Genomic DNA, 70,184 nt, shown 5'->3' with positions numbered 1-70,184 from the left:
ATGACCACTACCTAACCACAGACACCACCTCGTCCCCAGGATCCCTGCACTCACATGGACATCACCTTGTCCCCGTGGTCGTCACGTAGACACGAGTGTCCCCTTGTCCTCATGGATGCAGATATATGGGCACCAATTTGTCCCCAGGGTCCCCGCACTCACAAGGACATCGCGCTGTGTCATAAACCACAGATCATAAAACCATGACACGCAGCCCCCGTGGTCTCTGCGCATCTACGGATGTCATCCTGTCCCCACAGCCATGACATTCGCTTCGTCCTCATGATCTCTACAGGTACACAGACATCACCCTGTCCCCAGGGACCCAACACTCATCTGGACATAGAATGGTTTGGTTTGGATGGGACCCTTAAGATCATTTAATTCCAATCCCCCTGTTATAGGCAGGGACACCTCCCTCCAGACCAGATTTGGCAATGCCCCATCCATCATCTTGTCTCTGTAATGACATGGGTGTCCCCTTGTCCCCATGCTCACCACACAGACATAGGCATCCCCTTGTCCCCATGCTCACCACACAGACATGGGCATCCCCTTGTCCCCATCCTCATTACACAGACATGGGTGTCCTCTTGTCCCCATGCTCACCACACAGACATGGGCATCCCCTTGTCCCCATCCTCATTACACAGACATGGGCATCCCCTTGTCCCCATCCTCATTACACAGACATGGGTGTCCTCTTGTCCCCATGCTCACTTCACAGACATGGGCGTCCCCTTGTCCCCTCGTTACCCACACCCCAATTCTCCATCTCTCACCAGCACCCCATGGGCACATGCACCCCCTTGCCCATCCAGGGGGACTCAAGTGGCCACGGGACCACTGCCACCATCTCAGTCCTGCTGCCACGTCCCTCTCCACCCCGCGGCCGCCTGGCCCCCAGCCCAGAGCTCGGCGCAAGCCGCAGTTCCCAGCCGCCCTAAAAGCCAGCTTTGTGTTTTACAGCCGGGCCCTCATTGGCATACGATTTTAATTAGAGTCTGGTTACACGGCTCGGCAGATGTGGAATGTATTTCTTAGCCCAGGTGGAATAAATCTATTGCCATAAAAACCAACACCCCCCCCCCCCCCCCCCCCCCCCTTGTTATTAAATTCTCCCTCCTAAATAGCTCAGTATTGAGACGTACTCTCCCCCCATCCATCCCACCCCCGCCCCGGCCCCTCAACACAAACCCTTCTCTAAGTGCTTAATGAGGTTTAATTTTATTATATTCCCTGGCTGTATGCAATGAGCTTCTGGTCCCAGAGCAGGTTCCTGGCTACTGGCTGTGCCGTAGGACTTCAGCACTGGGACACATGTCCCCATTAGGGGACACATGGGGACACCGATGGGCCACTGTGCTGTCCCGGTGACAGGGATGTTCGTGGAGACCTCCAGCCTATGTCTGCTCTCTTCTCCCAGCTATGGTCCTTGATGGCCACGCTGCTGTCCCCAAGCCACCCCCAAGAGTGGGAGCTGAGAACAGACAACTCGTGACCAACCTGCTCACCTCCATTTGTCCCCAGTTCTTCGTGAGCTTTTTCCCACTGCATGGGGATCTGCTCCCATTGGTATCCCACTACTGCCCCAGTGGGGCCAAGTGGATGCAGAGAAGGGGAGAAGAGTTACTAGGAGGTACTGGGAGAAGCTGGGAGTGGGACCATGGCAGCAATGGGGGAATTTGAATGCAGGCAGAGACAATATGGGAGGGTGGCACGGTGGGTACACTGGAGAGGACACTACAGACAGATGGGTGCCCACCAGGAACCCCCATCCCATCCCTGGGGTATTAAATCTCCCCAGATTCCCCTTCACATTATGGAGCTTTTGGGTTTGTGCCTGTGATGTTAGGAACTCCACATAGCATGGCCCCAAGGGACCCTCACTGGGACACCAACAGTCCCTGCCATGGCACTTGCTAACTCTGTGCCTGAGCACCCTAAACTTGGAGTCTTGAGGACTTTGTGCCCATTCACCCAGGAACAGACTTGATCCCTTCCTCCTTGTCTTCCTCATCCTCATCCTCACCCTCATTCTTGTCTTCATCCTCATATTCATCCTCCTCCAGCACTCATGCCTCTCCCTTGTGCCCACCCAGTCCTATGATGCCTACTGCTCAGCCTTCCCACCCGTCCATCTTAAACAATAACAGTCAAATAAAAAGATGATTCTTATGACGATCAGTTTTGGATCCTCATCCTTCTCAGCGTGGTCACTCAACCCACTCAAGGAGCTGCATCTCTCCATCCCTTTCTCAGCACTCATTGTGCTAAGCACAGAGTTGCCTTTGTGGAGGAACGTTAGGAATAAATTTGGGTGGGATGGGTCCCTCATCCACTCCCTTTATTATATCCCAGGGATATCCTGGACTGATCCTGGTGAACAGAAAACAAGCAAGTGTCCTGGATGTGACCTGACATCCCACCAGTGCTGGATGTCCACTGGTACGTTGAGTAGCACCGTGGATATCTCTGGGGCTGAAGAACATGGGCTCCATGGTTTCCTTCACAGTGGTGGCTGGAGGAGATGGGGTTCCTCCAGGCTTATGTGACCAGGGAGAGGACATCCTCTCTACAGAACAGTCACTAAGGACATGACATGTCCCAATGGCTGTCCCCTACAGACCATGGGTATGGATAGAACATCTGGTTCCTGCAGAGTGGGGAGCAGCATTGTGGTCTCCTAGTAGAGTGGTATATTCTGATGTCTCCTATTATATGCCACTGCCATGGATCATCCTCACAGAATTGCAAGCCCTAGGGAAGACCAAAAGAATGGATGGGTTCCAGAGTTAAATACATGAGGCTGCTGGCGGCCACCCTGCTCAGTGGTTTTGAATCTAACACCCATATCCGATTCCTGACCCAGTGGAAATCAGGGATGGGAAACCCAAGGAGAAAACATTTCCCACTGCCCCATTTCTTCTGGTTTTCCAGACTTTGAGTCTGCCCAAGGTGACCCATCCCACTCACACAGCATTCAGACTTTCAGGGTTGAGTGTTCCCATCAGCCTCCACAAGGTGAGGATCATAGGATTTGGCCCCTTCTAGTGATCCCAAAAAGCTGTATCTGTTGGGGTCAAGGTCTCAGGTCATCTCTGTACAGCCACAGGGAAGAGACATGGGGATGAGCTGGGACCCCATCGTGGTACAAAATGCCTTGGGATGATGGAAAGCCACAGATGCCATGCCTGCCTTACGGATCTGCCCAAAGACAAATGCAAATCTCACTGCAGGGGAAAACCCCACTGAATGACATCTGCTCCTCAAGTTTCCAGCTTGCCCAGCAAAGACCATGAGTGGGAAAGAGGAATAGATTGTGCCCTGGAACCCATGGCAGAGACTGGAGAGCTTCATGAGCAACCACGGCACTGCCTTGGGCTTCCAAATAATTCTAGGGTGTCTAAAATAGGGGAGGAGAGAAGGACACAGGAGAAAAGCATGCACAGATCCATAGGTACCCCTGGCCCTACCTATGAACACCATGGGGACACCAGGGTGCCATTTCCCTCAGACCCCCCACTGACACGCCCCATGCATCATCCCAAACCAAGATGCCCAAAGACCAACATCCCAAGGTTTTTTTTTTTGTTCTGCCTCCTCCCTGTGCTTACCTTCCTTACAGGGAGCACAGCAGAACAGTCTGTGCAAAGCAGCGGCTGCAATCCCCACAGTTTGCAGCGGGGAGACTTGGCGTGGGGCTCTCCCTGCGTTTCCCCCAGCTGGCCCCTTTCCTGGCCTGCTGGCTGGCACCATGCAATCGTTTTGGTGCCAAGGAGCTGTGCTGGGAGGGATGACGTGATCCCTCTTCCCCAGACCAGGTGTGGGGAGCATGGCTGCAGAACCTCACAGCTAAATGAGGGACATTCCCCCTGGAAAGCAGGACCCCACTGGGGTCTTTGCCCCATTGGGTCACTGCTCTTATCCCAGTGGGTAAGGGCATCACCCCAAGCTCACAGAGGACACAGGCAGAGATTGGGATACTCTCCTCCAGTTTGTATCATGGCTTCACACTCCTGTTCCCCTCACATCTCATCTTGCAGCTCAAAAACTGACCCATCCTTGGACCTCTGATGTGACCACAGGAGACACTGAGCTGCTTTGGGATGTAGGCAGCACCCACATGAACCCAACCATCCCCATTCCAATCAGTGCACAAGCTGCTGAGAGCTGGAACTCAAACTCAGGCCATGGAAGAACGATTCTTCCAAGGCCACGAACAGCAAGAAGGTGTTAAATTCCCATTTCAAAGACAAAGCCTCCCTCGAAAGTGCATAGAGTTAAAACCCAGCCGTGCCAACACGATAACAGACCTCTGATCCCAGCATGCGCCAGTTCCATCCCAAGCTACTCAGATCAGAGCGAGTCCAGGGCTTGGATCCTCAACAGGCACTGAGAAAGAGGAACCCAAACCACTCGGCATTACCTCATATCAGTTTTGGCAGCTCTGCTCTGGGAACCCAACACCAGATGTACAATCTCTTGGTTCGTGATGGATCGATGCTACCTGCAGGGCTTGTTCTGGTAATTTTAGCTCCCTATCACAGGTCGTCGGTCACTAAGATGAAGGGCCAAACTGCATCCACCTCTACCCAATCTTTTTGCTGGTTTTGGTGACTCACGTCCAGCTTCAATGCCAGTAATCCATCTCGGGAAGCCAGCAGTGCGATTTATGGTTTTCCCGTGGAGATATCTTGGCCAAGGTCGTGACTGCTGGGAGCTGCAGACCCTTCACAGCACGTACGTGGGACTTCTGCCCACGGCACAGCTGGATTGGATGACTCCATGAAGGTCAACCGGTGCCTGGTGCCCATGTCATGTCTGAGCTCTGACATCAGCAGGACACGGGTTACCCCGTTCCATCTGTGGAGCTCCTCCGGACGTGCTAAGAGCAGCCTGGATGAGGATCAAGATATCTGTTCATTATTTAGTGCTGATGCTCCTGTCTCAGGACAGGAGCCGGAACCTCAGCACGTTGCTCTGCTTCCCTGCATTCAAAAGGTCTGCAGCCTTAGCGATGTCATAGAAACATGCAGGAAAACAAGAGAAAATAAGACCTGAATTTGGCTTATTTAGGGGATAGGAAGCACTTGCCTACATGGGACATCTCAGTGGGATTCCAGACCTGCGATATAATATCTTACACTGGAACAGGTTGCCCAAGGAGGCTGTGGATGCCCCATCCCTGCAGGCATTCAAGGCCAGGCTGGATGTGGCTCTGGGCAGCCTGGGCTGCTGCTTGGCGACCTGCACACAGCAGGGCTTGGAGCTGGATGAGCATTGAGCTCCTCTGCAACCCAGGCCTTTCTGTCATGCTATGATCTTGTGGTTCTCTTTGGGTGCACAAACCCAAGGAGGTCAGGGGACTCCCTGTGAAGGCTGTGTTGGGGTTAGGCCCTTCCTGCATCCCTAGTCCATCTATCACAGCCGTCACCATCCCTGCTCTACAGAAGGTGGCAGTTGTGCAGCTAAGAGTGGAGAGACACAGAGACAGGAAAGACCCCAGCCCATGGCAGTGGGATTGTAGGGTGTTCATTCTCAGCAGTGGAAACTGGGCAGGAGCTGGGATTGGACTGGGACTGGAATAATAGAATCATAGAATCACCATAGGAGGGCTTGGACTGAAAGGGACCTTTAGGACCATCCAGTTCCAATGCTACTTATCAGGATCATAGAATGGCCTGGGTGAGCACAGCGCTCATCCAGCTCCAAGCCCTGCTGTGTGCAGGTCGCCAAGCAGCAGCCCAGGCTGCCCAGAGCCACATCCAGCCTGGCCTTGAATGCCTGCAGGGATGGGGCATCCACAGCCTCCTTGGGCAACCTGTGCCAGTGCCTCACCACCCTCTGCCTCCAAAACTTCCTCCTCATATCCAACCTAAACCTCCTCTGTCTCACTTTAAAGCCATTCCCCCTTGTCCTATCACTTTCTTTTCCAACCTAAATGTCTCCATGCAGCTGGTGCAAGGTGTGCTTATGGGGCCCTATGGGAAGAACACTTAGGGACTGAAGAAGAAAAAGCTCAGATGAAGGAGTAAAGGTGAGCAAAGAGAGGGACAAAGGTGGTCTGGGGAGGAACAAGTGTGCAAAAACCAAGAAACAAGGGAAGCCAGCTGCCAGAGCGATGGAGGGACGTGGGGAGAGCCATGCAGTGATTTTTGGGCTACCAGATGTGGGATCTCCCAACATATATGACTCCTTTCTCATAGGGACACCCTGGGGATGGGTTATACATTACTCCATCCTGAATTCTGTGCAGGCTCCAAGTCTCTCTCAGGCAGCTTTGGACATGGTGGGTTGCTCCTCGCCCTTACATACCAGTGGTGCTCTCTGATCCCTTCCCATGCCATCAACCCAGCCTGGCCAACCCGCACATCCAGCTTCCACTCCTGTCAAGAAACCATTCCAATTCCAAAGGGCTCCAAGCCATTCAGATCCCCTCTAGGGATCTCTGCAAACCCCAGCTCTCCTTTGGGATGGCTGAAGCTTCACCCCAAAGCTCCACCCCCAAACCCAAAGGGTTCTGCAGTTGACACAGAGCTCTTTTCCCCAGGTCCCTCTATGGCCGCTGCTTTCCCATTTTGGACACCGAATGCAGCTCGGAGGCAGATGGTGAGAGGCAGGGTGATGTTTGTTCTGCTGACCCTCTCTCTCTGTCCAATGGGTCCATTGGGGTTATTTTCACTGTTGGTACAGCTGGGAGGCAAAAAGGAGCATCCGGGCCAAACAATCCCTCTTACTTCATTTTCAACTGTTTTCAAAGCCCCTGATCAGAAAATCCAGATGGTGCTAAATGTCCATGAACCTTTAAACAGTGGGTTATTGTTGTGCTCATTGAATTAGATAATTGCGATGGGCCTGAACTAATTAATTTCTATCCACCCTCACCTCCCCCTTCCCCCCCCCCCCCAAAAAAAAAAGCACTGAATCATGGTCTGTTGGCAGTGCTGGTGAGAAGGGCTTGTAGGCAGTTTCCATTGGATTTACAGGCAGGATTCTGCCCAGCTCCCATGGGCAAAAAAAACGAGAGAGAAAGCAGAGAGAGCAAGAGACCATCGTGGCACGGAGAGGTGGCCAAAGAGCAAGTGTGCATTGCATTGTGTAGGCACTATGAGGACCATGAGTGCCATGGGGGGCTCCTGCATCTCCCCATGTCATTGGTCCCTCCTGTCCCATTGCCCAGAGCCCTTTGGAAATCCCATGATGGTGTTGGCTCGTGCATAGGGTGCGGAGGCAAGAGGAGTATAGACATGGAGGTGTAGAGGTATGCAGATACAGGGGTACAGAGGTATGTAAATATAGGGGTGCAGAGGTATATAAATACAGAGATACTGAGGTACGTAGATCTGAGGGTGTAGAGATAAATGGATATAGAGGTATAAAGAGCTATAGAGGTACAGAGTCATACACAGAGGTATAGAGGTATATAGTAATATGGTCTATAGATACCTAAGTATAGAAGTCTACAGATATATAAAGCATATAGATCTATAGGTGTAGAGGTAAATACACTGTGATCCTGTGAAAAGACCCCCAGGATGAGTTCTCATCTCACTGCTGACATTTCCTTCCCTCCCAACCCCTCCTGCAACTCCCAGCATTACCCTGTTTTTTTTCTCATCACCCCTTTCTCATCGCCCACCTTCCCGGCAGCCAGGGCCCATTCCCAGTGTCCACGTGGTCCGACTGTGCTGGCAAAGCCTTCCTCCCTCCTGGTTGTGCCTCCTGCTCTGGGGGTGTTGGGATGGGGCCAGAGGCAGGGAAATGTGATCCCACTGCCCCAGCAGCTCTGCCGGGATGTTCGGTACATCCTGAGCTGCCCCAGCATCCAAAAAGGTGCAGAAATTGGGGAAAAGAATGATTACAGACACGTTCCAATGTGAGGAGACGGGAAATATGAGGAGTGTTTAGTCTGGAGAGGAGACGGGTCTGTGGCAGCAGGAGAACAGCCCGTGAGCTCTGCTGGGAAAGAAAGGGATGTGCTGGGCACAGGGATGGGGGCAGTGCTCACCCAGCACAACGTGGGGGTCTCTGCCCTATGATGGGAGCGCTGTGGGGATGGCAGTGTGGTCCCACTCCATAGGAGATCCTTCGCCTACAAGCCAAGATTCAAACTAAAGCTATATAATTCAACGCCCTATGATGTGAGCACGATTTTAAGAGAAATCCCATCTCTTTGGGGTTGGCAATGTGGCCCTACTCAATGGAAGATGATATGAGCAGTGTTTTAAGAGAAAAACAATCCATTTGGGGCTGTCAATACAGTCCCAATCAATAGAATCTGCTTCACCTATGAGCCGACACTCAAACCAAAGCCATAGACTTCCTATCGGAGTTTTGCAACAACACCAAACCCTCTTCTCTTTGATTCCCGTTCCCCTTTGCAGCAACCCCAAGGGATCAGGCTTTGTCTCCAGCCTTGGTGAGATGCAGAGCTCAGGATGATGAGGTTGAGACGTGGATGTTGGCTTCCCCTCTTCTCTCACGCAGGGTTTCGTGCAGATTAAGGTGAAAGTAGATATTTTGCATGATTGAAAATCCGATGCAATGGAAAACAGCAGGAGCCAAGGAAGCGAGCGTAGCTGGCAATTATATAGACATATATTTGGGCGAAGTGTTTTGACTAACCTGATAATAGAGCATGAAATAGCATGGCTCTGACGTAAAAAAACCCTGAGACCCCAGAGGGAGAGCCAAGATTTCTGGTGGGGAGTTGCCATCCACCCCGGAATGATGAGGGTTGGACGGACCCCAGGAGGTGGTCGGTTGGTGTGGACCTGATTCCAAGCAGGGACAGCTTTGAGGTTACACCAGGTTGCTGTGCCCAGGAGGGGCTGAGCTCCTCCAGGGATGGAGACACCCCCCCTGCTTCTCTCTGTCCTTGTTCCAGTGTTTGATCAGCCTGAAAGGGAAAACAATTTTTGGTGTGACGTTCAGCCTGTCGTTGCTGTCTGGTAGAGGGGAACCAAACTGTACCAAATGCCCAAATATGCTCTGCAGAGAACAAGAGTGGCTATGGGATAAGTGATACTGCACACAAAACAGAGACAAAGGGCTACAGGAGGGGCAGCAGGAGATATGGGACCTGCAGATGTAGAAGGAGGTGAGATAGGGGTTCTGCAGAAGAAACACTGGGAAATATGGATCCTGCAGAACAAAACCTTGCAACTGCATCAGTGTTTGCACATCAGCAAGCAAGGAGGACCCTCAGTTTGTTGTAGGGTTGGTGTATGGTTTGGGAAGGACAGGGCTCTTCATGACCTCTCCATGTAACCCTGCTGATGTCCTTTGCTCTGTCCTACCTTCCCCAGAAGGAACACAGCCACATTTCACTTGGTTTACCCACAAGAAGGAAACAGAACCAGTCTGGACTTTGTCTGATGTGGGTAAAACCTGTGAGCAGAAAGCCAGCTGGTTCCTCAAGTCCAATCATTGACCCATCCCACCACAGCCCACTCACAGAATCATGGAATCACTGAGGTTGGAAAAGGCCTCCAAGATCCCCAAGCCCAGCCCAAACCCGCTCGCATTGATCATGTCCTTCATCTCCACAGTTCTGTTACATCTCCAGGGTTGATGACTCCACCACCTCCCTAGGCAGTCTGTGCCACTGCATTATCAGAAATGCAACATGAGTCACCAGCAGCCAAACCATCCCACGACAGGCCTTCAAACCCCTTACAGCTTACCCTTACAGCTCCTTCAGGAGCTGTAAGGAAGATGGTCTGACTGTAAAGAAAGCACCAAGGTGTGGAGATGTTCTGGAATAAGAACATTCTGCTCTGTGCAGCAGAAGATGGCACATGGGGGAGGTCCCCCACCCCCTGACCTCAAGTTATGGCGGGGTTGGTGTCCACATGGTTGAGGCTGCAGAGGAGGGGGTAGTGGGACCCGTGAGATGTCCCCTGCAGTCCAAAGCACAAGCACAAATCCCCTGCAGAAAGCCCGACCCTAAAACCGACCCCATCTCCAGGATCTGGAGGGAACGTCCTGACTCCTGCACAGTGACGTGAGGAGGAGGAGAAGGAGGGGGAGAAGGAGGTGATGTGAAGTGCAAGCTGTGAAGCAGCAGCTGCTGATCCAATTAAAAGAGCTAATCCCCAGCAGTGCCCCTGCAGGGAAAACAGCCTCAGAGAGGACCCTGCAGGAAGGCACGGTCATTAGGGCATGGTCCTGGGGTGCCAGGTCTGATGCGACACTGACACTGTTGCAGAACACCACCACAGCAGTCAACCCCACCCAAAGTCCCCCTCCATCACATCTCCAGCAGTGCTATGTGCAGAGGTTGTCCCCAACCCTCGTGGCTCTGCATGCATCCCCAGTGCTCCTCTGGGATGTTTTGTGAGGGAGAAATGTGGGGAAATCAAAGATGGAGGGTCCAAAAGGTTGTGAGTGGAGAAAGATGGGAAAGGGTGAGTGGAGAAGGATAGGTAGGAAAGGGAAGATGTATGGGGAAGGATGGATGGCTGGGGATGGATGGATGGATGGATGGATGGATGGATGGATGGATGGATGGGTGGATGGATGGATGGATGGATGGATGGATGGATGGATGGATGGATGGATGGATGGATGGATGGATGGATGGATGGATGGATGGATGGATGGATGGATGGGTGGATGGATGGATGGATGGGTGGGTGGATGGATGGATGGATGGATGGATGGGTGGATGGATGGATGGGTGGATGGGTGGATGGGTGGAGAAGGGTAGATGGACTGAGGATGAATGGAGAAGGGTGAGTGGAGGAGGGTAGATGGATTGGAGAAGGATGAATGAATGCACAGATGGATGGGCAGATGGAGAAGGGAAGATAGATGGGGAAGGATGGATGGACTGAGGGTAGGCAGATACAGAAGGGTAGATGGGTGGAGAGGGGTGGATGCAGAAACATAAGGAACCCACCTAAGAAGCCCATGGGCACTGTCATCTGGAAGGAGAGTTGAGCCCACCCCTAGCCCCCTGTTGCCCAGCAGATGGATAAGAAGCCCTTCTGCCTCATGCAGGAAGCAGAGGGGATGTTTTGGGTTCTCCTTGGGTGCACAGAAGCTGTTCTACACCAGACGTGGCTGCATCCCTCAGATCCCACCAGTGTTGCTCCAGCACCATTCCTCCAACCAAACCACCCAAAAAGCATCAGTGAGGCCCTGACCAGGCTGTGAGGAGCCAGCAGCTGAGACTGGGGCTTGGCAAGCTGTGAACTCCTCCAGCTCCACCCTTCAGTCCATGCTGCTGCAATGAGTGAGGGAACAGCAGCCAACACAGAAATGTTTTATTGTTCAGTATAAAATTTATGGGGTGTCTTTTATGACAGCGTCCCAACACTGGGCTGCAGTAAAGGGATAACTAAAAGTCTAACTCACAACAACAGAGTGGGCAGTGGCATGAAGCCTGATGGCTGGGGAACAGCTGACAGAGGAAAAGATGGGATGCCACTGGTAGGCAGCCAGGGGCAGGGGATGCAATGGATCTGGGGGATAAGGAAAATTCTGGGAGGATGGGAAAATCACAGCATGCAAATGGCATCCCTGAGGAATTCCAGGTCTTCCTTTAGTACACATGGCACCACGACTAGGACTGAGTGCAAGCACAGTGGCAAGGGCAGAGTGCACTCAGTCCATCCTGGGGCCATTGCACCAGCGTCTTGGCCTATGCAATGTCAGCTGGGCTTCTATACAAGGGACAAAGTGGCAGCAGCATTTCTTGGAGGGAACTGTCTCAGGATGGAGATGTTTCTCCATCACCATCCCCAGTCTGCATTGCCATCATTCCCATCATCTCCATCATCCCCATCGTCCCCACCCCCGTCATCCCCATCTCATCATCCATCCCTGTCCCCAACTCCATTTGCATCTCCATGAAACCTCTCTCCAAAGACATTCCTTGCTGAACCTCACTGCCAGTCTCTAAATCTACCTGCCCAAGGCAGAGCTCAGCAGGGATCCAGGGTGCATTGGCTGGGATGAAGTCCAGCACACCATAATCCAGGCAGAAATTACTTAGGGATGGAAGAGAAATGGTCCCAGGCAGGTTCCTGTGACACTGCTCCTCACAGGTGACATTTCTGCTGGCCATGGAGCAGCTGGTCCCAATCTCCACCTGTCACCCATCTGGGAACAGTGAAGGGGCTCCGTAGCTGATTTCCAACCCAGAGGTGGGTTTGGAAACCTACGTGAGGCTCAGCACCATAGAGATATCCATAGGAAACCTCATCTGAGCTGCACAGCGCAGGGTTTGTGCTGTGTCCCCCAGGAATGAACCCATTCCAAGGAACCCAGCTGAGCATCCTCATTTCCAATGCCGACTTCTTCCGGTAAATGAGCATCAATTGGCCCTCAACTCACTTTAATTAGAAGCACAGAAGCGTGAGTTAATGAGAGTGATGAGTGAGGGGTCAGGCTGTGCTGGGGCAGGCAGCATCCTCCTTTGGCAGTGCTGAATGACTATGCCTTCACCCCAGGGATGTAGCTCAGAGCATCAGATGGGCCCCGTCACTTGGATGATGTCACGGTGCTCCACTGGCCCTTAGATGCTCCGCTGCAGCTGCTTTGCTACCTGCCTGCTGCCCCAGTGCTGATCCTCCATCCTTGGGATGAGCACAGATTTCTGTCCACATCTCAACCCCATGGCAGCAACTCCTGGTCTCTGGGAGCGCAGCAAAGAGCAAACAGGACAGCACTGATGTCCCAAGGTGGGAGCTGCTCACACTGGGCCTTTTACAGCCCAGTCACCTCTCCAAGAGCAGCACATGCACTCACTTTGCAGCTTTCTTAGGCAGCAGTCCAGCATGCCAGAACCTCCCATTTCCTGGCCTGAATTTGCCCCCAGCCTTCACTCGATCCCTGCTGCCAGCCCTGGGCTTGGTTTTCAGCCCCAAATCAACTGCAGCCCATCTGGAATCAGGCTTAGAGCTGCTCTAGGGCAGGGGATGCCCTGGAGGTGGGCAAGGCTCTGTAAATCCCTGCTGGGTAAGGGGTCTGCAAAGATTCCGAATCCACGCAGCCAAAGCATCATCCCCAAACCCTGCTATGCCCCAGTGAGAGGGGAACCACCCCACAAAAGATTGGGGTGCCCTCTGCACCCCTCTTGCCAAAACGGATGCGGAAAGGAGAGCTGGCACTGGAGGGTGAATCAAAAAGGCGCTTTAATCAGATTGATCCGACAGATCCGGATCTCCAAATAAATAGATTTATCAAAACAGAATAAAACAAGAAACTGGGGATAAATACATGTACCCAAACGACCTGAAAATCCCCCAAAGCTATTTCCAGTCTGGGGGAGAGAGATGCTGCTGCACTCCCTCCTCTCCGTGCTGCAGGAATGGCCCTGTTTGCCCTTTGGGAGATGCTCCTCCTGTGAATACAGCCCAGAAGATAGTATGTAGGATATAGATAAATATAGAGCATAATGACACGCTTCGTTAGTGCAGTGTTTGGAGCCTCAGAGCCAGCGAGCGGCGAGTGCCGGAGGTTACATTCTTGCAGGGGGGACAGGGGGACAGAAAGAGGTGGTACCAGCAATCGAGTGGCACCTCCTCCACCCCCACAGCATGAGAAGCAGTTTTGGTGCTGTTGGACCTAAATTTGTGCCACCACCCCATGCCCCTGGCTCCCCTTCATGCTGTCAGCAGGTGGGTCCTCCAAAAACGACATGCAAAGAAGGGAAATGGCCGAAACAGAGCATCCAAGGGAGCTGTGGGTGCCCCTGTTCATCGCGGGGGATTTGGACCAGATGGCCTCTAGGGATCCCTTCCAACTCAGACCATTGTGAATCAGGAGGAAAGACTCAAGATTTTTCAATACCCTTTGGAGGGTATTTGGCAAAAAAACAACAACAACTACTTTTGCAGATCACAGGGCCTCCAAGAAAGGAGACAGAGATACGTCTTCTCTCCTTGCAGGTCATCACGATGCTCCAAAGCACGTTCTCATCCTGCTTGGTCGCTGGCTCCAGTGCTCCCAGAAATGCCTCCTGTCTTCACATTGCACTCCCCCTCTGCCCACCTGGCTCCTTCAGCAGCAGGAGACACGACGGCCTCCTCCAGTGCCACTGGAGCACTCCGAGGGACATCAAGTCGCCGTGGTGGCTTTGGTGTGGACACGGTGGTGGTGGTTGGGTTTGGTTCATCTGCTGGAGCTGCTGCCATTTACACTAGTGTATCTCTTATTGCTGTGCCAGTCTATTGAATAATGCAACTTTTCTTCGTATATATGTGTAGGTGTGTATGTGTGTGTGGGTGTAGATAAATCAATAGCTAGGTTAAAGTTATTTCTTTTTTTCTTTTTTTTTCTTCTTTACAAGTTCTTTGTTTCTTTCTCTGGGCTCTCTGTCATCCTCAGCTCTGATGTCTGGGCTTGGAAGATGTTCCAGTGACCTGGGTGAGCAGAGATGGACGCTGGTTAGCACTCACCCTCAGTTACTGGGATCAGGAAAGCCCATTTGCCCCCTGCATCACACCCACTGCCCCTGGGGCCACTGCCAGGGCAGCTCATCAGCAGCCCCATGAGCTGGAGGCTTTGTCATCTCACAACTACAATGGGTCTGAGGCCGAGAGATGCTCAGGGGTTTTGGTGTCTCCCATTGGAACACCAGGGGCTGCAGCCAGAGATGACTGCTACCCCTTAACCCTTATCCCATAACCACTGTTCCCTACCACTCATCCTTTGCCCCCATCCTCTATCATCTATCCCCTATCCTCCATCCCCTATCCCTTAAATTCTATCCCTTATCAGCTATCCCTGTTCCCTGTCCTCTGCTCCCTGCTCCCTATCATGTTCCTCTTCCCCACCTCCCCTAATCCCTTATCTCTTATCTCCTATCCACCACCCCCATTCCCCATCCCCATGCCCTATTCCCACCCCCTCTCTCCATGCCTTATCTCTATTTCTTATCTTCTTTCCCTATTCCCTTTTTCTTATTCTCGAGTTGGAACTAGACAGGCTTTAAGGTCCCATCCAACCCAAGCTATTCTATGACCAATGATCCTCTATTCCTTATCCCTTTCCCCTTTCCCACATCCCCCATTCACTCTTGCTTATCCTCATCCTCTATCCTCTTAATCTCACCCTCTTTTCCCCACCCTCCCTCCCTCACCCCATCCCCCATCCCCTATTTCCTTTCCCCTTCTTGCTGCGTTTCTACTCTCAAGCAGAGCTCCACAAGCCTCTCACAATGCAATTAACACCTCAATCAACGACTTTTCCAGGGTTTCCTTGTGAAAACACTCCCTGCAAAGCAAAAGCATCACCCCAAAAACAGGCACTGAGCCCCCCCCAACCCCTCCCACTGTTCCCCTAAAGCATTGCTATGCACCTCAGAGATGCTGGAGGAAGCTCAGCCCTTTTCTGCATCCCTTATAGCTGATTGACCTCCCCACAGTCCCAGTGAGGGGCAGAGACCCCGTTCCAGTGTGGAGCCCAACCTGAGAGCAGAGACTTGAAAATCCCACTGCGCTTGGCCACGAGGTGCTGTCTCAAATGGGCTGAAGGTGAAAACCAACCTTCACCTACACCATCACTGGGTGAACTGCTTCATAATGGGCAGCCAATACCCCGAGCCATGGATGCTGAGCAACGCGGGAATGGCCTCGATCCCAGCCTGACCCATTAAACCCTAATCCAGCCCAGGCAAAGAGGCAGCCAAAGGGAAACAGCGCGGCAGTTTCGTTCTGCACAGGCACGTGTGCACCAGCATTCCTCCTTTTTTTTGTAACATTTACGCACATCCAAGAACATTAAGAATGATTTTCAAAGATATTCCAGAGTTTATTTCTTTCAAATCCCTCGCATAATTTCACTCCCCGCCCCGTCACACCAGACGGATCAGATATAAAAACCAAACAGTTTTACGGGCTTTGGAGGGATCTCGCCTTTGCGTTTCACAAGAGCACGTCCACTTTTAGAAAGCTGGCTGCCCTTTGCAATCCCATAAAGAGAAAATGTGACCACTGACCGAGAGCACGGGGTGGTGGGACCCAGCAGGAGGGGAAGGGGGACAAAGGGGCTCTTTACCTTCATTCGTCCTGGTGATCAGCCTGAAGTTCTGTGCTTCTTGCTTGAATTCCTGCTTGCTGATCTTCTTGGTTTGGATCAAGTGAAATATCCCTGCAGAGAGAAGCATGGGGGCATTGCTGTAGGGCTCAGCGTGGCTTTAGTGCACATCTCCACCCCCTCCTCATGCACACAACCCAAGGATTTAGGCTGTGGGGTCCAACAAAACTCATTGAGAGGTTGGGGTGCCCAGTGTAGGACTGGGAGAAATCTCTTTTCCAAACTGCACTGGAGGAGCTCTGATCTCCAAGAAACCATCACAGGGATGAAGCTGGGATCAATGGGATCCCGGATCCCTCTCCTCTCCACTCGCTCTCCCCACGCCACCCATCCAATGGGGGTCTTTCCCACCTCCTTCTGCCTCCTTTTTATAGACTCATTGAATCATTATGGGTGGTAAAGACTACCGTGCCCAGCCCTGAAGCAGCCAGGACCAAAGTTTTTCCATTCCTTTGCCCCCAGCCCTGTAAATTCTCCAGGACAGGAAACGCACGGCTGACCTCAGATGGATATTTCAGCCCACACCAGCACTGTCCCATTCAGGGGATGCCTGAGTCAGATGTCTGACATGAGAAAACCACACATTTAGCAACGGAAGTGACCTTTCCGTGGGATTAGGGGTCAGGATATTCATCCCTGTATGGAAGCATGATGAAGGGGGCAGCTATGTGGGGCACATCCTCCCCATACCTCTCCCAGCTCCTTCCCACGTGCCCCGCATTGCACTGATGTCTGATGTCGTTTCTCTCTGTTTGGGTAAGAGACCTTCCTGCTTCCCAGCAGCAGTTACACATACGGTGAGCGTGTAACGGATGGGAAGCAGCGTGTGATCCATCCAAATGGGATGTTGTGGAGTGTGGAAAGTTAATACGGGAAGTCTTAATGCATCGGGAGAAATATGAGGCCGGTTGGGCTATTAATAAGCCCTGTAAGTGGGTCGGGAAATGGAGTCCTACCAGTAACAAAAGGAGACGCTGGATGGAGATAATAAAAGTGTTAATGACGCAAGGAAGGCACAAGTGTTCCATAAATCCTTCTCTCTATACTTAGAAAGGAGCAGGAGGGTGTGCTCACAGCCCTGGGGCTGATGAAGCACTTTCCACCAGTAACCAGGAGGTTGTTTTAAACAAGAGCCACAAGAGATAAACATCGTTTAATCGACCGACCTGGATAATTTACACTTGAGAGCCCCCGGAGAGCTGGCTGAGATGTGTGGTCTCTGGATGGTCATTTCTGACACATTCCAGGAGCTGGGGAGCCATGGAGGAACGCGGATGTCGAGTCAGCACTCACAAGGGGATGAGAATAGTCTGCTCTTGCTGCCCATGGAATCATAGAATCATTCAGGTTGGGAAAGATCTCTGAATCATCCAGTCCAACTGTCTACCTACCACCAATATTGCCTGCTGACCATGTCCATGAGTACCTAACCCAGGTCTGTAAGTAATGAAAAGCCAACATGGATGGAGCTGGTGAAGAATGAAGATTGTGGGAGGCAAAGGCTGGGCAATGCCAGCAGATCACAGAATCATAGAATGGCCCAGGTTGGAAGGGAGCTCACGGATCACGAAGCTCCAACCCCCCACCACATTTCACAGCAGCCCAGGCTGCCCAGGGCCCCATCCAACCTGGCCTCCAACACCTCCAGGGATGGACGGGGCATCACAGCCTCTCTGGGCAGCTGTTCCAGCCCCTCACCACTCTCTCTCTAAACAACTTCCCCCTGACATCCAACCTCCAGCTGCCCTCCCTCAACTCCAAACCATTTCCCCTCGTCCTGCTGCCATCTCCCCTTGCACAGAGCTGACTCCCCTCCTGTCTGCAGGCTCCCTTGAGGCACTGCAGGCTGCACTGAGGTCACCCCGCAGCTTCTCTTCTCCATGCTGAACAAGCCCAGCTCCCTCAGCCTGTCTTTGTAGGGAGGTGCTGCAGCCCTCTGCTCATCTCTGTGGCTCCTCTGGACCCTCTCCAACAGCTCCCTGTCTTTCTTGTGCTGGGGGCTCCAGCCCTGGACGCAGTGCTGCAGATGGGGCCTCACAAGAGCAGAGCTGATGGGGACAATCACCTCCCTGTCCCTGCTGGCCACCCCTCTGCTGATGGAGCCCTGATTCCCATTTGCTTTCCTGCCCAACAGACTCTGGCATTGAGGAGGATGAGATGGAGGGAGGTGGTGGGGCTGCCTCTTCTCACCCCTCTTGGTGCTTTATACACCACCTCAAGGCAAAAAAGCAGATAGATTCCAATATCATGGAGTGCAAGGAATGAGCTAACAACCAGACCAAAGGACCAGAAATTGCTAATGTCAAGGAAAGACTGATTAGAGGGTGGAGAAGATGACACGGGCTGGAGATGATGGCATCTTCATATGCATCAGGGGAAAGGAGTCTGCTGTCACCAAACACCCAACCCAGAGAGAATTCAAGGGCAGGAGTGTGATCCACGGGGAGGCTGCATGTTGGGAACAGTTCTCCTTAAAGAAAGGGTTTGTGGCTCTGGAAGAAATTATACAGACCATAGATTTTCTGTGGCAGGAGATCTCCAAGCACACATAACAAGAGAATACACCCAGATGGGAACAGCTGAAGGTCCCAGAGCCACAGATTTTCAGGACAAAACAGGATCTTTGGGTCATTATCTAATCCCAGCCTAGCAGTGTGAAAGTGGCCCTGCACCTCCAAATACAGGAGGCAAAGACAAGCCTCTGAACAGTGCTGGTCTCTTTCTGATTCCATCCACTTTGTCCACACTGCCTGCAAAAGTTCCTTCTCCAAAACATCAGAAAGTCACATTTCAAACCTCCTGAGCCATTCAGACCCCTAAAATTGTGGAGAAGCCCACACTGTGACTTGTGCAGGGGCATCATCAGAAAGGTGGGTAGAGGTTTGGGCTGGGTGTTGCTGTCAGTTTCTCTTCTATTTCGGTGCCTCGAGGAGGAAACCATCCAGCACAGAAATAGAGGAGGCCACGTAGGATGGTAAGCCATACAAAGGTGGATGGACAGGCTCCAGGCGTGACTTGCAGGCTCCCTGCTCCACACACGGTGCTCTGTTGGTAGAGTGATGGACCATGGAGAGGTGGAATCCATATGTGACTGAGCTCATGCTCTTTCCCAATAGTAACACTTTGCTCTGCCAAGCAAAAGAGCTGTGTTGGCCTCGGGGACAAGGGCCTCCCCTGTCCTTGGCTGGCAGGGCTCGGGAGCTCCGTGCAGACATGAAGCTTTTGGCCTCAGAAGGTGGCAAGAAGGTTTGGGTGGTGACCTCTGCCAAGCAGCAAGGAGAGGAAAAGAGGGGGGAGAGGGGGGGCCCAGACAGTGCAGCTCAGCTGTCCTCCAGCTACAAGGTGCCATTGTGAAGGAGGCTTCGCTGTGCTGGGGGAGGATGGAGAGAGGAGGAACGTGGGGGATGGAGGGGGGTGGGTGGGAACATGGCGACAGCCACAGCTCCATCTCTGGAGGCAATTTCTCTGATTAATACACATGCACCCACCCAAAGTGGCTGGGAAGACCACGGAATCACAGAATCGTTAAGGTTGGGAAAGATCTCTCAGATCATCTTGTCCAACCAGCCAACTACCATCAATATTGCCCACTAGGGCAACAAGACTGGGAACAGCCCCAAGAGGGATAAGAACTCCTTTAGGGAGTGAAGTGAGACACCTACACACCTAGGAGAGCAGAATATCTGTTTAAAGGTGTCCAGAAGACACCCAGCTCCATGCTCTGAAGGTCGCTGTGTCCACAGGTAGGGCAGAACTGACCCAAAGTGCCCCAAACTTGGGCACAAGTTTTTGTAAGTATGTCCAACGAAGATTTGAGGCTGGAACATTGTTTTGGGCACCCAGGCCCAGAAGAAACAAGACACAAAGATTCACGAGATCATGCAGCTTGGGTGGTGAGCTGGTCCATGAGAGTGTGGCACAGCTAGACGTACACAGAGAGTGCAAAAGATCAGTGTCATTTGAGAGTCTGTACTGTGCTTTGCTGGAGCGTGAACCAACCAAACATCCCAAACCATGTTTCCAAAAAGCAGGCTGGGGCAGCTCATATTCCCTGCATGCAGCTCGGCAAGCTTTGTTCCCAGCAGTTGGTGGATCAGGAACAAGAAAGGGCAAAAGCAAAAATACAGAATGACTACAATACATATTTTTTTTTTCAGTTTTCCATATGTTTGGCATGAAAGCAGGTGGGTTTTTGAGGAAGAACCTCACAGCCTCTGCCTTGTTTGCCCATGCAGAATCATAGATTCATTCAGGTTGGAAAAGACCTCTAAGATCATCTTGCCCAACCACCAACACCTAGTTCAGCCGTCCAAGATGCTGTGCCACCGGATGGTGTTGCAGCTTCTGGCTGGGTACACTGGGATCAAAAGTGGTTTCCAACACCATGCCTGCATGCAACAACAGCAAAAGAGTGCAGAAAGTGGAAACAGAAAAGCCAGCCTGCTGTCAGCAGGTTTTGACTTCGTGGGCATGGTGGTGATGGGTTGATGGTTGGACTTGGTGATCTCAGTGGTCTTCTCCAGCCTTAATGATTTATGATTGGAAAGCAGCACATGTCCAAGCAGATCTCCATTGCTGGCTGGCTTTGTTGTGGGACTCACCTTTAATCAGCTTCCAGTTATAGATTTCCACCTCTTCCGTGAGCTCCTTCTCTATAGCGACTGTCCTCAGGATCTCCTTGGAGTTCTCGGAGCTCGGTGGCACAAACATGTACACCAGGACGTGGTTGGGGGTCTTGCCACATCTCTCAGTGATGATTTCATCAGTGGGTTTGACTCTGGTTTCTGGGCACAGACAAGAACAGTTCATTAAATAGGGCAAGAGCAACACGAAGGAGGTGGAGGAGGTTCCTGAAAGGCTGGAAGAGAAGGCTCAGACCTGGGGTTGGATCCCAACAGACACAAAGACATCAAGGCTGGAAGCAAAGGGAGGTGTTGATAAAAGGGAATGTTGATAAAGGGTGATCTCGACAAAGGGAGATGCTGACAAAAGGAGATGTTGACAAAGGAAGACGTTGATAAAGGGTCTGTGGAGTTGCCTACCTCCGTAATTTCAACTCCCCTTGGTTTTAGCAGCCCCTATAGCAGCAGTGATGGAGCAGGGCGATTTTCTCCACCTGCATCCCTTCTAACCACCACCTTGGTGCCAACACCATGCAGCAAAGCCCAACCTTCCCATCTCCCTCCCATCCCACAGAAGCAACGTCAGTGAGGCAGAGGGATGAGCCCACAGCACGGGAGCCAGCACCGTGGCTGTGCTGCCTGGGCACAGTGCCCAGCCCAGCCCCACGGGTGGGCTCAGCCCCAAACTGAGCCCCCTCCCCACGCAGAGCTCCTTCGCGTTGGTCCAGGCACGCAGCAATTGGGACAACATCTCCAGGACCCTGTGTGACTTCTCCAACACCCTTGGGTGAAGAAGAGACGCTCATTTCTTGTTGTTGTTGTTGTTGTTGTTTCTGGAGTAATGAAGAATCCCCCACGGTTTTGGAAGGAGATTTATTGCCTTTGGTTGTGGTCCTTGGAACGCAGAGGAGCTCAGCTGAATTTAGCCTTGTTCTCCCCCGTCGTTTTGGATGCTGGAGCTTTTTACACTACTCGAAAGAAAGTTTGGCTATAAATAGAGACCTGGGGTTTATTTTAGTAGGACGGTTATTTTAGGCCTGATTCTGCCCTCCCCATGCTTTCTGGGGTGATCCTGAGCTACTCTTGGCACACACCGGTAGAGAGGGGATGGAAATTTCAATGTAAAGAAGCGCAAAGCAGGGATTTTTCAGCAACAAGTGTTCAATTTTGCAGCCCCAACGAGACCCAGGAGGACAACCAGGTGCCACTACCCTCACTCACCCCTGTCACCACGGGATCTGGGTGCAGAACCTCCATCCCTCACATTTCATCTGCGCCAGGGCTGCTTTTTGCAGCCCCACATCCACAACCAGCAAGGAGCCACATGCTCAAGGAGCCACAAGCTCACAGCTTTACACCAGAGCCACTTGATGGCCAACACGTCAAGGAGGAGAAGTAGGGACCCTTCTGGCCACCACTTCTCCCCACACCAATGGTGGCTGTTTCCCAACCAATGCATTCGCAGCAATTTCCCTTTTGCAAACAGAAAGCAGGCAGCATTTCCCTCCAAGCTACAGCGTACAGAGGAGCAAGAGGAGGACAGGACCATGGAAACTGCCTGGAAAATGACGACGGCAAAACCACCATGCAGTGAAGGAAAGGACAAGCATGTAACTTGGCTGAGCATTGTGTGTGTGTGATTGCTATCTATGAGTACTGGAAAGTCACTTTGGCTGGGTCAGAGTGTTTAACTGGAAATAAATGAAGTCTGAAGAGCAGACAAGAGATCCCAGAAGAGAAAGTTGTAGACTTTAAACCAGAGAGAACTGCTATAATGGGAGTGCAAGACTGGAAAGGATCTGCTCAGTCATCACATCCCATTCCCACCAGGCACCACGTCATAAATCCTGCTCATAAACATATCAGAAATCTTATTAAAACAAGCTGAGATTCTGCCCTTTGCTCCCCAGGGGAGGCTGTCCCAGCACCTCCCTGCTTGGCAGGGGAAAACCTTGAAAATCCCAACTGAGATTGCTGTGCAGTCTATTTGCCCCCATTCCTCAACCTGACAACGTCCCTTGCTTGTTCTGCTGGTGAGACCCGTCCATCAAGTTGTACATCTGAGAAGATGACCCAGCAATTGCCACATCTGCAGGCAGGCTCATGTATCTTTAGCCTCTCTATGGAGAGGTTGTCCGTCATCTGAACATCCAGTACAGAATGATAATGAGAAGAGGTGCAACCTAGAGAACATTCTCCATTGGAAACAGAGAAGATCCGAAGCTATGCCACATTTGTACCAGGTCTGGTGTTGTGGGTACACAGCTTTTCAAAGGCCAGGAAGCAGCTGAGAGACCCCAGATCCACTGCATATGAGAAGAAGACGTCACTTCACCACTTCCCAGCCCCAGGACCAGCCTTGCTCCTCCTGGCTCACACCGATGGCTACATGGCAAACCCTCCCTTTCCAGGGATGGAGACATCAACTCCAGCTCAGCCCAAACCATGGGTGCCACAGCACCTGGACAGTGTCCTTCTGATTTCAAACTGCCACAGTTAATCCACTAAATTTTGTTCCAAAGCCTCAACTGAGGGCTGGAGAGCAGACTGAGCCCTCTCCCCTCCCTGCTTGTCTGAAGACTGTTAGCACGTGGCTCTTCAGGCATCTTTCTCCATTCTACAGCCACTTAACGCATGCAACATTTTGGGATCAGTTTCCTCATCTCAGTTCAGTCCAAGACAGACTTACATCACTGTGTTCTGCAGAACTCACCTGGCATGAATTCAGTGATGTGAAACCCTATACATCCTTATGCCCAGGGCTTTAAACTGAAGCTTGAGGAAGGAAATGGAGGACAGCTGCAGGAGCAGGTAGGATCTCACATACCTGGACATATTTTACAGCACTTCCCATCTACTTTTTCCGGAGAGTCACACGGATACTCCTTGGGGCATGTGATCTTCTGGCAGTCCTGGACACCATCCCTGCAGGTGCACAGGATGCAGGGCAGGAGCCCATAGAGCCGGAAGACGGGGTGCCACACTTCTCCATGGGAGTAGGTCTTCCCATTGTAAACACAGGCTGGAGGAGAGAGAAAAGCGATGCCAGTAGGAATAAATCCTCCTTCTCTCCATACATCCAAGGCCTGCTGGAGCTCAACAGGTTTCAACATCTCACAAACGAGTGGCCCTGCAGCCTTGAGGAGCACAACCCTACATCCATGAGGACTGTGGCCCTACACAGTGAGCGTGGCCCCGTGGCGTTGAGGATCATGACCTACCAACAAACCTACCTGCAGAGTGACGTGGGGACATCACAGCCTCCCCAACCAGGAGGTGCCATGGGACATGGGGACCAGGCTGCAGAAGGTGGAGGCTGCTGGGGTCAAGTAGGGTTATGGGGCAGCTGTGGGCAGGAGCTCACCTGTCTCCTGACTTCTATGAGCCCAGGGTCCCTCCAAGGCCTCCACCAGCACCAAGCACAGTGAAGAGTGCCACCTGCTGACTTTTGCATGCAAATTTTTGGAGGTCCCAGAAATTTCCTCCAGGGCTTCATCTCCAAAGACTGGAGAGAGCCTTTGTGGAAGCATGGTACTGGGAGAGTCCCCAAGAGGAGAAGGGACCCCTCTCCTCCCTTTTGGCTCCATGCAGTTTCCTCCCCATCTTTGCCTTCCAGGAGGAAGCCAATGGCACCACGATGGACCCATCACACTGAAGGCAGTTGCAGGAGGGAACCCCCTGTCCCTCTGCAGCAGAAAGACCATAGAAGGATCATGTGAGATCTTTCAACTGAACACCTCCCTTCCTAGGACCCAGATCTCCAAAACATCCCAAAGTTTGGCCTTCCTCCAGCCCAGAGGTTGGAGATTCATATAGAAAAGGGATTGTGATCCCAGGGTCAGGGCCACCAGGGCCACCAGGGCTGAGACAGCTGTGTGAGTGAGCAAGTTGGGGGTCATTGTTGGAAAGCTGCTTTTGAAACAGCTTCTCTTGAACCCAGAGTCCTGGAGAAGGCAATTTAGGAGACACAGAGACCACCTGGCCCCTCCCCTTACCTTTCTTGTGCTTCTCTTTCAAAACGATCTTCACGGTGGTGCCACCTCCCCCCTTGGGTTTGAAGCTCCTGGGGATGAACTCCAGCGAGGAACTGAGCACGGTGGATGCGGTGGCTCCAGGTGGCTTTCTGTTCATTGCTTCCCCCAAGCACTGGTCTTGTGAGTGCCTCTGGGAACAGTCAGAGAAAACAAGGGGACTCAGACCCAGGTGGTTTGGTTGTTCTCACTCCATGCTGCAAAAAGCCACAGAACGGGAAGGTTCAGAGACTGCAGGGATGAGCAATGAGCAGGAGCCATCCCAGTGCCATTAAATATGTCTAAGGAGTGACGAGCAGTTAGTCCCAGTGCCCCTCATTGCTGTCCTCTGTAGGGCTGCATGTGGGTCACCTTCTCTCATTGTGGCAGCATCAACACAATACCTACATCCAAGGTTATACCCTCATGGTGTCCTACACTGTCATTTGGGGTCCTACACTGGTAGGGAAATGGGCAACTGAGGCCTGGCATCTGTATGATGGAACCATAAGGATCGGAGAGGTGAGCATGGGCTGTATCCTGCCCTCTCACCTGCCTGGTACCAGGAACATTGTCAGCTGGCAGGAATAAAATCCCTGGAATATCCCAAGAGCAAAGTGCTGGGACAAGACATGCAGCACAAAGGGTCTCCTTGTGTCTATTTTGGAGGTTTTATAGGTGGTGGAGGTGTGACGCTGGCGTTTCACCCAGCAGTATGGAAAAGGGAAGGGCCAGGAGCTGTAAGTGACCTACTCCCAAAGAGTTGGCATGGGCTGCCCAGCCTCGAAATGTCACCGTGAATGAACTCTGAGCAGCCAGGGAGTCACTTTTTCCTTGCTGGGGCTGCTGATACAAACAGCCTGGGGAAAGCATGCTCATGGCCAGCTCCAGTGTTGGAGGTACGAACGGGAGGAGGACACCCTTGAGCTTGGGGGGAAGAGTAAAACCCAACATCTGAAGCAAAAGCTCTCAAAGATAGATTTGGGCCACCCGACTCCATGGGTAGGGGCCACGTATGACTGTCAGTCTCATATGAATTTCTCTGTTCAACTCCTTCACCCATTTTAACCCACTGGCCAATCAAGAGAAGTACCCAAGTTTTCCAGTTCCCACAGGTCTTCTGCTCTTCCAGGACAGCAGAGATGTTCCAGAGGAGAGGACAAGAGTCCTAACAGCTCAGTCTATGCTGAGAGCCCTCACCTAAAGCCAACTCCCAAGCAGGACTCAGCTGCAAACCAAGTGTCCGTGGTTCTACTGCCCACAAAGCTGGGTCATTTCTTGTAAAGCTTATAGCCAAGGGCAAATAGCTTTCTTTGAGATGTTTAATGGGGCCTGTGTTAGAAGAAACAAACTGAGTTTTAAAATGTAAATGTCACGTACAACACCTCTGTTTAACTGCAGGGGTTCCTCTTCCGAAGACTTCTCATAGGAGCCATCTGCAAGCAAAAAACATGGTCCAGTGAAATACTGCAGAGATGGATGAGGATTTGTTCACTGGGGTCCAGATGACTGAAAGCAGCTCTCTGCAGGGTGCTGAACTGCCTGTGAGCTCTTGGAAGAGCAGAACTTTGCAAAATGGGATTCACATCACCCAAAGCAAATGGGAGCACGGCTTGCCTGTGTCACAGCCCAAAAATCCAAAGCAAATGGGAGCATAGCTGGTCTGTGTCACACCCCAAAAACCCAAAGCAAATGGGAACAGGACTTGTCTGCGTCACACCCCAAAAACTCTTTTATCCCCACTGACAGCTAACAAGAGCTCAGCTCTGAGAAAGGCAGGACCTTGCGTACTGCTGAGGTTAGGTGGCATAGAAACACCCTAGAGATTAAGTACAAGGTGGTGGAGATGGTGTGGCATTAAAAATAAACCCTTTGGGGCTATTGGGGCATTTCAGATGAAGTGCTGAGTCAATGACGTGCCTCAAGTGCAAGGGCAGCTCTGGTGGTGCCCACAGCTCTGTGAATTCTGCTTGTTTGGTGTCCCACAACCAACTCCACCTGGACCAGGCTCTGGTTTTCCCAAGGCATACAGTGGCTGCAAAGGACTTTAACACGTCTGGCCCTCATTTAAGGCTTTCTGTAGGACATGAGCTCTTCTAAAAGGATGCTGTCCCAGAGCAAAACATCACACTCTGTTCAGAGCAATCTCTTTGCTTGTGGTGAGGTCACCAAAGCCTTACAGATGCCACCAAACCAAGCACCAAAAACTCAACCAAGGCCATGCTGCACTGAGGTGGAAAAGGACTCTTTCCCAGGCCCTGGTCATTCTGGAAACTCTCCTAGTGAAACAGCATGCACCACTCTTAATACATGGCCAATTAAACTACATCCATCCTAGTGGGCAAGTGATCTGGAGGATGTTGTCTTCTGTTCAGGTCACATCCCTTGCATGATGCAGCAGGGGTGGGACAAAGTGCATGGCCAGTGTATGGGCTGTAGGGGGGTTGGACACAACTAAGTGCTAGAGAGGTAGCATAGGAGGAAAAAAAGGAACTCTTGTCTTTTCTTTCCTGGTGTGACTCAGACATAGCAAGTGGCCTAAATTACAAGCTGGACTTCCAAAACCCTGCTGAAGTTCCTTGAAATAGTTGCTGTCAGGTAGTGGCAATCCTGCACCCATAGTCCTTGCTCAGGAGCAGCTCCTCTTACCTTTGCAGACCTGGCAGCAGGAATCTGGCACGGTTAGGGGATTGGAGCACAGCAGCTCTGGGCAGGTCACCAAGCCACAGTAAATCTGGCCTTCCTAAGAGAGAAGAGCAAAAAAATATATATATTGTCAGCATTGCCAATGTCCAGACAGAGCTATGAGCACCCAGTGTTGGGGTGCCAACACTTCTGATTGTAGATCTGGCATAAATCATCAGCACCCCAGAGTACCATCCTCAAGTATCACTAATCACTCAGTGATTGAACGCTGAAAATCTGCTCCCACCACTCTTCAACTTGCAGGACATGGCATGGTGGCCCTTTTCTAGCAAAGCTGGATCCCACTGCCAACCCCCATGCTCACAAGTGGAGGGGGTGGGTGAGGATAGGTAATGCTCTGATCTGAGACATCATTAGAGCTATCAGAACTGGAACAGCCACCACAGATCTGTGAACTCTGCATAGCACCAGCTTAGATTGGCACGAGAACCTGTTTTCTAATACAACCCAGGATGAGGACCTGCTGGAAAGGGGAATCGCAATGCTGAGCCCAGAGCCTGCTCTATCTCACAGCTCTGCCCTCTCTCTCATTCAATAACTCCAGAACAGAGCACACAAAGATACTGGACCAAGAGCAACGGATGGATGGTCCGATGTGGGCCTTCCTGACTTGGTGGCTGGTTTGGAAAAACAATGAAAAGCTGAAAACCGTGGAGTAAAGGCCAGTGTTGATGCTTGTGCACCCCAGTCCTACACTGCTCAATGGAATTGCAACCATTTGCTGCAGGGACGAGTTTTTGCTGCTTTGCAGGATTGAAAAAGATATCAGCAGCCCAGAAGCAGCCAGATCCCACCAGCAAGGCTCTCTTCTCCATGCTGCAGTGTTCTCCAAAGCATCACCAAGCTCTTGGTCAATGGAAAACAAGTTAATCCAGAAAACCAAATCACAGCAGCATCCCTGACCATCCAAAGCCAAGAGACAGTGCAGGGGACACAGAGAGGAGGCTGGAGGTCTGGTGGATCACATGGAGATCACAAACCAAAGCCTTCAGGAACATCCAATGGGGTCCAGACCTACAGGGAGAAGGATCAGGCTATAGGGGCATGCTCTTCCTTCTTCTGACCAGCAGGTCACAGCCAGGGCCTGCCCTGGGTGAGAGAGAACACGTCATACGAAGCAGGGTTTGAGCCAGAGGCTCTGGTCTCAGGATGCTTTTCGAAGCTGTTTCCACCAGCTGTTCACGCAGCTGTTCTAACAGCTGAGATCAGACTGCAAGACCCCACCACTGCAGGGCTCCACGGTCATCCTTTTATTTTCTGCTTTGTATCCAAGGCATTATCCTACCCAACAAACAGCTGGAGTGAGATCCAGTGCCTCCAAGAGCGATAGCCAGGTCTGTGTGTCCCCACATCTGGTGATGGTGGGGTCAGACAGCACATGGGGTCAGACTGAGGGCTCCTTCCTCAGCATTTGTCCCCATCAGAGAGTGGTCTAGCATCCAGCAAGGGTTGGTAAGAGAGGAACAAGCCCTAAAAGCTGTTTAATTTCTAAAAGTATGAGCTATTGCTCTTGCCACCTGGTTCCAAGTTTAGCCAAAGACCAAGGGCTAAGAGCAGGTATGCCAGATATCAAAGCTAACCCACCACTCAGCAGTAGCCACCAGGTGCATGCTCTTGGCACGATGGAGTGATGTGGGGTGGAATTGCTCCCCCCTCTTTCTTTCCTGGTCAACATTAGCTTAATTCTTTGCTGCAAGCAGAACACAGAGCAGTGGAGCCTGGCATCCCCCAGAGCTGTGTGTGACAGCTCGTGAAAGCCATGTCTGTGCCCGCTTCTTTTTGATGGCATTATCCAAGTCCAGCAACACCACTCCTAAGCTCCCTTCCTCAAGAAGGAGGAACCCCCCCCATTCATCTCCTAACACTCAGCTCCTGGCTCGTGCAGCCCCATGCTCTGTACACATTCACCATCACCTCTGGCCAGGCTGCTTTGTGCCATCCCAAGAGAAGTTTGCCACTTTTCAGTGGGTTTTTGTAGGATTCCAGCCTGTAGAAAAGGGCAGAGTGGAGCAAGCCCTGTCTCAGGACATCACTGGAGGGATTCCTCTCTGGTGAGGCAGAGAGGTGGTAGGTAAACAGCTCTGCAATGAATGCCTCCAGTCTATCTGCCATCACCTCCAGGATGAGCTCCACCACACAGGGCAGAAGCTCTTCCTAGAGGCACAATACCCCAACACCAGTGGTTGGGAGACACTAAATCATATCTGGAGTTCAACTCTGCTCCACTCCAGGCTCTTCATCCCAATAATTCCTGAGGCCCAAGAGCTGGCACCTCATGTCCATGTAACCTTGCAGGCAAGACGAGCTCTCCCAATCCATTTTGCAACAAACTTCATCTATTTTGCAGCAAATTCACATGCAGAAAGGCTTCTGGCTCTCCTTTTCCAAAGAATCAAGGAATCGTTAAGGTTGGGAAGACCACTAAAATCATCAAGTGCAATTGTCAACCCATCCCCACTGTGCTCATTCATAGAATCATAGAACCATCATGGTTGCAAAATACCTCTAAGATCCTCAAGCCTAACCTCCACCTACTCTCAATATAACCACTAACCACATCCCTCAGTGCCACATCTCCATGGCTCTGGAACAGGGACAGAGACCCCACCACTTCCCTGCACAGCCTGCACCAATGCATCACCACTCTTTTGGAGAAGAAATTTTTCTTAATATCCAACCTGAGATGTCTTGAGACATCTCAGTGGGGCAGGTGAGATAGCTGAATGCTATCCTCTGGGACAAAGCTTTGCCCGCTGTGCACCCTAAGGAACCTTAGCCTAGGACAGGTCCATGGATTTCCATCAACCAAGAGACGTGACCAGATGTTCAGACTGATTTTCCCAGATTGCTCCTGCAAAGCTTTTTGACACTGCAGGATAATTGCAGAGCCCAAGCCCTCCCAACCCAAGGGCTCATCGCTGGCTTACAGAGCAGCTACACTGCACACACTGGTTGGGCTGGCGGCTGGGGAAGAGCTCACTGGTGGTGAACATCTCTCCTTGCTGGTACGTTGTCCCATTGTACTGGCAGGATCTGACAGGTGCTCGGAGACCAGAAGGGGAATTTGGCTCTGAAAGGGAGGAGAAGAAGAGCAGAGAGGTGAGAGCCAGCCCCCCGCCAGCTTGGGTGCTCAAACTGATTTCCCCCCCAGCCCAACCCAGAGAACAAGGAGCTTTGAGACATCATAGTTATTATGAAGAAGTGGTCAGGGCAGGGCACAGCTTGTGAGGACTCAGGTGCCTGAAAGCTTTTGGAGAGTGGAATTGCCCTGACTGCAATGAGCTTGCCACAAAGGTTTAACCTGGACGGATGTTGTTCATTTTTAGCTAATTACCCTTGGGAGAAGCTATTTGCATAGAATCATAATTTGTGTTGGAAGAGACCTTTAAAGGTCATCCGGTCCCACTCCCCATCAAGGAGCAGGGACAAGCACAGCTCAGAGCCTGGAGCTTTTCATCTGACTCTGGCTGATGGTAGAGATCATCACATCCAAGAAAGGAAAAAGATTTTTAAAAACCATGCAAGATCTTCAAAAAAATTCTTCCTCCTGTAGCCAGCACTTTCTCTAGTCAAATGATCTGCTTCATGTGCTGACTTCAGACTTGTCACTGATCTGTGATCTGATGTTTTGCCCCTACAAGGCTCCTTAGGCTGGGGGGGAGCTGGAGAAAGCAATTTGTTAAAGGGTCCTTTTACAAAAAAGTGACATTTTTGTGCGGGCTAGAGCAATGCCATCAGCCTGAGCTGCCATTGCTGCCATGACCTCAAGACCAAACCCAGAACCACTGTGCAGCTCCTCAAGCACTCAGGCGATGACAACGAATCTATGTCCAAAAAACAGCTGTAAGCAAGCCTGTGACTCAGTTTCTCTGCTTCCTTCCTATGAAAACCAGAGGGTACAAGGAGCTTTTGTGTCCCTGGCACAGCACGGGCATGGAGGCCACAGGGAGTGATCCACCCTCTAAAATCAGTCCAATCATCAACCCATCAGAGCCATGTCTACACCCAGAGTCATAGAACCACAGATGGTTAAGGTTGGCAAAGACCTCCAAGACCCCCAAATCACACCCACCGTGCCCACTGATCAGGTCCCTCAGTGCCACATCCCCATGGCTCTTGAACACCTCCAAGGACAGTGACTCCATCACCTCCCTGGGCAGCCTGTGCCAGTGCTTTATCACTCTTTCAGCAAATAGCTTTTTGTTTATATCCAACCAGAACATCCCCTGGTGCAACAAAAGGCCATTACCTCTCCTAAAATTCCCCTTTGCTCCTGTCATTCCCTCCCCATGGGATGGCCCCGTACCGAGACACCGTGGGCAGCACTGCTGGGGGTCCGTGACGGGGCTGGCACATTGCAGAGCAGGGCACTGGATCCGATAGCACCTCGTGTTGCCATTCTGGGGAGAGACAAGAGCGATCCTTTCAGCTACACATCTATCCCCCAAGGAAAGAAAGAGCTTCCCAAAGCTGCCCCTTTCTTGGAGTTCTTCTAGGGGAAGAGGCTGTTGCATGATAGCCCCTTTAGCACGACAGATGGTGCTGGTGGAACTCAGCCAACCGAGGCTTCACAGATTCATAGAATATCCCAAGTTGGAAGGGACCCACAAGGTTCATCGATCCAGCTCCTGGCTCGCCATCCTCAGCTCAGGCTCGCTGCCAGTTCATGATTTCCTCTATCATCACTAATGATCACCCATGGTCCCAGTGCAGCCTTGAGCCACCTCCACCCACAGCCCACCAATGCTGCCGAGACGGCTCCCTCACAAGGTCAACCCAACATCTGTGAGGGATATGGGGATTTATCAAAAGCAAATATGCTAATCTAGTGGAAAGCATCTTCTCTTGTCAAATTAGACACCAGAACCAACTGGGAATGCCCTGGTTGCCACCTCTTAGGGCAATGCATGTGGGACATACCTCAGAGCAGCTGCAGCGGATGCAGTACATCAACCCCTGCGGCTCCAGGTAGGGGTGCCAGCTCTCACCTGGGCTGTACTTCTTGCCATTGAAGTCGCAGAACATATCTGGCCCTGAAAGCCAATGGGGAGAGACTACGTGAGAGAAGGAATGGCCCTCAGGAGAGCTCTCCTTCCTCTGTGATGATCAGAGCAAGGAGGGATCAGTGGCTTCGTGCCATCACCCATGAGTAGCTGACAGTCACACCCCATCCACCCAACCCCAAGGTGAAGACATTCATCAAAACCATTTTTTAACTATAAAGGGTTTCTTTATGCTGACGAGGAACAGAATGTATGTTGTTGAGGCATAAAATAGTACTGTACTTCTAGAACAAGTCAGAATAAACCCTCATTTGAAGGCCGGCAGGTGTTTGCAGGTTGACACAATGAGATGGAGTTTCCCCCAGGAAAACCAGAAGGGCTGTGAGTGGTGGGGAAGAGAGGAGAGTCTGAGTTTGGGAGAGAAGAAGAAAGGAAAAGGGAATAAGAAGAAATGAGAAATGAAGAATAGAAAATGGAAAAACGGAAAAAAGGGTAAATAAAAAATACATTTTGGAGTGGAAAAGACATTTGGGAGTTGAAAAGCGTTTTGAAGGAAAGCTTTTGCTCTCTGTAAGAGAGATTTGAAAGATCCCTTGACAAACACATCAGCGCAGGGAGGATGGTGCAGTCTTGCCCAGTCCCACCAGTTAAAGTCCCCTTGGCTTCACTGGGCTTCAGGCATCACTGGTTGGGATGGTGTTGGTTGAACCAGTCTCTTCCTTTATGGGGCTGTCCGTGGGAACAGCAAGTTCACCACTGAGACATCTCCACCCATTCCTCACTCTTGCTGGTAGAAAAGCTGTGGCTCTGCACAAAGGATGATCCCAAACATGACATCAACCTTTCCCTGCCAGTCTCTGCATGAGAAATATATACTTGTTGCCCCAGAGGGTCAGCAAGCCCAAGGGGCTCTTACAAAAAGGACATTTGTGTGAAAAGACAATGCTCAACTCACCATAAAAAGCCAGCAATTTTAACATGTCCCAACTTTAAATGGAAATATTTGGGAGATGCTGAAAAACCACAGGCTGACCAAGTCAAAACTTCACCCCAAAAGCCACAATTCACAATTTTTCCATTCCTCTCTGATCCTACCATCATGAGAAGAACCAGACTCCAGCTTCTGAACTGGAGGCTTCCATCCCAGAAATGATGCAGCCCTCCCTCTGCCAGGATGGGTCCAACCATGCCATGGCACAGGGACGCGAGGTGTCAGACACCATCAGGGCAGGAGATACCCTTGGGAGATCCCTTCTCACCCCAGATTCCAGCAGGTCCCTAGCAGATCTCCTCCAGCTCCAACTCTTTGCTTGCACACCCTCGGGAGGATGAGGACCAGCATGCAGCAGGACTTGTGGGTCCATACCCCCCAACAACAACCCAATTCAGCCATCCTTAATGCCCGCATCAAACAGCCCCACCTGGCCCTACAGAACTGAGCCAGACCTACATTAAAACAGACCCCATAACTTCGCTGCAGCCCGGTGGCTGCCCCTGCTATCCCATGACGTGTCCCCAAACAGCTGGAGGGAAGCACCAGTGCTTCTGTTGTGAATAAGCACATGCCTGACCACGCATGTTATTAGTGCTGTAAGTGCTTACGGCCCCACTAAAACTGGAGGTGATTTAAAAGATTATGTCATTGAGGGGATTTGAGGTAGTTTGGGTGATGACGTGGCTGAGATGTTTACATTCCCTGAAGCATTTACAGGCCTTTAAAATCTTACAGAGCCCTAGGGGAGAGGGCAGAGGGGGGCGGCTGTTTGCAGGGGCATGGCACCCAGCTCCTGCCACCAGTACTGGAGTTGCCACCTCCTCATTGCAAGTTCTCCCAGCAAGCAGGCAGCATTCCTAGGAATACACTGTGGTGGGCTGCCACCCCTTCTGCCAGCTCCTGAGCATCCTCAGGATGAGCCCAATGGGTGCTCTGCCACTGCCAACTTCTAGCTCCTCGTTGAGTTCATAGAATCATAGACTCATTAAGGTTGGAAAAAACCTCTGAAATCATCACATCCAGCCCCAAACCATCCTACAACACCCACTGACCACGTCCCTAAATGTCACATCCCCATGATTCTGGAACACCTCCAGGAAAGGTGATTCCCCCCTCCCTGGGCAGCCTGTGCCAGTGCCTCACTGCTCTTACAGAGAAGGATTTTTTCCCTAATATTCAACCTGAACCTTACAGCAATGTGAGGCCATTCCCATCATGAGATTCTCCAGGTTGTTTCTTCAAAGGCAGGGGAAGGGAAGCAGAGAGGAGAGGAGGGGAGAAGGAAGGGAGGAGGGAGGAGGGAAGTAGGAGAGGGAAAGTGAAGGTAGGGGTGAGGAAGGGAAGGGAAGGGAAGGGAAGGGAAGGGAAGGGAAGGGAAGGGAAGGGAAGGGAAGGGAAGGGAAGGGAAGGGAAGGGAAGGGAAGGGAAGGGAAGGGAAGGGAAGGGAAGGGAAGGGAAGGGAAGGGAAGGGAAGGGAAGGGAAGGGAAGGGAAGGGAAGGGAAGGGAAGGGAAGGGAAGGGAAGGGAAGGGAAGGGAAGGGAAGGGAAGGGAAGGGAAGGGAAGGGAAGGGAAGGGAAGGGAAGGGAAGGGAAGGGAAGGGAAGGGAAGGGAAGGGAAGGGAAGGGAAGGGAAGGGAAGGGAAGGGAAGGGAAGGGAAGGGAAGGGAAGGGAAGGGAAGGGAACCAACAACTCATCATCAAAAGGATGAGAAAATGACTTCATTTCTCCCTGCTCGCAGTATCTTCATGAATTATGCTGAGGGTGAAGAAATCAAGTTGCCTGCATGTGACACAGCCCCGCTCGGCTTGCAGGCTCCCATGCCAGTTGGCTGCTTCGTCCAAACATTTAATCACTCGCTTTTCACAAGTGGAGACCTGGTTTGGGTCCAGCCCTCGAAAGCAGCCTGATTCATGTCTGCAGAAGGCCTGCTGGTAAAATGAGAGCCGAGTGGCAGCGCCGGGCAGCAGCAGACGCTTGTCGGCATCTCAGCAGCGCTATGCCGCGTAGTTGGCAAGAGACGTATGCCTATTTGGTTAAAAGCAAGCTGGGATGGATGGAAGGAGGAGGCTTAAAAGCTGGAGGCTCTGGATCATTTTTTCCCATGCCAGGCTAATAATTTCATTTTCAGAGGTTGACGTTTGGATATCTTCCCAATTCGCTGTGAGTGAAAAGCCATTTGTGGCAGTAAATTGCTCCCGTGCCTTTCAGTCTCCTTATTTATTGCATCTACGGCAATAGCACGCTCACAAAAGTCATCTTGTTTTACTTCTCATGTTCCAAGGAGGGCTCTTGAGCTGCAGAGCACTTTCAAGGCTGCAGCATCAGAATCCAAAGCCACTACTTTGCTTTTCTTCCCAAAGCGGGACTCCACGATGACAGAGCAGAGGACCAGAGCCCAGCCTGGCCCACGCCACCCCAACACAATCACAGTTTGAAGCTTGCTCCTCACTCACATGACCCTGTGTGACCTGAATATGAGGAGCAGAGGTGCAAAGAGGTGAGCTCCCCATTCCCAAACCTTCCAAGATCAGCTCCCATTTGACCACTTTCTTATCAAACACAGGAGCCCTCCTTGTAAGATCCTTCTCTTCTGCACACTGTTATGAGTTGTGTGCATCCCTGACCTTTTGCCATGGCTCCAATACTTTCTTGGGTGAACACCATCTGCTTAAATCCAATCACTAACTGCCCCAACAAGGGCCATGGCCCAGCCCAACTCACAGCCAAACCAATCTGGCACAGGCTGTCCCCAAACAGTGCCCAGGCATTTGGCAAAGCCCAGGTAGGCACTGGCCAACACCATGCTGGGGAGCGTGCCAGGAGCACGACTCTGACACCCCTGGTCAACACTTGAGGCTCTGCCCAGGGCTTATTGACTTTAATTATCATTAATTATCTTCAGTTATCATTAATTATCATGAATAGCATCCTGAGCAGCAAGGGCAGCATGTGACATGAGACGGATGGGGTGTAAGGTAAGCAAGGGCTGTTGTAAAGAAGAGAGTGATCACTGGCCAAGACAGGGACAAAAAGGACATAGAAGCATCAGCCTGTCCTCCTTCCCCCTTCTCTCTTCCCTTTCCTCTTCCCTTCCTTCTCCCCTCTCCTCCTCTTTGCTTCCTACCCCTCTGCCTTTGGAGATACAACCTGGAGAATCTCATGATGGGAATGGCAAAGCCTGGGTGGTTAGATTTAAGCACCAGAAGATTTAAGCACCAGATGAGGCTATTGAGGTTCTGAGATGCTGCGTGAACCCACTGGAGCAGCATCTTCATGACGTGATCCAGAAACACCAGCCTGAGGTGATAAACTCAACAGGATGGAGAAATCCCTTCTCTTCTGCCTTCAGTGACCACTGAAAGTCCTTCAACCTGAGAAAATCCCACTGCTGGGGAGCAGAGATGTCATCCCACATCCTCACGTCCCAGTAAGAGACCACAAACCAAAGGGAGCCCACACTGATACCCCTCAGCCTCCCTTAATGGATGCGCAAGACCCTTATGGACCATCAGTCCAGCTGATGTTGGTCATTCCATCCCTGGACATCTCCTGGACTTGTTCAAGTTCCCTCAGGACAGCATGTCCTTGGGACCTGTCCCTTGAAGCTCTCCCATCCCCTTTGCACTGCCCATGTGAGCCAGTTCTCTGCATCCCCTCCACAATGGCCTGGAGGGACATGGATGTCCCCAGGGGTTTCTCAATGCACTGTGACTTATCCTGCTGCCTCAGTGCTCTTCCATGGCTGAGCCAAGGGGTGAAGCAGTCTGTTAGCAGGAAACACTGAAAACTATCAAATCTGAACACTACCAATATCCCACTTTCTGCTGTCAAAACATCCTTTGCTTGTCTGTAGCCATGATATTTCTCTGTGGACACGGGGACTGAATCTCAGTGATGCAAGCCACATGCATACAACATACACACACATTGCGAGCGTGCAAACCCCTGCTCCTAAACTGAGGCAGACATGTGAAGAGGGTCCCAGTTGATCATGGGAGTCGTAAAGCTGCTTTTCCATCATTGCTTGAATAGCTCTAGCCTTCACATAGCCATCCCCAGCATGGGTTCACACTGTAAAGCCTGAACCATGGCCAGAAAGGGACTAAAGCACCCACAAGACCCAAAAGCACAGAAAACTAGGGTAAAACCAGCCCAGTGCCTGGGAGTTTCCCTCTGGATACCAAGGGATCCCATAATGAAAGGTAAATGGGGCTCCATCCACTGCTCCTGGGGCTCAGGGATGAGGGACATTAGACACCCCAGAAAGGACACTAGTGAGACATCCTGCATCTTCCAGCAAAGACACGATGCTGTGCTTCACGCTCCAATCCCAGCCTGGGATTTCCCCAAAACCCCACAACCCACATTGCTCCCCTCCAGTTCTGCCCCACATCCCAGCCACACTCTTGGCTATTTCAGAGATCAGGCACCTGCAACCAGCACCATGCCAGGCACTGGGGGTGTTTATGCAAACCAGTTTTCAAGTTTTAAGAGCAGCCATAAATAAAGTGTAAAAAGCCCTGTCTGCTGTAGAAAGTGCAGGCGCTCCCTTGACAGCCTGGTATTTATGAAGGGGTTAGAATGCAGCAAAGGGACTGAGTAAAGCACACTGGGCCCTTGACATGTTGCACCTGAACCGCTCTACTCATGTCCAGATCAATTCCCACGCGTTCGCCTTACTCAGCTCTGGGCTGGGCATTTATTCTTGGAATTATAGGAGCTGGGAAATCCCCACAGTACCACAAATGCAGCTTCACAGCTCATCCCTGGAGCCCCAGGAGCAGCGGATGGAGCCCCATTTACCTCCACTCCTCCCCAGAGGGATGCGCAGCCCTCACCTCTCCCTTACCGTGGCAGCCAGAAGGATTTGTGCTTTTTGTCCTGGTTCTTCCCATCCTGGAGCACACGGACCCTCACAGCACAGGAGTTTAAAGCAGGACAGGCAGAGCCCCTTCCTCCAGAAGCCACGCTGTAAACCAATGGAACAACAGCTCCCGAGCTCCTGGGGAAAAGCCCTGCTCTCTCCAGAGATGCTGCTGTTTAAGTCCTCCAGCCAACACGCCGTTGCGTTAAGCTCTTGTGCTGGATTGCTCACAGAGGACGGGCTGCAGCATTCAGCCCAGTAACCTGTGCCTCCAATATTTTTCCAGTTGAGAGTGTAAATCCCCTAAAATAGCCTGTTTCTATGGGCAAATTCTTCTTTTCTGACTTGCCATTGAAGCCCGAGCGTTTCTGCTTCTCACTTATTTTTAGCCAAGACACACTGTAGGTCTCTTGTCTGATGAGCCTGCTTGGAGCTAATTTATTCCTGCATTCATTTGTCCTAAGGGCTTGGCCTCGAGCAAGATGTGGGGCAGTGAGTGGCAGAGTGAATGGTGTCACCAAACCCCCTGTCCTTAGCTGTGCGGCACCTGGAGCCCTTTGCACCATACTATGCAGTGGGCTCCAATCCTGTCCCCAAAACACACCTGGATCCTCTTGGGATCGAGGGCTATTGGCCGGGTATTTTTGCTCACACTGTCCCAAATCATTGACTTGTGCCCAATTTAGGGGCTCTGCCAGCACCAGTGGGTGCCTCCGCCTCACCCAGCATCAATGACACCCTCTGGGGATGTCTCCATCCCTCTCCTAATGTGGGTACCACAGTTAGCAGAGCATCAGACCCACATCCATGTGCAATATCAGATGCTGTGGGCTGAGCTCAGCGCTGTCAATAAACCCAGGGAAGGGAAAAGAGCCAAACTCACCTGGATTTATGCTCTCCAGGGCTGCACACAGCGTTGGGAAGCAGAGATTGGCAATCTCACTATGTTTTGCCACGCACTCCTCATTCACATCCTGACCCCCAGCCCTCCCAACCCCTGGCACAAGCAACCCAGCGCTCATGCTTTGGGTTTGTGCTCCAGGAGGAAGATTCTTTGCTGGAGTCTAACGCAGCTCTGGCACCAAGCAGGTGATAAATCATTCCAGTGCAGCCACCAGCCCAGTGGAATTTCAATAGATTAAAGGGGAGAGTAAACATAGGGTCATGATGGGTCCTAATCGTGCCGTCCCAGTGCCTCTCCCAAGCCAAACACAGCTCCTGGGTACCTTCAAGATGCTGAGCAGACCTAAGCACGTGCAGAACTTCCCTTCCCCATCCCACTCTGGGAGCAGGAGCAGGAGAGAGCAAGGGATGAGTGAGGAGTAAAGTCCCCAGCTTTGCTTTGGGGGGAGTCATTTCCCCCAGTCTGCTCATTCCTCCACCCATTCTCAGACGAACCCAGGTGGGATGGGATCTGTGCAGGCAACAAAGGCAACAGTTCAGCTCCTTATCCTGTGCAATATCAAGCCCAAAGGAAGGGACTTTGAACTTACAGTCTATCGCCAAAAAGAGCTGGGGCCAGCAGCAGGTGGAGGGGCCACGGCCACATCCCCTCCGCCGGGTTTGGGAGCCCAGCCTGGCCCATCTTGCCCACCTCCCACGTTCCCAGCCCCGCCCTCAAAGCCCTCCGCTCCATCTCGGGGCGCAGACCCCCCCCAGATGGGGAAACTGAGGCGCGGAGGGGAGCAGAAGCTCAGCCCCCTACTTACGAGCCCGTGCTCGGCTCTCGGAGGCGAAGAGCAGCAGCAGACACCGGAGGAGGAAAGCGAGGGGACCCGCGCCGGGGAGCATCTCAGCCCGGCGGTCGGTGCCCGGGGAGCTTCGGTCCCTGTTCTCGGTGGGTGCTGTGCTGTCACAGCCCGGCTGCTGCGGTGTGGCTAACCGATGTCCCGGTGCTGCTCCCCGGTGCCGGTGCTCGGGGCTGTCCCGGTGTCAATGCTGGGGATGCCCAGATGGAAAGGTGATGCCCGGAGCACAGCGATGTCTCGGTATCGGTGATCGGAGGGTCTCGGTAGTGCCGGTATTTTGGGGATCCCGGTGCCGGTGCCCGATGGTACCGATGCCCGTGGAGGTCCCGGTGGTGCCGGTGCCCGTCGGGGTTCGCCTCTCTCCGATCAAAGGCGCCTCCTTTAGGGAGAGCGAAGAGTTTGTTTGTTGGTATTAAAGGCGGAGGTCTCGGGGGGGGGAGGTAGGAGGGGGGAGGACAGGAGGAGGGGGTGAGATCCGCAGGACGGCTTTTTTTTATTATTATTAGATTCCCCCCCCCTTCCTTTTTTTTTTTTAGGGGTGTTTTAGGAAATTCCTTGGCGGCGGAGGGCGGAGGGGGTGGGGGGGGTGCGGAGCCACACGCTTAACCCCTGCATCCCTGCTGCCAGCTCCGAGCCCAGAGCGGGGCTGAACCCCCCCCTGCCTCATCAGCCCCATTGCTGTGGGGTCCGTGCACGGAGCTGGGCTGCGTGGAGCCTCCCTGCTCCGTATAAAGCCCATTGGAGTGGGGTCCATGCTAACAGTGGAGCTGCAGCCCCCTCTCCTGGGGCCTAACCGTAACCTTAACCCTAACTATAACCCTAACCCTGATCCCAACCCTAAACCTTAACCCTATCCCTATGCTTAACCACTAACCCTAAACCTAAACCTAACCCTTACTGCCCTCCTGGGGCGACCAAGGTGAGCAGAGACAATGAGCCCTGTGGCCACTCTGTGGCCAATTCCCATCCCAGTTACTCCTCCAGGTGATGTGGCTCACATCAGCCCAGCAGCACCACATCCCATGGTCAGAATACCTCACAGAGACGGGTTCCTGCAGCTCCCTTACATCCCCAAGACCAGATTTTTCTTGCTTTTCTCCCTCTTACAGTATCCCAGCTTATGCTTGCAGAGGTACTTTGAGCAGGATACTTCCCAGCACCAGAAATTCAGTCTATACCAAGCTGAGCACCACCAGCTCTACGTCCCTGCATTGGGCAAGAAGTTCCAGACCTCATAGTGGCCCTGAGTTTCTCCCTTGCTGGGCTCCATCTCCTTCCTCATCTCCTGCTTCCCATGCCCCTAGTCAGGACAGACTTCCCCTAGTTTTGATTCTGAGCCAGTTTGTTATGGATTTTCTTCCATTCATTCAATCTCAGGATCAGAGTGTGAGGTCTTCATGCCCAGCACCAACCCACCCGAGATTGGCACTGACCCACAAGTGCCAACGTGTCCCCAAACCCCCAAATCCCATTCAGACCGGCCACGTTCCCCATTTAGCTTGGAAGGGAAGGTGGTCACAAGGAAATTCTGCAACAAAAAACTCTTCTTCCCATCTCTCTTCGTCCCAGAAGCTCAACACCATCCCCTGTACCAAACCACAGCTGCAGGTGCCTATTTCCCAGAGCTGGCTGTGAGAACGGGAAATCTCCTTTGTAATAACAAACCTGCTTTAATTACAGCTTAAATCATCAGCTTTCATACTTCCCTTTCGAGCTTATGTGGACAAACCATGATGCATTCCTGCACCCTGGACACGGCCGGATGCATTTCTCTGGAAGAAGTTGGCAACCATGAACAGAAGCAAAGCAGACACAGAGGAATCCTCACCTCACCTCCGCTCTCCCATATGGGAATATTTGTGACCCTTGAAGAGCATGGAGCTGGAGGCAGAGGTGGGTGGCTGTAGGGATGGTCACAGGTCGACTTGTTTACGAAGGAGCTCTAAAAATAATATCGCCTCACCACTCACTGCCTTCCCCTGTGGATTGTGAGCATGGTGCTGATGAAGGACCAGGAACACAGGAGCTGTAAGCCAGGCACCTTCTGTCTGGCACCGTCCGTCTGCAGGAAGCACAGTGCAGCTGCTGTTGGATTTCATGGCTGACCGGAGGAATCCTGACACGACCACACACCTTCAATACAAAATACAGGGCTGGGTTTAAGAGCAGCCAGCAGAATGCCTGCGTTCTGGATCCAGAGGTCTCCAGTGGGTTACAGGAGCTGATTGTCAGAGCAACCCGGAGCCCATCCACGCTGCCCTTCTCTGCTCAGAGTGCTGGGGTGGAACCCTTGAAGCATCCATGCAGGTTTGGGATGGGGATGTGATTTAAAGACCCCATGTTTTCTCGCCATCCTTCTGTCCTCAGTGCCTCTGTGTGGTGAAGATTTATCCTGACCAGATGGATTTAGCTAACACACATCACACAACCACGATATTAAAGAGTTTGGATTAAATAACAAGCTCCTTCCAGCTCCCCCCAGGGTGAGGGCTACCTCCTCACCCAGCTCTTCCCTTGCACAGAGCAGACCTGAAAAGCACATTTGTAGCTCAGGTCTGCATGTGGCTATGGAGGGGCAGAGAAAAATGGGGATGTGAAGCCCGGATCAATGAAGTTATTTTGCATCTCTGCTGCAACAGCAACCGCTGAATTCAGGACTGTAGATCCTGGCCCTGCATCAGGGCTGAAAGTTATGGGAACGTTCAGCCGTGTCCTAAGTGCAGACCCAGGAAATAAAGGCCAGGCTTGTCGGGAGCAAGGTGCTGTGTTACATCTCTCTTACATCTCATAAAGAATACATTCACCCTTTGGCAAAAAAAATGAGGCTCTTTATCTTAATCTGTGAAGGAATCTGGTGGACAGCTCGATTCTGCCAACATCAATCCATCTGCGATCACGAAGCAGGCTCCAAAACCAGGGGATTGGCTTGCAAATAATAAAACCTGGCTCCTTTCTATTTGCCTTCTGGTTCCTGAGCCTTTAGGTCCAACTCACTTCATGTTTTCTGGGCAATTCCTTTTTGTTTTCCGAATGAAAACTGAGATTCTCCTACCAACCCCTGAATAAACAGCGTGGGCTCCAACAACATCCCGTGCCATGCGAGCCTCGTGGCAGGACAGCAAGCTGGCAGGGTTGCAGGGTGCAGTAGCTGGAAGTTTGCAGCCTGGAATCATGGGCCAGGAGAACCACACGGTTTAGAGCTGCCAGCAGTGGGCAATGGGACTGGAAACCTGCTGGATGTAAAGAAATCTGGCTGCAAAGAAGCAGGAGCAAGCATCCCCAGGGGTGGAGGAGATGCTGCTAAAACACACTGTTCCTTCTGCCCACCATGGGGAATGCAGGCGTAAATCCTTAGCGTTGGCCATCCCAAAGCAACCATCACACTGAATCCCCATGGCCAGCCCACACCACTGACCCTCAGCCACCCAAGCCAGCAGCAAGCTCCTTCCATGGAGCAAGGAAACATCACCTAGAGGGAGTACAGTTACACTACAAAGGCTAATGGCTTTTAAATAAAGAGAGTAGACTTAGACAAGACACTAGAAAGAAATGCTTCACATTGAGGCTCTGGCACTGCAGCTCAGAGCTGTGGGTGCCCACCCCCAGCGGTGCCCAAGGCCATGGATGGGGCTGTGGGTGCCCAGGGGGGGCTTTGAGGTCCATTCCAACCTCTGGGACTCTGGGGTTCAATGAACTGCAACCATTGGGAAGGCTGACACCCAAACTCAGGGCTGCACAGAGCAGAGGTGAGATCCCTCCTGTAGCTCCACAGGCTTTATTCATCCCCATTGACAGCTCGTGGTCATATAAATAATGTCTGGCATGCATTTGATGGAACTTATTCATCTTTGATGACTTTTGTGGGTCCCTTCCAACTCAAATGACTCTACAGTCTGACACTGGCAAGCTAGAAGTTGGACTCAGTGATCCTTATGGGGTCCCTTCCAACATGAGATGTTCTGTGATTCAAGGTCTACTTTACTCATCTATAGCCAATGGAGATGGAGTCCTTCCATCAGAAGGGGATGGGGATGGAATAGGATGATGCCTCTCTGCCATACTCCACTAACTAGGGATAAATTGAGCAAAATCCACATCTTCTTCGTGCCACAGCTTCACAAAACTCCCCTCTCACTGACACAGAACAACCTGAAAGGGGAAAAAGAAATCAAAGCACTGAGCCCACTCAAGGGCAAGGACGTATGGCTCCTGCCCCACTGAACCTGTGCTGATCAATGGCCCTCGAGGCACACAAGTCATAAGGCTAGAGAGAGGGGCATTTGGGTAATTAGGGCTTCAGGGCTCCATTCCCCATCTGGGTACCACACAGAGATGGAGAGAAGCAGATGCAGAGGAAAAACATTCTTCTCTGAGCTGCAGAGAATGCCTGACCCTCATGCACAGCGCTCTCACCACTGGCTCTGCACCTCCAAACTGAACGGGAAGAGAAGTGCTGGCAAGGGTCCTTCGGGCTGTTTTGATGCTGTCACTTCTTGTCCTGGCTGCTGTCGAGCTTCCCTTGTTTGAGGTGAATCTCATACATTTCTCATGCTTTCCTTCACTGCTCGCTGGACTCTCCATCCCACTGCACCCCCCTAAACTGAGAGGGTTGGTATGGACCTCAAACACTCAGCCATCGCCTTTCCCAGCACATGATTGCCTGCTCTCCTCCTGATGAGTGATTAATGCTGCTGAGAGCTCAGGAGGCTCCTGGAGGTTTCTTGAAGGCAAGGCCCACGAAGGCAACCTGCAGAGGACATCAGCCTTCCTCTCCTGATTCACAACCCGAGAGCTGCCCTCACATTTATCACTCTACAGCGATGTAACAGCTGTAGGAGATAACACCTGCAGCCCAGGGTGCTGGAGGTAACACTGTTCATCATAGCTCAGGTGTGCTCCCAAGGCTTTTCTGGGTATGCAACAGGATCTGGTCAAAATCCACAACAGAACAGGCCAGCAATGGCTTGCCAGAGTTTGGGAGTGGTTGTTTTCCATGCAGACAACCATAAGCACTGCTGCAAAGGTGGTTTTAGCATGACTCTGAGCCATGGGGGCTGGGGAACTTTTCAGAGCCCTAAATCTGCACCTTTGAAGGCTTGAGGTAGTCACAATTGATAAGGCTTAAAAACGGGCTATGAGATAATTTAGAAATGGAACACGGAGAGGGAAATTCAGTAATTTTTTGATCATCTGAGCTCACTGGCAAGCACAAGAGCAAACACACAGCAAGTCGTCTATAATCTAATATAGTCTATAATCAGGGCAAACTGATGGAGAGAGGACAGGGAAGAAGAGCAATGATTTCCCTCCAGGGATGGAGATCAGTGACCAAAAGTGGGTGAAGAGAGGCAGCAGAGCAAAGCCCCATGGAGCACAAGCAATGGGATGGATTGTCCAAGGCAAGGAGCAGAGAGGCTGAGCAGCAGGACACAGAGAAGGGTCAGAGATGCAAGGATAAGCCAAGGGGTGGAAGGAAGCATCAAGGTGAAGGACAGAGAGGAAAGCTGGGAAAGTTGTCTGTATTTCCCATCTCTACTGCACAACATCCCCCCCTGCACTGGGGGCTGTGGATGAGTGACCCCATAGCTGGCATCGTCACTGGGAGAACCACAAAGCGACAGTGGCAAAACGCTGCCAGCTCCTCGGGAAAGTGAGAAGCAAAGAAACGTTGCTTGACAGGCTGTGTGAGGCTGAGGTGTCGGCTTGGGGAGGCAGGATGTGAGGCTGGAGCCGTGCACAGGCTTAGGATACCCTCTGCAGGCCAGCCATGAGCTCCGCACGTCCCAAATCGCAGAGGCTTCGCTTGGAAGCTGAAGACTCCGAAAGCAAATCCTGCCGAGGCCAGGTTGGGTGTGCAGCAACAATGTGGGAGAATATCCGGCAAAGATCCCTTTCCAAATCCCAACCTCTGTTGCTAGAACTTCTGCAGAGAGCTAAAGCTCTGCATGGTGGCAGTGCCTCCTCTTCCCAGGCGCTCTGCTCCTTCCCAGCTCCAGGAGGACCTGCAGAAATAACACTCCTTGTCTCCTTCCATCCAGTAGGGACAATTTCTGGACCATACCTGATCCCAGCACCAGAGCAATGCTTCCCTCCTGTTGCCATACGGGTTCACAAAGCCATGAGGATTTTTTGGTTTCCTGTCACTTAACCTTTATTGCAGACCGGTGTCGTGCGGACAACCGCAGCAAAGAGGATCAATGCACTCATATCCCTTTTGTCATTTGAAATAGAGATGATTAAAGGCCAGAACTGTGGATAAGAGAGCAAGAATGGGAGCCCTCAGCAAGCTCCCAGCAGCCCCAGCTGCCTCCCTCCAGCCCCATTAGGAAAAGCCACCCAGCAAAAGCAGCACCGCAGAGACCAACCACACTCAGAAGCTGTTCCTTGAGCAGAGGTTTCTCCTTCCTCTCCCCAGCAGCAAGTCTTCTGAGCAGGCCCAGAGGTGTAGGGCTTCACCTCCATCCCTGCAGCCATCTCTGCTGTCTGGGTTGGCCATAGATCTTCACCAGAGAGGGAGCTGATGCTTGAATTAAAAGAGGCCAAGAAGACAAATTGTTTTAGTGCCACAGTAAACAGATGAAAAGAAGCAGAAGAGAAACACAAGAGATTTCCATAGCAACCAGTACAAAGGCTGTGGCTCTGCTGGTTTTCTGTGAGCCTCCTCCTCTGCACACAGGCAATCCAGGGGTGCTGCTATGAGCACTGACCCAGTAGGAAAGGGATGGGTTTTAGGGAGCTCACGATGGAGCTGGGCAGGCTGCAGTCCTCTGCACCAGCTCCTGCACCAAAGGAAGAGCCAGGATCTTCTGGAGGGGTGTTCTGAACCTAAGAGCTGGTTTAAAATGCAAGAGTGCAACGAGAAAAGGGTAGAAGCGGCACTGAGGGACACAGTGGGCACAGAAGGGATGGGTTGGGGTTGGACTTGGGGATTTTAGGGGTCTTTTCCAACCTTCGTGATCCTATGATTTCACCATTTTATGATTCTGTGGTCCTATGATGCCACGTCCATGATGGGTCCCAGGCCCCACCTACCCCGCATGCACACAGATATTCAAGATGGCATTTCCATTTCCTTCTTTCCTTTCTCTTTCCCTCCCTATTTCTCCTTACGTTCCTCCCAGTCCTGGCACAAATGCTTCCCTTCAGTTTTCTTTCTCAGGGATGTTCGCACACCAGGATTTTATCATGGAATCATAGAAACACCAGGGTTGGGAAAGGCCTCCATCAAGTCCAACCATCCACCGACCCCCAACGTAATCCCAATATTTGTGTCTTTGTAACACATTGAAATGTTTCTTGGACCCCTCCAGGGATGCTGACTCCCCCACTCCCTGGGCAGCCCATTTCAGCACCTGACCACTCTTCTTTGAGAAGAAATTTTTCCTAATATCCAACCTGAATTAGAACATCACGTCATTATATAATAGAAACAAATACTTGTTCAGGCAGGACCAGCAGTAGGAGGAGATACCGCAGCAGCAGGGACAAATCAAGGACTAAAATTGAACGAAGAGAAAATCAGAGGCACTAAAAATTGAGACTGAGCCTCTGGTAAGGCTTCAGAGCCCCCATTGCCGAACAGAACATCTTCCTGAAGCCTCACAAAGCCTCCCCTTCCTCACATTCCCAGGGCACGAGCACATCACAAAGTGTGGATGGATCCATGTTCCCTCCTCCCCAGTCCAACAGAAGAAAGAGATGCTCCTCCTCCCTCTGTGCATCCTATCAGCACATCCTCGGATGCTGCTGTGGGAAAGGGCAAACTCACAGCAGGAGGAGCTTCGGGCCAATGGGACAGGGATGATTTATCCCCCCCTCTTTTTTTCATCTCCCAAGATCTTTGAGCTGATGAATCTTCCCTTGGAAACTTTGAGATACGTTTGACCCTCTAGCAGATGAGGAACCCCAACCCTACAGCAATGGCTTCCCCAAACCCCCTTACACCCAAAAATTAAGGAGAGGACAGAGCTGTGCCTTGTGCCTCACCACCTGTGAGGAGAGAGAGCTGCTGCCTGTATGCACACTTCTGTTCCCAAGTGCCTCTCACCTGAAGGCCAAGAGGGAAGGAGAAAGATAACAGACCTCCTGATCCAACACGTGCAACAGATCAGAAAGTGGAAGAGTGGTGGTGAGGAGCCCAGCATGGACTGACATCACATTTACAATCCAGACACGCCAGGGTCTGACCTCACAAACTTGCACATGGCCTCAATCATGGCCACATCCGAACTGTTTTGGGAGAACAGTCCACAGCCTCAGGAACCCCATTACTGTGCCTGCAGGTGGAGCTCAGTGCTCCAGGCCAAAGCTGTGCCAAGGGTCTTTCTCATGGATGCCCCATCCCTGCAGGCATTCAAGGCCAGGCTGGATGTGGCTCTGGGCAGCCTGGGCTGCTGCTTGGTGACCTGCACACAGCAGGGCTTGGAGCTGGATGAGCGCTGTGCTCCTTTGCAACACAGGCCATTTTGTCATCCTATGATTCTGTGATTCATGTCTCTGGCACAGGGGAGTGAAGGAAAAGGAAAACCAGGAGTGTGATACAGCCCCTTTCCCTGGGACCTTATCCTCCCTCTGTCCCAGCAGAAGACTAAACTCAGGGAGCAGCTGTGCAAAGCAGCTCACAGTCTGACTCCCCGTTACTTGCCCAAGGCAGAAGGAGGGCCATGGGTTTATATGGCCAGCAGGGACATTGAATTACAGGAGATTTACATCTGACAAGGGAAAAAGTTTTCTGGTGACAGGGAAAGGCTCTGACAGCCGCCCCGGGGGGAGGTGAGCTGCCAGCACTGGAGGTTTATCAGAACAGGATGAACAAGCATTGCTCAGGAGTGACTCAGGCTGAGCTGATCCCGCTGCGGGGAAGAGGGATGAGCAAACAGCTCTTCTAGGACCTGGCCAGCCCCATTTTCCATGAGTCCTCTGCATCTCTGTTGCATGATATAGCACAGATCTGAAGTTCCCTACAGCACGTGTCCTCCACAGCCGGCTGGTCAGCACTGTGCATGCAGCATCACGCTGGGGAGCTTCACATTCCTAGCATTTCCAGAGGAAAGGATGCTCCTCCCAGCACCGCAGCTTCTCCCCTCAACCTCTCCTTCATGGAAAACTGTCCTTCTGTAAATCCTGTCTGGAGGTTGAAGGGGGAAAAGGGAGCTGCCATGAAACAGATCCCACAGAGCTCGTCGCTACTACTTCCATCTCCTTGTGCCTTGCTGTTCAGTCCCTATTTGTTTATTTTAGAGCATATACAGAGAATGGCAACAAAGCTGAGAAGGTTCAAGAGCAAAGTCCCACGGGACGCAGCTGAGCCTCTGAGGAGCATTCAACAGTTATTCATGGAAACAATCAACACTGCATCAGCAAAACTCCAAACACTGACAGTGATCGCAGAATGATAGAATGATTTTCCTCCTAATACCTAAGCTAAATCTTCCTGACAATCCCCTCCCTGGCTGCTTGCAATCCAAGCCCCCCGATCACACGGCAAAGCTGGATGCCAAAGATGGCCTTCCTCTTCTCACACACCGCGCAGTGACGCTCATGCTGCCACGGCCAAAGCACCATCAGACACTCGGCGATGAACAACGCATCATTTATGAGACGGACGGCGCAAGGCAGCAGCCCCAGGCCAGGCAGCACCAGCCCTGCTATGGCACGGCCACGTTGCCAGGGGCAGCCAGCAGCTCCAGGAAGCCCCCTGCAGCCGGCACAGCCATGTCACAAGAGCACCACGCTGGGGGGGCTGTGTTCCAGAGCCAGCTTGGTGTCACAGCAGCCCGGAATGCTGAGCACAAGGGCAGTGCCAGCCCCAGAGCGCCGCCCAGGACCCAGGGAGCCAGGGCTGTGGCGGGCAGGAGCAGCCCATGGCGATGGATGGGGCCGCTCCTCCTCTGCCTCACAGCCACACACGGGGACAGGGACACAGCAGGACGGCGAGACGCTCCTGTGCTCACCCCCACCACAGATAAGTCGCTCCCAAACTGCAGCCCGCCTCGCTCCTGCGGGACCCTGCCAGCTCCCCATGCTTTCCCTTGCCCTGCCCCAATGTTGGGGGCTGCTGTGCTGAGTCCTGACCCCACTCCAGGTGCTGGCACCGGACCTGCTGACTGCAGTGGCCTTTCCTCACAGCCCTGGGGACAGCAACCCGGTGAGCAGGGCTGTGCAGGGGAGGGCAGCACAGGCCAGCAGGGCAGCAGGCTGCTCCTTCCATTTCTTCCCCTCTGCCTTGCAGATGGACAGCCACCCAACAAATGGCACCAGGTGACCCAAAGTGCGGCTGTCCAACAAGAAAGATAAGTCAGCTCCAAACTGGAGCTCGCTGTGCTCCTATAGCTCCAAGGAAGCTCCCAAAAATCCCCCTGCCCTCACCCCAACATTTGGTGCTGCTTTGCTGAGTCCTGACCCCACTCCAGGTGCTGGCACCGGACCTGCAGACCGCAGTGCCTGTGTCAACGTGGCATTGGTGACCCAAATGGCCAAGGAAACCATTTTCAGAGCAGCAACCCGGTGAGCAGGGCTGTGCAGGGGAGGGCAGCACAGGGCAGCAGGGCAGCAGGCTGCTCCTTTCTGCCTTCTTTCCCCTCTGCCTTGCAGAAGGGCATCCGCTCCAAGATGGAACCAGAGGAGGACACGCGCCTGTCCTCAGCTCTCCGTCTGCTCTCCGTGCCTCCAATACAGCCCTGGGGACACAGGCAGCCCCACACGGCCAGGGAAATGGCTGGCAGAGCAGCAACCCGGTGAGCAGGGCTGTGCAGGGGGAGCAGCACAGGGCAGCAGGGCAGGAGGCTGCTCCTTTCTGCCTTCCCTCTCCTCTGCCTTGCAGAAAGACTTCTGCACACACACACAACCAAAGCACCGCAGCCTCTGCCCAACAACCCGTGTCTGCACCTGGCCAAGGCACCGACCGAAGCACGAAGAAAGCACCTGCCCTGTTCTGCACTGCTCTGCGCTCCTGCAGGCAGCCTGAGGATCCACCCTGCATGGACAGGGGCAGCTTCCCAGCACATCCCAGCTACGGACCCCAGCACGGACCCACACACACAGGGATGCTCTCGAGGACAAAGGCAGCTGCTCTGTGCTCACCTCGTCTTGGTTTGAAGCTGAGCAGAGCATCTAAACCATTAAAATCACCTTCACAACAGACTGCTTGTCTCATTAAGCTCGTCTACTGCTTCCACCTCGTGACATCTTTCTCGGGAACCTTTTGGGGCTTTCCTTATCATGCTCATCTCCTTTTACTGATATTTCGTCATTCCATTCTCTTCTCGTTTGTGACCACCTTCTAGATTTCTCCCCATTTTTATTCTTCAACTTTCACTGACAGGCCTTTATAAGACAAAGTGTATCGTAAGCTGAACGAGACCCAGGGAAACCTCACTGCGGCCTTCCAGTACTTGAAAGAAGCAGATAAATGGGAGGGGGAACGGCTGTGTGTGAGGGTGGGTGGTGACAGGACAAGGGGAATGGCTTGAAAGTGAGACAGGGGAGGTTTGGGTTGGATGTGAGGAGGAAGTTTTGGAGGCAGAGGGTGGTGAGGCAGTGGCACAGGTTGCCCAAGGAGGCTGTGGATGCCCCATCCCTGCAGGCATTGGAGGCCAGGCTGGATGTGGCTCTGGGCAGCCTGGGCTGCTGCTTGGCGACCTGCACACAGCAGGGCTTGGAGCTGAGAGAGAGCATCCTTCAGGAAGCACAGGCCTTGAAGGGATCGACGCTTCTCACAACCCCATGGAAGAATCCCTGCAAGGGCTGAGCTCAGTGGCAGAAAACGCCTCCGGGGCACAATGGCACCTTCCCACTAAGCTGAATTGATCACATTGGCTAAAGGGGGTTTCTAAGTGGGATTACATCCCTGTTGGAGTCTTGCATCCACCCAGCAGGGGTAAAATGGATGGATGGATGGATGGATGGATGGATGGATGGATGGATGGATGGATGGATGGATGGAGGGATGGATGGAGGGATGGATGGATGGATGCATGCATGGATGGATGGATGGATGGATGGATGGATGGATGGATGGATGGATGGATGGATGGATGGATGGAGGAATGGAGGGATGGATGGAGGGAGGGATGGATGGATGGATGGATGCATGGATGGATGGATGGATGGATGCATGGATGGATGGATGGATGGATGGATGGAGGGATGGATGGATGGATGGAGGGATGGATGGATGGATGGATGGATGGATGGATGGATGGATGGATGGATGGATGGATGGATGGGTGGATGGATGGATGGATGGATGGGTGGATGGATGGATGGATGGGTGGATGGATGGATAGACAGATGGATGGATGGATGGATAGATGGATGGATGGATGGATGAATGGATGGAGGGATGGAGGGATGTAGGGATGGATGGATGGATGGAGGGATGGATGGATGGATGGATGGATGGATGGATGGATGGATGGATGGATGGATGGATGGATGGATGGAGGGATGGAGGGATGGATGGATGGATGGATGGATGGATGGATGGATGGATGGATGGATGGATGGAGGGAGGGATGGATGGAAGGATGGATGGATGGAGGGATGGATGGAAGGATGGATGGATGGAGGGATGGATGGAAGGATGGATGGAGGGATGGATGGATAGCTCCAAAGTGTTGCAGCGCAGCCCTCCAAACTGGTGTCCTACATAAATGATAAGTCAGCTCCAAACTGGAGCCTGCTGTGCTCCTACAGTATCAGGGAAGCTCCCAAAACTCCCCCTGCCCTCACCCCAACTTTTAGTGCTGCTTGGCTGAGTCCTGACCCCACTCCAGGTGCTGGCACTGGACCTGCACACCGCAGTGGCTGTGTCAACCAAATGTTGTGTGACCCAAATGGCCACGGAAACCATTTTCAGAGCAGCTACCTGGTGAGCATGCTGTGCAGGGGAGGGCAGCACAGGGCAGCAGGCAGGAGGCTGCTCCTTTCTGCCTTCCTCCCCTTCTCACTTGCAGATCCACAGCCCAGTCAGGACCTGCAGTGCTGCACACATCAGCGCCTCCAGGAACCACATGGATTGTGTGAAGCAGAACTCTGAAGATGAGGACGGAACAAGAGGCTGAAAGGGATGGATGGGCCCAACTCCGAAATCCCACAGACACCACGTCCAGAAGAGAAGGAAGCACCGTAACCGAGCGCTGCTGAGGCCGGCATGGAAGTTTAGGAGCCACCAAGACTGTCAGCCTTCCTGCCTCCACCCCAGGCGACCACCCAGAAGCTGGCACACAATTAAAGACTAATTGAACAACCTCCAGAATAAACTTGCTCATTCCTTACACCCACAGTGCTTCTTCCATCTCGTGGCATCCATGCTGCTAACTTTGGGGAGGTTTCCTTATTGTCACCATCTCTTTCTACTTATGCACCTGTTTGTCCTGGTATCACAGAAAGGTTTGGGTTGGAAGGGACCTTGAAGCTCACCCACTCCCAACCCCCTGCTGCAGGCAGGGACACCTCCCATAGCCCAGCTTGCTCACAGCCCCATCCAGCCCGGCCTTCAGTGCTTCCAGGGACGGGGCATCCACAGCCTGGCTGGGCAACCTGCACCACTGTCTCACCACCCTCACAGGAAAGCATTTCTCCTAATCCCTACTCTAAACCTACGCTCTCCCACTTTAAAACCATTTCCCTTTGTCCTGCCAATATCTGGCCATATCAAAAGTCCCCCCCAGCTTTCCTGTAGTACGCCCAGGTCCCGGCAGGCTGCTATCAGGTCTCCTTGGAGCCTTCTCTTCTCCAGTCTGCAGACTCCCAGCTCTCTCAGCCTGTCCCCATAGTGGAGGTGCTCCAGCCCTCCGATCATCCTCACTGCCCTCCTCTGGACCCTCTCAAACAGCTCCGTGTCCTTCTGCGCCCCAGAACCGCACGCAGTGCTCCAGGTGGGGTCTCACGAGAGCAGAGCAGGGGGCAGAATCACCTCCCTGCCCTGCTGCTCACACTTCTCTCCATGCAGCCCAGGATACCGTTGGCCTTCTGGGCTGCCGGCGCACATTGCTGGCTGGCGTTGAGGCTTCCGTCAAAGCGGGATGCACTGAGGATCCCCTCCCTGGCTGCTTGCAATCCAAGCCCCCCGATCACACGGCAAAGCTGGATGCCAAAGATGGCCTTCCTCTTCTCACACACCGCGCAGTGACGCTCATGCTGCCACGGCCAAAGCACCATCAGACACTCAGCGATGAACAAGGCATCATTTATGAGACGGACGGCGCAAGGCAGCAGCCCCAGGCCAGGCAGCACCAGCCCTGCTATGGCACGGCCACGTTGCCAGGGGCAGCCAGCAGCTCCAGGAAGCCCCCTGCAGCCGGCACAGCCATGTCACAAGAGCACCACGCTGGGGGGGCTGTGTTCCAGAGCCAGCTTGGTGTCACAGCAGCCCGGAATGCTGAGCACAAGGGCAGTGCCAGCCCCAGAGCGCCGCCCAGGACCCAGGGAGCCAGGGCTGTGGCGGGCAGGAGCAGCCCATGGCGATGGATGGGGCCGCTCCTCCTCTGCCTCACAGCCACACACGGGGACAGGGACACAGCAGGACGGCGAGACGCTCCTGTGCTCACCCCCACCACAGATAAGTCGCTCCCCAACTGCAGCCCGCCTCGCTCCTGCGGGACCCTGCCAGCTCCCCATGCTTTCCCTTGCCCTGCCCCGATGTTGGGGGCTGCTGTGCTGAGTCCTGACCCCACTCCAGGTGCTGGCACCGGACCTGCAGACCGCAGTGCCTGTGTCAACGTGGCATTGGTGACCCAAATGGCCAAGGAAACCATTTTCAGAGCAGCAACCCGGTGAGCAGGGCTGTGCAGGGGAGGGCAGCACAGGCCAGCAGGGCAGCAGGCTGCTCCTTTCATCCTTCCTTTCCCTCTGCCTTGCAGATGAACAGCTGCCCAAAAAATGGCACCAGATGACCAAAAGTGCTGCAGATCAGCCCTCTAAACTGCTGTCCTACAAAAAAGATAAATCAGCTCCAAACTGGAACCTGTCATGCTGCTACAGGATCAGGGAAGCTCCCAGAAATCCCCCTGCCCTCACCCCAACATTTGGTGCTGCTTTGCTGAGTCCTGACCCCACTCCAGGTGCTGGCACCGGACCTGCAGACCGCAGTGCCTGTGTCAACGTGGCATTGGTGACCCAAATGGCCAAGGAAACCATTTTCAGAGCAGCAACCCGGTGAGCAGGGCTGTGCAGGGGAGGGCAGCACAGGGCAGCAGGGCAGGAGGCTGCTCCTTCCATTTCTTCCCCTCTGCCTTGCAGATGAACAGCCCCCCAAAAAATGGCACCAGGTGACCCAAAGTGCTGCTGTCCTACAGAAAAGATCAGTCAGCTCCAAACTGGAGCCTGTCGTGCTCCTACAGGATCAGGGAAGCCCCCAAAATTCCCCCTGCCCTCACCCCAATATTTGGTGCTGCTTTGCTGAGTCCTGGCCCCACTCCAGGTGCTGGCACTGGACCTGGAGACCGCAGTGCCTGTGTCAACGTGGCATTGGTGACCCAAATGGCCAAGGAAACCATTTTCAGAGCAGCAACCCGGTGAGCAGGGCTGTGCAGGGGAGGGCAGCACAGGGCAGCAGGGCAGCAGGCTGCTCCTTTCTGCCTTCTTTCCCCTCTGCCTTGCAGAAGGGCATCCGCTCCAAGATGGAACCAGAGGAGGACACGCGCCTGTCCTCAGCTCTCCGTCTGCTCTCCGTGCCTCCAATACAGCCCTGGGGACACAGGCAGCCCCACACGGCCAGGGAAATGGCTGGCAGAGCAGCAACCCGGTGAGCAGGGCTGTGCAGGGGGAGCAGCACAGGGCAGCAGGGCAGGAGGCTGCTCCTTTCTGCCTTCCCTCTCCTCTGCCTTGCAGAAAGACTTCTGCACACACACACAACCAAAGCACCGCAGCCTCTGCCCAACAACCCGTGTCTGCACCTGGCCAAGGCACCGACCGAAGCACGAAGAAAGCACCTGCCCTGTTCTGCACTGCTCTGCGCTCCTGCAGGCAGCCTGAGGATCCACCCTGCATGGACAGGGGCAGCTTCCCAGCACATCCCAGCTACGGACCCCAGCACGGACCCACACACACAGGGATGCTCTCGAGGACAAAGGCAGCTGCTCTGTGCTCACCTCGTCTTGGTTTGAAGCTGAGCAGAGCATCTAAACCATTAAAATCACCTTCACAACAGACTGCTTGTCTCATTAAGCTCGTCTACTGCTTCCACCTCGTGACATCTTTCTCGGGAACCTTTTGGGGCTTTCCTTATCATGCTCATCTCCTTTTACTGATATTTCGTCATTCCATTCTCTTCTCGTTTGTGACCACCTTCATGATTTCTCCCCATTTTTATTCTTCAACATTCACTGACAGGCCTTTATAAGACAAAGTGTATCGTAAGCTGAATGAGACCCAGGGAAACCTCACTGCGGCCTTCCAGTACTTGAAAGAAGCAGATAAATGGGAGGGGGAACGGCTGTGTGTGAGGGTGGGTGGTGACAGGACAAGGGGAATGGCTTGAAAGTGAGACAGGGGAGGTTTGGGTTGGATGTGAGGAGGAAGTTTTGGAGGCAGAGGGTGGTGAGGCAGTGGCACAGGTTGCCCAAGGAGGCTGTGGATGCCCCATCCCTGCAGGCATTGGAGACCAGGCTGGATGTGGCTCTGGGCAGCCTGGGCTGCTGCTTGGCGACCTGCACACAGCAGGGCTTGGAGCTGAGAGAGAGCATCCTTCAGGAAGCACAGGCCTTGAAGGGATCGACGCTTCTCACAACCCCATGGAAGAATCCCTGCAAGGGCTGAGCTCAGTGGCAGAAAACGCCTCGGGGCACAATGGCAACTTCCCACTAAGCTGCATTGATCACATTTGCTAAAGGGGGTTTCTAAGTGGGATTAAATTCCTGTCGGAGTCTTGCTTCCACCCAGCATGGGCAAAATGGATGGATGGATGGATGGATGGATGGATGGATGGATGGATGGATGGATGGATGGATGGATGGATGGATGGATGAATGGATGGATGGATGGAGGGATGGATGGATGGATGGATGGATGGAGGGATGGATAGAGGGATGGATGGAGGGATGGATGGATACATGGGTGGATGGAGGGATGGGCCCAAAGTGCTGCAGCTCAGCCCTCCAAACAGCTGTCCTACAGAAATGATAAACTCAGCTTCAAACTGGAGCCTGCTGTGCTTCTACAGGATCAGGGAAGCTCCCAAAACTCCCCCTGCCCTCACCCCAACTTTTAGTGCTGCTTGGCTGAGTCCTGACCCCACGCCAGGTGCTGGCACTGGACCTCCAAACCGCAGTGCCTGTGTCAACCAAATGTTGTGTGACCCAAATGGCCACGGAAACCATTTTCAGAGCAGCAACCCGGTGAGCAGGGCTGTGCAGGGGAGGGCAGCACAGGGCAGCAGGCAGGAGGCTGCTCCTTTCTGCCTTCCTCCCCTTCTCACTTGCAGATCGACAGCCCAGTCAGGACCTGCAGTGCTGCACACATCAGCGCCTCCAGGAACCACATGGATTGTGTGAAGCAGAACTCTGAAGATGAGGACGGAACAAGAGGCTGAAAGGGATGGATGGGCCCAACTCCGAAATCCCACAGACACCACGTCCAGAAGAGAAGGAAGCACCGTAACCGAGCGCTGCTGAGGCCGCCATGGAAGTTTAGGAGCCACCAAGACTGTCAGCCTTCCTGCCTCCACCCCAGGCGACCACCCAGAAGCTGGCACACAATTAAAGACTAATTGAACAACCTCCAGAATAAACTTGCTCATTCCTTACACCCACAGTGCTTCTTCCATCCCATGGCATCCATGCTGCTAACTTTGGGGAGGTTTCCTTATTGTCACCATCTCTTTCTACTTATGCACCTGTTTGTCCTGGTATCACAGAAAGGTTTGGGTTGGAAGGGACCTTGAAGCTCACCCACTCCCAGCCCCCTGCTGCAGGCAGGGACACCTCCCATAGCCCAGCTTGCTCACAGCCCCATCCAGCCTGGCCTGCAGTGCTTCCAGGGACGGGGCATCCACAGCCTGGCTGGGCAACCTGCACCACTGTCTCACCACCCTCATAGGAAAGCATTTCTCCTAATCCCTGCTCTAAACCTACGCTCTCCCACTTTAAAACCATTTCCCTTTGTCCTGCCAATATCTGGCCATATCAAAAGGCCCTCCCCAGCTTTCCTGTAATACGCCCAGGTCCCGGCAGGCTGCTATCAGGTCTCCTTGGAGCCTTCTCTTCTCCAGTCTGCAGACTCCCAGCTCTCTCAGCCTGTCCCCATAGTGGAGGTGCTCCAGCCCTCCGATCATCCTCACTGCCCTCCTCTGGTCCCTCTCCAACAGCTCCGTGTCCTTCTGATGTTCGGGGCCCCAGAACCGGACGCAGTGCTCCAGGTGGGGTCTCACGAGAGCAGAGCAGAGGGCAGAATCACCTCCCTGCCCTGCTGCTCACACTTCTCTCCATGCAGCCCAGGATACCGTTGGCCTTCTGGGCTGCCGGCGCACATTGCTGGCTGGCGTTGAGGCTTCCGTCAAAGCGGGATGCACTGAGGATCCCCTCCCTGGCTGCTTGCAATCCAAGCCCCCCGATCACACGGCAAAGCTGGATGCCAAAGATGGCCTTCCTCTTCTCACACACCGCGCAGTGACGCTCATGCTGCCACGGCCAAAGCACCATCAGACACTCAGCGATGAACAACGCATCATTTATGAGACGGACGGCGCAAGGCAGCAGCCCCAGGCCAGGCAGCACCAGCCCTGCTATGGCACGGCCACGTTGCCAGGGGCAGCCAGCAGCTCCAGGAAGCCCCCTGCAGCCGGCACAGCCATGTCACAAGAGCACCACGCTGGGGGGGCTGTGTTCCAGAGCCAGCTTGGTGTCACAGCAGCCCGGAATGCTGAGCACAAGGGCAGTGCCAGCCCCAGAGCGCCGCCCAGGACCCAGGGAGCCAGGGCTGTGGCGGGCAGGAGCAGCCCATGGCGATGGATGGGGCCGCTCCTCCTCTGCCTCACAGCCACACACGGGGACAGGGACACAGCAGGACGGCGAGACGCTCCTGTGCTCACCCCCACCACAGATAAGTCGCTCCCCAACTGCAGCCCGCCTCGCTCCTGCGGGACCCTGCCAGCTCCCCATGCTTTCCCTTGCCCTGCCCCAAGGTTGGGGGCTGCTGTGCTGAGTCCTGACCCCACTCCAGGTGCTGGCACCGGACCTGCTGATCGCAGTGCCTGTGTCAACGTGGCATTGGTGACCCAAATGGCCAAGGAAACCATTTTCAGAGCAGCAACCCGGTGAGCAGGGCTGTGCAGGGGAGGGCAGCACAAGGAAGAGGGCAGGAGGCTGCTCCTTTCATCCTTCCTTCCCCTTCTGACTTGCAGATGGACAGCCCAGCATAACTGGCACCAGATGACCCAAAGTGCGGCTGTCCTACAGAAAAGATAAGTCTGCCCCAAACTGGAGCCTGCTGTGCTCCTAAAGGACCAGGGAAGCCCCCAAAAATCCCCCTGCCATCACCCCAACATTTGGTGCTGCTGTGCTGAGTCCTGACCCCACTCCAGGTGCTGGCACCGGACCTGCTGACTGCAGTGGCCTTTCCTCACAGCCCTGGGGAGAGCAACCCGGTGAGCAGGGCTGTGCAGGGGAGGGCAGCACAGGGCAGCAGGGCAGCAGGCTGCTCCTTTCATTCCCTCCCCTCTGCCTTGCAGATGGACAGCCCCCCAAAAAATGGCACCAGGTGACCCAAAGTGCTGCTGTCCTACAGAAAAGATAAGTCAGCTCCAAACTGGAGCCTGTTGTGCTCCTACAGGATCAGGGAAGCCCCTAAAATTCCCCCTGTCCTCACCCCAACTTTTGTTGCTGCTTTGCTGAGTCCTGACCCCACTCCAGGTGCTGGCACCGGACCTGCAGACCGCAGTGCCTGTGTCAACGTGGCATTGGTGACCCAAATGGCCAAGGAAACCATTTTCAGAGCAGCAACCCGGTGAGCAGGGCTGTGCAGGGGAGGGCAGCACAGGGCAGCAGGGCAGCAGGCTGCTCCTTTCTGCCTTGCCTCCCCACTGCCTTGCAGAAGGGCATCCGCTCCAAGATGGAACCACAGGAGGACACGCGCCTGTCCTCAGTTCTCCATCTGCTCTCCGTGCCTCCAATACAGCCCTGGGGACACAGGCAGCCCCACACGGCCAGGGAAATGGCTGGCAGAGCAGCAACCCGGTGAGCAGGGCTGTGCAGGGGGAGCAGCACAGGGCAGCAGGGCAGGAGGCTGCTCCTTTCTGCCTTCCCTCTCCTCTGCCTTGCAGAAAGACTTCTGCACACACACACAACCAAAGCACCGCAGCCTCTGCCCAACAACCCGTGTCTGCACCTGGCCAAGGCACCGACCGAAGCACGAAGAAAGCACCTGCCCTGTTCTGCACTGCTCTGCGCTCCTGCAGGCAGCCTGAGGATCCACCCTGCATGGACAGGGGCAGCTTCCCAGCACATCCCAGCTACGGACCCCAGCACGGACCCACACACACAGGGATGCTCTCGAGGACAAAGGCAGCTGCTCTGTGCTCACCTCGTCTTGGTTTGAAGCTGAGCAGAGCATCTAAACCATTAAAATCACCTTCAGAACAGACTGCTTGTCTCATTAAGCTCGTCTACTGCTTCCACCTCGTGACATCTTTCTCGGGAACCTTTTGGGGCTTTCCTTATCATGCTCATCTTCTTTTACTGATGTTTCGTCATTCCATTCTCTTCTCGTTTGTGACCACCTTCATGATTTCTCCCCATTTTTATTCTTCAACATTCACTGACAGGCCTTTATAAGACAAAGTGTATCGTAAGCTGAACGAGACCCAGGGAAACCTCACTGCGGCCTTCCAGTACTTGAAAGAAGCAGATAAATGGGAGGGGGAACGGCTGTGTGTGAGGGTGGGTGGTGACAGGACAAGGGGAATGGCTTGAAAGTGAGACAGGGGAGGCTTGGGTTGGATGTGAGGAGGAAGTTTTGGAGGCAGAGGGTGGTGAGGCACTGGCACAGGTTGCCCAAGGAGGCTGTGGATGCCCCATCCCTGCAGGCATTCAAGGCCAGGCTGGATGTGGCTCTGGGCAGCCTGGGCTGCTGCTTGGCGACCTGCACACAGCAGGGCTTGGAGCTGAGAGAGAGCATCCTTCAGGAAGCACAGGCCTTGAAGGGATCGACGCTTCTCACAACTCCATGGAAGAATTCCTGCAAGGGCTGAGCTCAGTGGCAGATAACACCTCCGGGGCACAATGGCACCTTCCCACTAAGCTGCATGGATCACATTTGCTAAAGGGGGTTTCTAAGTGGGACTGAAATCCTGTCGGAGTCTTGCTTCCACCCAGCAGGGGCAAAATGGATGGATGGATGGATGGATGGATGGATGGAGGGATGGATGGATGGATGGAGGGATGGATGGATGGATGGATGGATGGATGGATGGATGGATGGATGGATGGATGGAGGGATGGATGGAGGGATGGATGGAGGGATGGATGGATGGATGGATGGATGGATGGATGGATGGATGGATGGATGGATGGAGGGATGGAGGGATGGATGGAGGGAGGGATGGATGGATGGATGGATGGATGGATGGATGGATGGATGGATGGATGGATGGATGGATGGATGGATGGAGGGATGGATGGAGGGATGGATGGAGGGATGGATGGATGGATGGAGGGATGGATGGATGGATGGATGGATGGATGGATGGATGGATGGATGGATGGAGGGATGGAGGGATGGATGGAGGGAGGGATGGATGGATGGATGGATGCATGGATGGATGGATGGATGGATGGATGGATGGATGGATGGAGGGATGGATGGAGGGATGGATGGATGGATGGAGGGATGGAGGGATGGATGGATGGATGGATGGATGGAGGGATGGATGGATGGATGGAGGGATGGATGGATGGATGGATGGATGGATGGATGGATGGATGGATGGATGGAGGGATGGAGGGATGGATGGATGGATGGATGGAGGGATGGATGGATGGATGGATGGATGGAGGGATGGATGGAAGGATGGATGGATGGAGGGATGGATGGAAGGATGGATGGATGGAGGGATGGATGGAAGGATGGATGGAGGGATGGATGGATAGATCCAAAGTGTTGCAGCGCAGCCCTCCAAACTGGTGTCCTACAGAAATGATAAGTCAGCTTCAAACTGGAGCCTGCTGTGCTCCTACAGGATCAGGGAAGCTCCCAAAACTCCCCCTGCCCTCACCCCAACTTTTAGTGCTGCTTGGCTGAGTCCTGACCCCACTCCAGGTGCTGCCACCGGACCTGCAGACCGCAGTACCTGTGTCAACCAAATGTTGTGTGACCCAAATGGCCACGGAAACCATTTTCAGAGCAGCAACCCGGTGAGCAGGGCTGTGCAGGGGAGGGCAGCACAGGGCAGCAGGCAGGAGGCTGCTCCTTTCTGCCTTCCTCCCCTTCTCACTTGCACATCGACAGCCCAGTCAGGACCTGCAGTGCTGCACACATCAGCGCCTCCAGGAACCACATGGATTGTGTGAAACAGAACTCTGAAGATGAGGACGGAACAAGAGGCTGAAAGGGATGGATGGGCCCAGCTCCGAAATCCCACAGACACCACGTCCAGAAGAGAAGGAAGCACCGTAACCGAGCGCTGCTGAGGCCGCCATGGAAGTTTAGGAGCCACCAAGACTGTCAGCCTTCCTGCCTCCACCCCAGGCGACCACCGAGAAGCTGGCACACAATTAAAGACTAATTGAACAACCTTCAGAATAAACTTGCTCATTCCTTACACCCACAGTGCTTCTTCCATCTCGTGGCATCCATGCTGCTAACTTTGGGGAGGTTTCCTTATTGTCACCATTACTTTCTACTTATGCACCTGTTTGTCCTGGTATCACAGAAAGGTTTGGGTTGGAAGGGACCTTGAAGCTCACCCACTCCCAACCCCCTGCTGCACGCAGGGACACCTCCCATAGCCCAGCTTGCTCACAGCCCCATCCAGCCTGGCCTGCAGTGCTTCCAGGGACGGGGCATCCACAGCCTGGCTGGGCAACCTGCACCACTGTCTCACCACCCTCATAGGAAAGCATTTCTCCTAATCCCTGCTCTAAACCTACGCTTCCCACTTTAAAACCATTTCCCTTTGTCCTGCCAATATCTGGCCATATCAAAAGTCCCTCCCCAGCTTTCCTGTAGGCCCCCCCAGGTCCCGGCAGGCTGCTATCAGGTCTCCTTGGTGCCTTCTCTTCTCCAGTCTGCAGACTCCCAGCTCTCTCAGCCTGTCCCCACAGTGGAGGTGCTCCAGCCCTCCGATCATCCTCACTGCCCTCCTCTGCACCCTCTCCAACAGCTCCGTGTCCTTCTGATGTTCGGGGCCCCAGAACCGCACGCAGTGCTCCAGGTGGGGTCTCACGAGAGAAGAGCAGAGGGCAGAATCACCTCCCTGCCCTGCTGCTCACACTTCTCTCCATGCAGCCCAGGATACCATTGGTCTTCTGGGCTGCCGGCGCACATTGCTGGCTGGCGTTGAGGCTTCTGTCAAAGCGGGATGCACTGAGGATCCCCTCCCTGGCTGCTTGCAATCCAAGCCCCCCGATCACACGGCAAAGCTGGATGCCAAAGATGGCCTTCCTCTTCTCACACACCGCGCAGTGACGCTCATGCTGCCACGGCCAAAGCACCATCAGACACTCAGCGATGAACAACGCATCATTTATGAGACGGACGGCGCAAGGCAGCAGCCCCAGGCCAGGCAGCACCAGCCCTGCTATGGCACGGCCACGTTGCCAGGGGCAGCCAGCAGCTCCAGGAAGCCCCCTGCAGCCGGCACAGCCATGTCACAAGAGCACCACGCTGGGGGGGCTGTGTTCCAGAGCCAGCTTGGTGTCACAGCAGCCCGGAATGCTGAGCACAAGGGCAGTGCCAGCCCCAGAGCGCCGCCCAGGACCCAGGGAGCCAGGGCTGTGGCGGGCAGGAGCAGCCCATGGCGATGGATGGGGCCGCTCCTCCTCTGCCTCACAGCCACACACGGGGACAGGGACACAGCAGGACGGCGAGACGCTCCTGTGCTCACCCCCACCACAGATAAGTCGCTCCCCAACTGCAGCCCGCCTCGCTCCGGCGGGACCCTGCCAGCTCCCCATGCTTTCCCTTGCCCTGCCCCGATGTTGGGGGCTGCTTTGCTGAGTCCTGACCCCACTCCAGGTGCTGGCACCGGACCTGCAGACCGCAGTGCCTGTGTCAACGTGGCATTGGTGACCCAAAAGGCCAAGGAAACCATTTTCAGAGCAGCAACCCGATGAGCAGGGCTGTGCAGGGGAGGGCAGCACAGGGCAGCAGGGCAGCAGGCTGCTCCTTTCTGCCTTGCCTCCCCACTGCCTTGCAGAAGGGCATCCGCTCCAAGATGGAACCACAGGAGGACACGCGCCTGTCCTCAGCTCTCCATCTGCTCTCCGTGCCTCCAATACAGCCCTGGGGACACAGGCAGCCCCACACGGCCATGGAAATGGCTGGCAGAGCAGCAACCCGGTGAGCAGGGCTGTGCAGGGGGAGCAGCACAGGGCAGCAGGGCAGGAGGCTGCTCCTTTCTGCCTTCCCTCTCCTCTGCCTTGCAGAAAGACTTCTGCACACACACACAACCAAAGCACCGCAGCCTCTGCCCAACAACCCGTGTCTGCACCTGGCCAAGGCACCGACCGAAGCACGAAGAAAGCACCTGCCCTGTTCTGCACTGCTCTGCGCTCCTGCAGGCAGCCTGAGGATCCACCCTGCATGGACAGGGGCAGCTTCCCAGCACATCCCAGCTACGGACCCCAGCACGGACCCACACACACAGGGATGCTCTCGAGGACAAAGGCAGCTGCTCTGTGCTCACCTCGTCTTGGTTTGAAGCTGAGCAGAGCATCTAAACCATTAAAATCACCTTCACAACAGACTGCTTGTCTCATTAAGCTCGTCTACTGCTTCCACCTCGTGACATCTTTCTCGGGAACCTTTTGGGGCTTTCCTTATCATGCTCATCTCCTTTTACTGATGTTTCGTCATTCCATTCTCTTCTCGTTTGTGACCACCTTCTAGATTTCTCCCCATTTTTATTCTTCAACATTCACTGACAGGCCTTTATAAGACAAAGTGTATCGTAAGCTGAACGAGACCCAGGGAAACCTCACTGCGGCCTTCCAGTACTTGAAAGAAGCAGATAAATGGGAGGGGGAACGGCTGTGTGTGAGGGTGGGTGGTGACAGGACAAGGGGAATGGCTTGAAAGTGAGACAGGGGAGGTTTGGGTTGGATGTGAGGAGGAAGTTTTGGAGGCAGAGGGTGGTGAGGCACTGGCACAGGTTGCCCAAGGAGGCTGTGGATGCCCCATCCCTGCAGGCATTCAAGGCCAGGCTGGATGTGGCTCTGGGCAGCCTGGGCTGCTGCTTGGCAACCTGCACACAGCAGGGCTTGGAGCTGAGAGAGAGCATCCTTCAGGAAGCACAGGCCTTGAAGGGATCGACGCTTCTCACAGCCCCATGGAAGAATCCCTGCAAGGGCTGAGCTCAGTGGCAGAAAACGCCTCCGGGGCACAATGGCACCTTCCCACTAATCTGCATTGATCACATTGGCTAAAGGGGGTTTCTAAGTGGGATTAAAATCCTGTCGGAGTCTTGCTCCCACCCAGCATGGGCAAAATGGATGGATGGATGGATGGATGGATGGATGGATGGATGGATGGATGGATGGATGGAGGGATGGATGGATGGATGGATGGATGGATGGATGGATGGATGGATGGATGGATGGATGGATGGATGGATGGAGGGAAGGATGGATGGAGGGATGTAAGGAGGGATGGATGGATGGATGGATGGATGTAAGGAGGGATGGATGGATGGATACATGGATACATGGGTGGATGGATGGATGGATGGAGGGATGGATGGAGGGATGGATGGATGGATGGATGGATGGATGGATGGATGGATGGATGGATGGATGGATGGATGGATGGATGGATGGAGGGAGGGATGGAGGGATGCATGGATGGATGGATGGATGGATGGCACCAGACCTGCACACCGCAGTGCCTGTGTCAACCAAATGTTGTGTGACCCAAATGGCCACGGAAACCATTTTCAGAGCAGCAACCCGGTGAGCAGGGCTGTGCAGGGGAGGGCAGCACAGGGCAGCAGGCAGGAGGCTGCTCCTTTCTGCCTTCCTCCCCTTCTCACTTGCACATCGACAGCCCAGTCAGGACCTGCAGTGCTGCACACATCAGCGCCTCCAGGAACCACATGGATTGTGTGAAACAGAACTCTGAAGATGAGGACGGAACAAGAGGCTGAAAGGGATGGATGGGCCCAGCTCCGAAATCCCACAGACACCACGTCCAGAAGAGAAGGAAGCACCGTAACCGAGCGCTGCTGAGGCCGCCATGGAAGTTTAGGAGCCACCAAGACTGTCAGCCTTCCTGCCTCCACCCCAGGCGACCACCCAGAAGCTGGCACACAATTAAAGACTAATTGAACAACCTTCAGAATAAACTTGCTCATTCCTTACACCCACAGTGCTTCTTCCATCTCGTGGCATCCATGCTGCTAACTTTGGGGAGGTTTCCTTATTGTCACCATCTCTTTCTACTTATGCACCTGTTTGTCCTTGTATCACAGAAAGGTTTGGGTTGGAAGGGACCTTGAAGCTCACCCACTCCCAACCCCCTGCTGCACGCAGGGACACCTCCCATAGCCCAGCTTGCTCACAGCCCCATCCAGCCTGGCCTGCAGTGCTTCCAGGGACGGGGCATCTACAGCCTGGCTGGGCAACCTGCACCACTGTCTCACCACCCTCATAGGAAAGCATTTCTCCTAATCCCTACTCTAAACCTACGCTCTCCCACTTTAAAACCATTTCCCTTTGTCCTGCCAATATCTGGCCATATCAAAAGGCCCTCCCCAGCTTTCCTGTAATACGCCCAGGTCCCGGCAGGCTGCTATCAGGTCTCCTTGGAGCCTTCTCTTCTCCAGTCTGCAGACTCCCAGCTCTCTCAGCCTGTCCCCATAGTGGAGGTGCTCCAGCCCTCCGATCATCCTCACTGCCCTCCTCTGGTCCCTCTCCAACAGCTCCGTGTCCTTCTGATGTTCGGGGCCCCAGAACCGGACGCAGTGCTCCAGGTGGGGTCTCACGAGAGCAGAGCAGAGGGCAGAATCACCTCCCTGCCCTGCTGCTCACACTTCTCTCCATGCAGCCCAGGGTACCGTTGGCCTTCTGGGCTGCCGGCGCACATTGCTGGCTGGCGTTGAGGCTTCCGTCAAAGCGGGATGCACTGAGCATCCCCTCCCTGGCTGCTTGCAATCCAAGCCCCCCGATCACACGGCAAAGCTGGATGCCAAAGATGGCCTTCCTCTTCTCACACACCGCGCAGTGACGCTCATGCTGCCACGGCCAAAGCACCATCAGACACTCAGCGATGAACAACGCATCATTTATGAGACGGACGGCGCAAGGCAGCAGCCCCAGGCCAGGCAGCACCAGCCCTGCTATGGCACGGCCACGTTGCCAGGGGCAGCCAGCAGCTCCAGGAAGCCCCCTGCAGCCGGCACAGCCATGTCACAAGAGCACCACGCTGGGGGGGCTGTGTTCCAGAGCCAGCTTGGTGTCACAGCAGCCCGGAATGCTGAGCACAAGGGCAGTGCCAGCCCCAGAGCGCCGCCCAGGACCCAGGGAGCCAGGGCTGTGGCGGGCAGGAGCAGCCCATGGCGATGGATGGGGCCGCTCCTCCTCTGCCTCACAGCCACACACGGGGACAGGGACACAGCAGGACGGCGAGACGCTCCTGTGCTCACCCCCACCACAGATAAGTCGCTCCCCAACTGCAGCCCGCCTCGCTCCGGCGGGACCCTGCCAGCTCCCCATGCTTTCCCTTGCCCTGCCCCAATGTTGGGGGCTGCTGTGCTGAGTCCTGACCCCACTCCAGGTGCTGGCACCGGACCTGCTGACTGCAGTGGCCTTTCCTCACAGCCCTGGGGACAGCAACCCGGTGAGCAGGGCTGTGCAGGGGAGGGCAGCACAGGGCAGCAGGTCAGCAGGCTGCTCCTTCAATTTCTTCCCCTCTGCCTTGCAGATGGACAGCCCCCCAAAAAATGGCACCAGGTGACCCAAAGTGCTGCAGCTCAGCCCTCCAAATGGGTGTCCTACAAAAAAGATAAGTCAGCTCCAAACTGGAGCCCGCTGTGCTCCTATAGCTCCAAGGAAGCTCCCCAAAATCCCCCTGCCTTCACCCCAACATTGGGTGTTGCTTTGCTGAGTCCTGACCCCACTCCAGGTGCTGGCACCGGACCTGCAGACCGCAGTGCCTGTGTCAACGTGGCATTGGTGACCCAAAAGGCCAAGGAAACCATTTTCAGAGCAGCAACCCGGTGAGCAGGGCTGTACAGGGGAGGGCAGCACAGGACAGCAGGGCAGGAGGCTGCTCCTTTCTGCCTTGCCTCCCCACTGCCTTGCAGAAGGGCATCCGCTCCAAGATGGAACCACAGGAGGACACGCGCCTGTCCTCAGCTCTCCATCTGGTCTCCGTGCCTCCAATACAGCCCTGGGGACACAGGCAGCCCCACACGGCCATGGAAATGGCTGGCAGAGCAGCAACCCGGTGAGCAGGGCTGTGCAGGGGGAGCAGCACAGGGCAGCAGGGCAGGAGGCTGCTCCTTTCTGCCTTCCCTCTCCTCTGCCTTGCAGAAAGACTTCTGCACACACACACAACCAAAGCACCGCAGCCTCTGCCCAACAACCCGTGTCTGCACCTGGCCAAGGCACCGACCGAAGCACGAAGAAAGCACCTGCCCTGTTCTGCACTGCTCTGCGCTCCTGCAGGCAGCCTGAGGATCCACCCTGCATGGACAGGGGCAGCTTCCCAGCACATCCCAGCTACGGACCCCAGCACGGACCCACACACACAGGGATGCTCTCGAGGACAAAGGCAGCTGCTCTGTGCTCACCTCGTCTTGGTTTGAAGCTGAGCAGAGCATCTAAACCATTAAAATCACCTTCAGAACAGACTGCTTGTCTCATTAAGCTCGTCTACTGCTTCCACCTCGTGACATCTTTCTCGGGAACCTTTTGGGGCTTTCCTTATCATGCTCATCTCCTTTTACTGATGTTTCGTCATTCCATTCTCTTCTCGTTTGTGACCACCTTCTAGATTTCTCCCCATTTTTATTCTTCAACATTCACTGACAGGCCTTTATAAGACAAAGTGTATCGTAAGCTGAACGAGACCCAGGGAAACCTCACTGCGGCCTTCCAGTACTTGAAAGAAGCAGATAAATGGGAGGGGGAACGGCTGTGTGTGAGGGTGGGTGGTGACAGGACAAGGGGAATGGCTTGAAAGTGAGACAGGGGAGGTTTGGGTTGGATGTGAGGAAGAAGTTTTGGAGGCAGAGGGTGGTGAGGCACTGGCACAGGTTGCCCAAGGAGGCTGTGGATGCCCCATCCCTGCAGGCATTCAAGGCCAGGCTGGATGTGGCTCTGGGCAGCCTGGGCTGCTGCTTGGCGACCTGCACACAGCAGGGCTTGGAGCTGAGAGAGAGCATCCTTCAGGAAGCACAGGCCTTGAAGGGATCGACGCTTCTCACAACTCCATGGAAGAATCCCTGCAAGGGCTGAGCTCAGTGGCAGAAAACGCCTCCGGGGCACAATGGCACCTTCCCACTAAGCTGCATGGATCACATTGGCTAAAGGGTGTTTCTAAGTGGGACTGAAATCCTGTCGGAGTCTTGCTCCCACCCAGCAGGGGCAAAAAGGATGGATGGATGGATGGATGGATGGATGGATGGATGGATGGATGGATGGATGGATGGATGGCACCAGACCTGCAGACTTCAGTGGCTGTGTCAACCAAATGTTGTGTGACCCAAATGGCCAAGGAAACCATTTTCAGAGCAGCAACCCGGTGAGCAGGGCTGTGCAGGGAGGGCAGCACAGGGCAGCAGGCAGGAGGCTGCTCCTTTCTGCCTTCCTCCCCTTCTCACTTGCAGATCCACAGCCCAGTCAGGACCTGCAGTGCTGCACACATCAGCGCCTCCAGGAACCACATGGATTGTGTGAAGCAGAACTCTGAAGATGAGGACGGAACAAGAGGCTGAAAGGGATGGATGGGCCCAACTCCGAAATCCCACAGACACCACGTCCAGAAGAGAAGGAAGCACCGTAACCGAGCGCTGCTGAGGCCGCCATGGAAGTT

The 70,184-nt window shown here is 53.6% G+C and overlaps 3 protein-coding genes across 3 annotated transcripts; all 3 read right to left on the bottom strand.

Annotated features, from left to right (window-relative positions):
- Positions 1-14,266: 14,266 nt before the first annotated feature.
- Positions 14,267-40,248, bottom strand: CHRDL2 (chordin like 2). The gene is made up of 11 exons (XM_052699332.1): positions 39,960-40,248; positions 32,309-32,421; positions 31,695-31,788; positions 30,316-30,458; positions 27,332-27,425; positions 26,063-26,118; positions 24,668-24,836; positions 23,500-23,694; positions 20,652-20,834; positions 16,012-16,104; positions 14,267-14,375 (listed from the first exon to the last, which is right to left on the bottom strand). The coding sequence occupies exons 1-11, from the start codon at positions 40,039-40,041 to the stop codon at positions 14,296-14,298; spliced, it is 1,302 nt and encodes a 433-aa protein (XP_052555292.1). The 5' UTR covers positions 40,042-40,248; the 3' UTR covers positions 14,267-14,295.
- Positions 40,249-51,828: 11,580 nt separating this feature from the next.
- On the bottom strand, positions 51,829-54,313 carry LOC128088695 (guanine nucleotide exchange factor subunit RIC1-like). Its single transcript, XM_052699436.1, has 3 exons — positions 54,254-54,313; positions 53,963-54,140; positions 51,829-52,643 (listed from the first exon to the last, which is right to left on the bottom strand). Exons 1-3 carry the CDS (start codon positions 54,311-54,313, stop codon positions 51,829-51,831), a joined length of 1,053 nt encoding a protein of 350 aa, XP_052555396.1.
- Positions 54,314-61,253: 6,940 nt separating this feature from the next.
- Positions 61,254-62,492, bottom strand: LOC128088694 (guanine nucleotide exchange factor subunit RIC1-like). Its single transcript, XM_052699435.1, has 2 exons — positions 62,428-62,492; positions 61,254-62,121 (listed from the first exon to the last, which is right to left on the bottom strand). Exons 1-2 carry the CDS (start codon positions 62,490-62,492, stop codon positions 61,254-61,256), a joined length of 933 nt encoding a protein of 310 aa, XP_052555395.1.
- Between the last annotated feature and the right edge of the window lie 7,692 nt (positions 62,493-70,184).

The sequence above is a fragment of the Tympanuchus pallidicinctus genome, unplaced genomic scaffold (assembly GCF_026119805.1).
Source record: "Tympanuchus pallidicinctus isolate F22 unplaced genomic scaffold, pur_lepc_1.0 scaffold36, whole genome shotgun sequence".
NCBI lineage: Eukaryota > Metazoa > Chordata > Aves > Galliformes > Phasianidae > Tympanuchus > Tympanuchus pallidicinctus.
The sequence above is the reverse complement of the archived record's forward strand: the minus strand, read 5'-3'. Positions and strand labels throughout refer to the sequence as shown.

What these genes read in the sequence shown, in the direction of transcription:
- CHRDL2 (XM_052699332.1), bottom strand. Translation starts at nt 40,041, where the DNA reads ATGCTCCCCGGCGCGGGTCCCCTCGCTTTCCTCCTCCGGTGTCTGCTG. An exon ending in TGCAGTTAAACAGAGGTGTT is followed by an intron (nt 24,837 to 26,062) that starts GTACGTGACATT and finishes GACTGTTCCCAG; the next exon opens with AGGCACTCACAAGACCAGTG. An exon ending in GTGCTGTAAAATATGTCCAG is followed by an intron (nt 20,835 to 23,499) that starts GTATGTGAGATC and finishes GTCTGTGCCCAG; the next exon opens with AAACCAGAGTCAAACCCACT.
- LOC128088695 (XM_052699436.1), bottom strand. Translation starts at nt 54,313, where the DNA reads ATGGCTGTGCCGGCTGCAGGGGGCTTCCTGGAGCTGCTGGCTGCCCCT. An exon ending in CTGCCCCTGGCAACGTGGCC is followed by an intron (nt 54,141 to 54,253) that starts GTGCCATAGCAG and finishes TGGCCGTGGCAG; the next exon opens with CATGAGCGTCACTGCGCGGT. An exon ending in GGCAGCCCAGAAGGCCAACG is followed by an intron (nt 52,644 to 53,962) that starts GTATCCTGGGCT and finishes TCATTTATGTAG; the next exon opens with GACACCAGTTTGGAGGGCTG.
- LOC128088694 (XM_052699435.1), bottom strand. Translation starts at nt 62,492, where the DNA reads ATGTGGTTCCTGGAGGCGCTGATGTGTGCAGCACTGCAGGTCCTGACT. An exon ending in ACTGGGCTGTCGATGTGCAA is followed by an intron (nt 62,122 to 62,427) that starts GTGAGAAGGGGA and finishes TCATTTCTGTAG; the next exon opens with GACACCAGTTTGGAGGGCTG.